General features: G+C 41.5%; 1 protein-coding gene across 2 annotated transcripts; it reads right to left on the bottom strand.

The window, feature by feature from the left end:
• Positions 1–20,552: 20,552 nt before the first annotated feature.
• On the bottom strand, positions 20,553–70,375 carry NPR3 (natriuretic peptide receptor 3). Of its 2 annotated transcripts, none has more exons than XM_035100533.3 (8): positions 69,168–70,375; positions 60,952–61,074; positions 58,894–59,060; positions 33,432–33,567; positions 29,360–29,454; positions 26,259–26,391; positions 25,488–25,575; positions 20,553–24,751 (listed from the first exon to the last, which is right to left on the bottom strand). In XM_035100533.3, the coding sequence occupies exons 1-8, from the start codon at positions 69,874–69,876 to the stop codon at positions 24,640–24,642; spliced, it is 1,563 nt and encodes a 520-aa protein (XP_034956424.1). In that variant the 5' UTR covers positions 69,877–70,375; the 3' UTR covers positions 20,553–24,639. The 2 variants fall into 2 exon arrangements, with proteins under 2 accessions (XP_034956424.1, XP_034956425.1); XM_035100534.3 differs by having other exon boundaries at positions 25,488–25,572; positions 69,168–70,314.
• Positions 70,376–72,089: the final 1,714 nt, after the last annotated feature.

The following is a 72,089-nucleotide window of genomic DNA, read 5'->3' as shown; positions in this document are numbered from 1 at the left end:
ATAGTAATATTGATTTCATATGTATATTTGTTTGGCAAAAACTGTTTCTATTTTCCATGTTTCAGTTCTGATGAGTTAAAAACAGATCTGAAGCTAAAACAAGTCCTATGTCCAAGATTACAACTGAATGGTTCATATATTGCCTTCACATTGTCCATTCATGTTTCCAAATTATGTTGGGAAGGATATTGCCCAGGGATCAAAAGTTAGTGTATATTGCCTGTTGTAATGGAAGTAAATGAGTTGTGGGAGCACTAAAGGAAAGAATGTGGCATGGTAGGGAATGTTCTAATTCCGTGAGTTCAACATTCTGCTGGTTTCCAAAGGGTGGAGTGCATTCTTGTTGATCACTCAGCAGGATTTGTGATCTGTCTGCAGGATTATTTTTTTCCCAATGTTTCATTTGTTCCTCAGACAGGGTTTTTTGTTTTTTGTTAATACTATGTTGATACAGTTTGGAGTGTAACCAACTCAGCTAACATTATTTTCTGGTTACCGTCATTCTGTATTCAACAGGGAATTTCTTTGCTTGAAAGAGTGAAGTACAGTGGTACCTCCGTTTATGAACACCTCGGTTTACGAATTTTCGGTTTACAAACGCCACGGACCCATCTGAAACGGATTAATTCACTTTCCATTACTTTCAATGGGAAAGTTCGCTTCAATTTATGAACGCTTCAGTTTATGAACAGACTTCTGGAACTAATTATGTTCATAAACCGAGGTACCACTGTACAAAGAAACATCAATGTGTGGTGATCCTGATAGACCAGAATCTGAAAACCATTATCTTTGAAATAGAGAGGCACAGACGAAGCCTTTTAATGTTCCCTTCCTAAGGTGGCCACTTAGCCATTGCTGAGAAAGAGGGAATGCAACACACACATACAAATAAAAATAAAAAAGGATACAGATTCGCCTAACATTGACATATGCTAATTTATATAGTTGTAAATTTAGAAAGAATTACTATAATTTAAATGAAAATACAGTGTCTCTGACTATAGTGGGCAAGACAGTGACATGGGGCCTTGTGTGTCTATTCAGTCTGCTGTCCAAGTGCTAATTGTTGATGGGCAGCCTCAGTGCTCCTCCTTGCTCTTTCTTTTTGCATTTCTTTTATATTTTAAGTGGAATTGGACCACATAGCCCTTCAGAGGACTGTCCTCTGTAAAGCAGTGCTTTCATACACAAATGCTTTCGAATCATTCCAATGGTAAGAAAGGTATATAAGTTGGCAAACATTGCACTGGAATTTGTTCTTCACATAGATATTTTAAATATCCTTGAGCAGGAGCCAGCCAAAATCTTGTATCCTCCCCATGAGTCTTTCCTTAAAAATCCACATGAATAACAATGTTTTCCAGCTGCGTGCCTTCATAGGCATTCCACTCAAGTCAAACCTCATATTCCAGTTAGCTCTGAGTATTTGGATTCAGTCATTCATTCCCACTGTCAGACAAGCAAGTCTCAAACTGGGGTTTTCTGACTATAGCAGTAAGCAGCCTGTTCAGCATGCCAAGCTTAGTTCAGAATTCAGTGTGTTAATTCAACATTCGTTGTTTACAAAGGGACTGCCAATCTGCCAATCTGGGAATATACATACTATACCTTTTAAAGTCCATTCAAATCACATTCCCACCCCCACCCCCCAACAAGGAATTTGGGGCATAGTAGTTAGGGGGTTAATGAGAACTATAACTCAGCAAGGGGTAACTACAGTGTGCAGAATTCTTTTAGGGGAAGAATGTGCTTTGAAGGTATAATGCAGGCATCCCCAAACTGTGGCCCTCCAGATGTTTTGGCCTACAACTCCCATGATCCCTAGCTAACAGGACCAGTGGTCGGGGAAGATGGGAATTGTAGTCCAAAACATCTGGAGGGCCGAAGTTTGGGGATGCCTGGTATAATGTGTATGCAGCCTAAGTTTGGTACTTTTCTCATGTTTGAATAAGATACTCGTGGCTTTTGAAACAGTGGCTTTTGAAAGTTGCATGCCAGATTAGTTCGCCTTTGCATATTGGTTTTGTGTAATCAACGAGACATTACTGAGATTACTCTAGAGCAGGCACGTCCAACTCCCAAGAGACTGTGGTCTACTCCCAGTATAAAAATACTGGCCGCTTCTAAACCGCTTCTGGCGCAATGGGACACCGTGATGAATGACAGAGTGCATGGAAACGCCTTTTAGCTTTCCACCACAGCGGTACCTATTTATGTAGTTTCACTATTATGCTTTTGAACTGCTAGGTTGGCAGAAGCTGGGACAAAGAGACAGAAGCTCACCACCTTTAAATAGTGAAAACACCAAAGGGAGAAATATCAACTGTATAGAATCTGTATTATAGAGAGGGAAAGAAGCCTAGCCCCAGACAAACTTTATGTTTAGGGAAGCTTTTAATGTTTAACAGACCATTGTTTTTTAAGCCGCCCAGAGTGGCTGGGGAAACCCAGCCAGATGGGCGGGGTATTAATATTATCTTCTTCTTCTTCTTCTCCTCCTCCTCCTCCTCCTTCTTCTTCTTCTTCTTCTTCTTCTTCTTCTTCTTCTTCTTCTTCTTCTTCTTCTTCTTCTTCTTCTTCTTCTTCTAACTGCAAAATGGAGACACAAGTTAGGAAAACAAGGATGGATAGAGTATCCCTGCAGCCCTGCAGCCCAGCTTTGGTCACTGAAAGGCACATATTGATTAACAAAGAAAGAACAGTGTTTTGTGTCCCAGCTCCAAGACAAGGAATATGATTTGCAACAGTTTCCCATGACCTTATACATGAAGGAAGGTTAAGATCATTGCCCCAGGATCATGCGGGCGGCAGATGTCCTCTCCCAAAGGGTATGAGGTCTTTAGTAACCAAATGAGCTACAAGAGTCATTCAGTTCATCCATTTGCTAGGAGAAATAATAACCTTTTTCAAAATGTGACAATTTGGTGCAAAAGGGGGGGGGGGAACTGGTTCTTTGCTCTTGTTTCATAAGATGATGTGTTGGCAACTACAATAACAATATTTTTGTTTACTGAAGTAGTGGCTTTATGTTTATTATCTTTCAAAGGTAAAACATAATGAAATGGTAGGATCCACTTCTATACAGAAACACGTGCGTTTCTGAGAAGGCTATTTCTTATGACCTGGACACAGGCAGGGTGGTAATGCTGTTCACCTTTCATAGAGTTACCCGATCCAAATTTTGATGCTGAAGATGTGCCAGCTCACTATCTCAAACATCATTTTGATACCTTTATTTATTTATTTTTTCACATTACAAAAGAGAAGTGTGGAAATGCCAACAGGATTCACTGACGCAAATTACGTTGATGGGAATATTGTGTTTGTTTACTCTGTCAAAGGAAAGGATGGTTCTTAAAAGTTTCATGACATCAAAGATGAGGCAGAGGAAGCCATGACAACTACTCAATCATGTGTATTCCTTTTCCAACACTGTTTATAAAGGAACTTGGGCAGTTCCTCTGTTTAACTGTTGTGCTAACAACTGCGGACATTCCTAGCCTTGCCTGGTATTAGCCCAAACCACACAAAAATGTGTACATTGAGATAAATTTGCACAAAAATACTGATGAATTTTCACAAGGCTTTTTGATTTTAAAAGCCTGCAAACTGCTATAGGAATGTGAAGAACTGAATATGAAACTGGAAAAATGAGAAACAGATATTGACAGATTTGTCCATCCCTACGTGATGCCCCATGTGGTTAATGAATCCAGTTGGGCATGAAAATTAATTGACTTGAGTGCTATATATATATATATATATATATATATATATATATATATATATAGTGGTACCTCTACTTGCGAATTTAATGCGTTCCAAACACACATTTGTAAGTAGAAAAAATTTGTAAGTCGAATCCCATAGGAATGCATTGGGAGAAAAAATTCGTAAGTAGAAGCAACCCTATCTAAAAATTCGTAAGTAGAAAAAATCCTATCTAAACCGCATCCAAGATGGCGGACGGAGCTCCATTCGTAAGTAGAAACATTCATAAGTAGAGTTATTCGTAAGTAGAGGTACCACTGTATATATATATATGGTATATATACAGTGGTACCTCTACTTACGAATTTAATGTGTTCTGAATGCACATTTGTAAGTAGAAAAAATTTGTAAGTCGAATCCCATAGGAATGCATAGGGAGGAATAGCTTTCCCACACGCAGCTCAAGGCGAAGTGAATTGTCTTGGCCTCAGCACCTGATAGCTCTATACCTGCTATTTGCACTGGAAATAAAACTCATTTCCACACCAATGGAGCTTTCCTTCCATTGCAGATAGGTGCGGGACTCCAATCTAGATCAGGACTGCAAGAAGAGAGTGGGTTAAAGCCTACCATCAGGATCCTGATCTGTCTTCTCCTTTCCCTGTTATTTACTCTTTTAAACAGTCATTCGTGCAATTGCTAATTCTGTGAATAGTGTCTCCTTTAGTGTGATGGTAATCCATATCCTTGTGATGTGCTGTTACTATATCAGAGTTCATTTGAAACTGGCACTGGTGTAGCATTAAAGGTGGGTGATATTCTTTGCTGTGAAGAGAAGCCGAGTAGCATGAAAAGGCAGTACAAAACCATGTATGAATTTGGAAGGGAATTGCTTTTATTTTTTGCTTATAGCAAAGCAAATCTTGTTACTCAGCCAGTTTGCCCTGCCTGCCACTCCTGAGATTGATGGCAGTGGAATTCCTGTGTTTATATGGGAACTATTTAATTGAGAGTTTCTGCCATGCCTTCCTGTTTTCAGAATGTAACCCAGATTTCAGCCTTCTAATCAAAAGAAATATGGCATTGTGCCATAGACACATCCAGTTTTACTTCCAATAATTAGCTTTAGCTGTGTTTGCAATCTGTTTTGTCTGTTTTGTCTATAAGGATTTCTTTCTTTCTAGAGCAATAATTATTTTAATCAAAGAAATATACATAATTGGGTTTTTAAAACATACCATACACTTTCAGCATCTTTGTTTCTTGAAATCTCTTTATTTAACAAAACTGATCTCCTTTCTTCCTTCCTTCTTTCTCTTTCTTTGGCGATCACTTGCAGCCGAGTAAGATTGTCTTCCATAAACACTGTTTTAACAATGAGTCCGTAAGTGACTGTGATATATTGTCATGAAGGGAAAAAATGAGGCAGATTCTCAACACATTATAGCAGATCTATGACAGGACCAGGGCTTAACCCAAATGCCCCATGTTTTTTCAATTTTATTATTGTGTACATCCCCTCCACCCTCCTGCCCTATAGAGCACCCAGCCAGCTGGCTTCTCCTGTGTCTGCCCCTCTTCTCACTCTGCTGCTAAACCAGTCCTACCTGACCTGTCTGACATCCAGTGAGCATGCGTGACTTTGCAAAACAACAGAACTGCAGAGATGGGAACGTGCATGGAAATAATACCCTCTCGTTTGGAAGCTGCATACCTAAATCCCAGACATTGTTGGAGCAGACTATGTTCATTCAAATATGATGAAAATACACTCTACTCATATTAAAATATATTCTCACATTTAAAGGGAGAGCACTAGAGTATTCAGGTTCTTTGGAAAGTTATCAGTCCCTGATTTGGAGAATAGTTGAGGAAGGGAAGGTCATATTGTATCATCTGCAGTGTTTTCATTTGAAAGGTGGAAGGAATCACAAAAGGATTTGATAATATGTGAACAAAAAGGCATTATTATTATTATTATTATTATTTATTAAATTTGTGTATACCATCCTTCATCTGAAGATCTCAGAGTGGTTCACAGCATTAAAAAGACAAGATAAAAACACAAAATACACAATAAAAGCAAGAACAAAAATGAAACAATAACCCCCCGCCTCCCACAATCACATTTAAAAGTATATAGGATGTTAATCAGCCAAAAGCTGGTGGAAAAGGAACGTTTTTGCCTGGCACCTGAAGGTGTAATAATGAAAGCACCATGTGAGCCTCGCTAGGGAGAGCATTCTAAAAATGGGGAGCCACTGCCGTAAAGTCCCGTTCCTGTGTTGCTACCCTCTGGACCTCTTGCGGAGGAGCATAGCTGCAAAGTTATCCCTTTTTTTAAGGGAAATTCCCTTATGCTGAATAGGCTTCCTCATGAGAAAAGGGAAAACTTGGCAGCTATGCGGAGGAGTACATGAAAATGGATCTCCGATGATGATCACAGGGTCTGAGTAGGTTCCTATAGGAAGAGGCAGTGCTTGAGGTATTGCAGTCCTGAGCCTTTTAGGCATTATAGGTGAAAGCAAGCTTGGAAACTATTATCTTCAGAGACAGCCCTCTGTTGCAGTAATCTAACATTAAAGGTTACATTAGCCTAGAGGTTACCAAAGCATCAGAGTTAATTTTTACTCAGAAATCTCTGCACTCCCTTCTGCTTTAGCCTTCCCTCCCTATCTAACTTCACTGACATCATCCCTGCTTCCTTCCTTCCTTATCCCAAACATTTGTCTGCTTTCCTTGAGTAGTCTTCCTATTGCAGCATTAGCAAGACTGGAGAAGAGAAGGAAAGGAAAGGAAAGCTTTGGGAGAATATTATTAGCACTGAATATAGTTAGCATTGCTATTAATTTATTAATCACCTATACAAACATCTCAATATAATGTATTTTTATTTTTATTAAAGGGATTTATAAATAGCTCACAGTATAAAATATCAAAGCAGTACTGTATAAAGAAAACACCACGTTGAACCTGGTCTGGTAGCACAGAGGCAGCCAGTGCAGCTGCTTCAACAAAGGTATAATAAATAAACTGAACATGGATAAAACTGTGAGTGCGTATTTGGCTTTTATTTTTTTTTAAATCTCTCCCAGCTCTTTCATAAAAACATATTCATGCTTGATATTCAAATCTCCTTTAAGCCTGCTGAAAATTGCAAATTACAAAGTATTTGGCAATCAGATCCTCTGAAGGTCTTACACTGGCAGCTCTAATTTGAGAAGCCAATCATGGCAATTTCACGCTCAAATTAGCAATGCAGCATTTTGTGTACATTTTTTTCATGGTTCATTTCATTCCTTTTAAACTGCCGGCAGTCCGTTATTTCTCCCACCAGTGCATTTATTCTTGCTACAAGCCATAAAGCTATGAGATAATCCACCTTTAACTTTGGCCTGTGTTGATGTATTTTGTGCACCTCAGGTGAACTCTTTTCTAATGGTAGCTGGATTAATGTAGGGGGTGTAATATGTATATGTACTCACTGACACCAGTTTTCCAGCCCTTGACACCAGAAGTCACACCTGCGACTATCCATTCTAAAGCACTGGAGTGTGTAGCGGTGTTGTGGACAGCTGCATGGACATAAGTCTATTTAAAATATTTTGATTCAAATAACATCTGACACTCGCATGAAATACAAATGGTCTTGGTTGCCAAACTCTCGGAGGTGGAGGGGCTTATTTGTAGAGCAAGACACTGTCTGGATGCTGCCCAGTAATTCACTATTTGTCCGAGGTGACAGAATCTGTACACCATGCAAATTTGTCCTACACCAGCTCTTGCACTGATTTATGACAGCGCTGCAACATACTGGCAAATCTGCTTAAGCCCTGTAATATATAACTTAAAACCCGACAAATTATTACATAAAAGCTGCTCAGCCAAATAAATAGCTCATACAAATCAGTTACTTGAATTTCTGCTGATTTCCTACTCAGCTGTATCTTCCATTGAACTTAATGAGAGTGAAGAAGAACCTCATTTCAGCTGTCCCAGCGCAGTAGGGAAAGTCCATTGGATTGGTTTAAATTCCAAACATTCAACTTAACCCAGTTGTGGCCTGGGCTATTACATTGCTCAATTTAGGCCATTTTGTACAATTTACCCTATATTTATATTAAAGGTAAAGGTAAAGGGGCCCCTGACCATCAGGTCCAGTCGTGTCCGACTCTGGGGTTGCAGCGCTCATCTCGCTTTACTGGCCGAGGGAGCCGGCGTTTGTCCGCAGACAGCTTCCAGGTCATGTGGCCAGCATGACAAAGCTGCTTCTGGCGAACCAGAGCAGCGCACAGAAACGCCGTTTACCTTCCCACCGGAGCGGTCCCTATTTATCTACTTGCACTTTGATGTGCTTTCGAACTGCTAGGTAGGCAGGAGTTGGGACCGAGCAACAGGAGTTCACCCCGTTGCAGGGATTCGAACAGCCAACCTTCTGATCAGCAAGCCCTAGACTCTGTGGTTTAACCCACAGTGCCACCTGGGTCCCTATATTTATATTACACTTGTACAATTTTTTTAAAGTTGTGGTCTGTGAGTGAATTTTCAACATAATGTCAGCAGTTACTGCATTTTAGTATATCATCCCAATCCAATGAGAAGAACCTTGTGCAGCTGATGTGGATATGCATGGCAATGCTAATTTATTTACCAATGAACTTAATGGATGCATTTCACAATATAATAAAGTGTCCACATCCAGAATTACTAGTTAGGCATAACAATGCAGCTAGAATTGAATTGCAGCTAATTATGTTACAATGGTTTGGGATGCAATCCTGTGCACGTTTGGAATAATCTTATTGAATTCCAGGTGGATTACTTCTGAATATACATATAGGAGTGCACTGTAGAATAGATTATATTGGCTTGTAGTTATTGGCTGTTATTTCTTCGTCAGTCACATTATTTTTGGTATTACCTGATGATAATGGGAATCTGAACCATATCTCTGAAAAGATGATAATGGGAATCTGAACCATATCTCTTCTGTAACACCTTAAGGAACAACAACACCCCCCCCCCAATTTTAACGATGTGCAATGAATAGGAATATATCCATGTCTCCTTTTTTGCAACAGAAAATATCAGTGAATATATAGTTAGTGGTAGGCTCATTTTAAAATAGTTCAGGTTCTCATCACATTGATTAGTTGGTTGGTAAAATGAAGCTGCTGTGTTTTTTTGAGGGGGCAGACAAATTAACCAAAGCAGAGTCCCTAAACACTGCTTGTCAAAACGTATTGTTCAACAAGAAATTCCCACTGGCAACAAAAGAAATCTGTATCCAGGACAGCTGCAGAAAACCTAAATAGGAAAACAGACTGAGTTCTCAGCAGTAGCACTACATCACTGCTTTGCTTGTTTGGTCTTTGTGGTTTGATTTTTAGAGAGTTCATATCTCTCCTAGCCTTCATGCCGTTCAACATTCCTTTACATGTTTACTTGGAATCGAGTCATTTTTTACTGCAATAGAATTATATGGGTCTAAGGTTTAAGCCTCTGTGATTGGTTTAGCTGCATGCTTTAAAAACATTCCTAAAGTCTTTTTTTCTTTTCTTTTTTAGCTTACATGAGACTTGTGTGTGCTTGAAACATTTTGTTTGAATTGGAACATGTCGCTTGCAAGGCTTTGGCCTGAATATCCTTTGCCTTCTGTGTGGCATAAAAGTTGCTCAGCATTGTATTTTGCAATGTGTACCATTTCCATTCGTAAGGTAAAATTTGCTGAGTGGTAGCTGGAGCCTGTTGGGCTTTTTGAGGAAGAGAGTTGGGGATCAGCTGATGGAGCCGTGGTAGGTGTAGCCATCTCTCACCTCCCATTTTTGCCTACTTATCTTTTAACAGCAGCTTGATATGCAGAAATTAAATGGGCGAAGCTCCATCAATGGTGAGGAAAAGTTTCCAGCTTGACCTTTTGCATGTATATTTATGATTAAAGCAATCTACTGTTTGCTGTAGTAATGGAGAACTTGCAATCTGGAGGCCTTAAGTTGTTTTTAGCCAAACCATACCCACTTTCCCTACCCCTGATGCCAGATGAACTCATGTGTTAGAAAGTTCAGTTCGAATGAAATTCAAGATACAGATACAAATAAAGCTGTGATCTTGCTTTCCATTATACACAATAATATTGTGCTGTTGGTTGTTCCCCATGCTGACAAGCTGATAACGACAAGAAACAAAGCCTTTCATATCATCAGCCCAGTATTGTGGAATGCTCTGCCAATAGCAATTGAGCAGACACCTTGTTTCAATTTTTTAATACAGCTTTTGTTACTCACCTCTATTCCTTTCAAAAAACAGCATACAAACAAGGCAAGCAATAAAGAAATAAAGAACTAGGTGAAGCACATTATTGCAGTTAGAATAATATAAACAGAAGGTTCACTACACTTTTGCACACATCATTTATGTGAAAGGACTTTTTAGAAGAGTCACATATTTATAATGTAGCCTTGCCACATAGAGGTTTGTGGTATTGGGGGCTTATGCAGCACACTATTTTTATTTCATCTCCTTATATGAAAATATTATCAGGATAGATTAGGTTCCAAATGCTGTCATTAGAAACAAGGTAAAGGGTAAAGGTAAAGGGACCCCTGACCATTAGGTCCAGTCGTGACCGACTCTGGGGTTGCGCGCTCATCTCGCATTATTGGCCGAGGGAGCCGGCGTATAGCTTCCAGGTCATGTGGCCAGCATGACAAAGCCGCTTCTGGCAAACCAGAGCAGCACATGGAAACGCCATTTACCTTCCCGCTGTAGCGGTTCCTATTTATCTACTTGCATTTTGACGTGCTTTTGAACTGCTAGGTTGGCAGGAGCTGGGACCAAGCAACGGGAGCTCACCCCGTCACAGGGATTCGAACCGCCGACCTTCTGATCAGCAAGCCCTAGGCCCAGTGGTTTAACCACAGCGCCACAAATCAACTGCAAATTCTATATGGCCATCCTATTGGGCTATAAATCTATTCCCCACCCCTCACCCCAAATGAATATTGATGTCTAAATCAAAACAGAAGGGGAAGGTTGGAATAGCCTGAAGAAATGTGTGCCGTTTTCTTTTGGTGCAATTTTCATGAATTCATGAAATTTCACACAGATGCCTAGAGACCTTTTCTAATCTAACAAGGGAGTTAAGCTGAAATCCTTGGGTATGAAAACTTTGAGATCATAATGACGCCAAGTATGAAAACTGATGTTTCTATTTAGCAAAAAGTCATTTCTAGACTGTATTAGACAGAATCCTACAAATGAAAGAAGAAAGTAAATGAAGGACATGGCGCCTTACTGAATTTTTTTTGCATAGATTTACAAGTTGCTCTAAGTCCCCAGAGGGATGGATTTTTCACTATAAACCTGCCTTGGATACACAGATCTGCACAGTGTAAAGAGCAGTTGAACTGACATCTTTCCGCAACAAGGAAGCCTCTGATATCAACCCTTCCCCCATGTATCTGGTTTTTAAACTTAAGTGTTAGCAGCATTTTTGTACATGTCCAAATGTTTTATTAATTAATTTATTTAAAATATTTACAAGCAGCCCTTTAGGTGTTTTTTTTAAAAAACACCAAACATCTCAGGACAGCAGTCATAACTCATAAAACACAGAGATATTACAATATGTACAAGAATAGCAACAGCTGAAGAACCAAAACATGCCATACATCTAGAGTTGTCTACAATATTAAAAACTAAAGAACCGTAAAAAGCTGGAAAGTAAACAAGTATTCACTTGTGTGTTGAAAAAACAACACCAGGTAGGCTTCGATTTGGAGGGGATTTATATACTGTACATATGCATACCCCCCCCCAACATTTTTCCGATGAAAATAGGGGTGTCCTATTCCATGATGATGATTTTATTATTTATACCCCCAAAATCTAACTGGGTTGCCCAGGTCACTCTGAGCAGCTTCCAACATATATAAAAGCATAATAAAATATTAAACATTAAAAAAACTTCCCTATACAGGGCTGCCTTCTTATCTCTTATCTTCTTATCTTCTTATCTTATCTCTTATCTTCTTATCTCCTTGACTCAGGGGTTGCATAACTCCATACCCTTCAATGTTTCTCCATTGAAAATAGGGACATCCTAAGGAAAAGCCTAAGGAAAAGGATGGCTTCTGTAAATCTGGGACTGTCCTTGGAAAATAGGGACACGTTGAGTGTCTGTATATGGGCTGCCATTATTGAGCTGTTTAGGGAGGGACTTGATGGGTAGGCGTCTGTAGATCAGGGAGGCACAAACATGCCTATATATAGATGTTTTCTGTGTGCTTCAAGTGCCCGCAGCTGCCTTCAATTTCCCTTGCACCCCAGGACCCACCAAACTTACCAGGAGAAGGGGAGAGGGGACAGCAGCAAAGGTAGTGGTGAGTGTTCCAATTCTTTGGCAGATTACCCATTTCCACCAAGAAACAGGCTGGGGGCACAGCTTCCATCCAGCACTCCTGGTGTAGGAACATGGTTTGCATCATTTTCTGCAGAGGAGAAGGCCTTCTGAGGCTCGAAGTGGTCACTGTAGTGGAGCTGAATCACCTGCCACTGCTACTTTGGCTTCTCACTCCAGTTAAGCTTGGGGGCTTTGGGTGGTTCGGGGAAGCAGGAAGTAGTGGCAGAGAAGGCAGCTGAACAGTTGAGGTGTAGTTCAATGGGTCGTACTTGCTGTCTTCACAATGCTGCGAGCAGGAGGTAACTAACTGAAAATTAATTAAACCTCCTGAAGAATGAAATCTCCCTGTTTCAACTCCTCTCCCTTCAACAGCTTAAATCCTTTCTCTCCTTTAACTAAATAGAAGAAACCCCAAAGGTATTTTTCTTCTTTCCTCTGTTTGTTATTCATCATTTCCATTCAGATTTGAGATCTGAGTCTACGGTTGCTATTTTTACTCTACCACCTTCCAGTAATTCATTAAGCAATATTATCACTAACATCTATCAAATAATAGGCCTCTTTCCACCTGCCTTGCCTCACCCTCCAGTCTCTATTTTTCGATTTGTATTGTATTGTTTTATGCACTGGGGCTTGCTGTTGTTTTATTGATTATTGTTTTGAAATCATTTATTGTAAATGTTAAGAGTGGGTTTCTGTTTAATTTTCATATGCTGATATTATTCTATACTATTGTAATGATTGTTGAACGTTACATTATTTGTTTGCTTATTTTAAAGCTATGGTTGATTATCATATTTTTGTATTGCATTAGATTGTTATAAGGTTGTTTTGTATTTCGTTAGATTCTGTTTCTTCAGCTTGTAAACCGCTTTGAGTATTGTATGATAGAAAGGCGGTATACAAATTAAAAGTGATGATGATGATGATGATAAGGATAGAGTTTTTCATCATAGGGATTGGTTGGGCTGTGTATTGTTGTGTTTGACCAAAGGTTTTATTTCTTTTTCTTACTTGTGGATTTTCGGAGGAATTTTAAATGAGGTATTACCCCCCACCCCATCATTTTCTGATTGCTCTGTGAGCAGAATGGTGTAGTTAGCCAGCCTGTGGACTTTAATTAGCACTTTACTGTTAGTTAATTTCTTTCTTTTCCATAGTGAGTGATGCAGGGCTATAAACCTTGCTTCTGTGACGAAAGGTATTCAGTAAGAAGCACTTCTCCTTCCACCTTTTCTCTGTATGTCTTTAGGAGCAATGTGCTGATGGATGGGGCTGCAGAAATGCAGCCTGGACCATTGGTGAAGATAATCAGAATAATAAATCCCTGCATAAATAACTCTTCCCCATATGTGTGATGCAACCAAATGTTTGGGCTACCCTGTACAGGAGCCAACTAGAGGTGATTGTACAGTAAATGAGTAAGTGCTATTTGTTGTGACGTGGGGAATACACAACACTATTGTCATTCTGAAACACCTTCTTTTAGCAACACAGCTTGCAGTTTGTTTTTAAAACTAGTGTAGGAATTACAATTCATTGAATAATAAAAGCAAAAACTGACAACAATGTGAGTGTTTGTATGTATACAGCTGTCTTCTTCCCTCTGGGATCATAGGATTCTATTGTTGATGCCAATTCTGCTAGAGCATGTTCTAAGATGGACATAGTCTAGACTCCCTATTATTATTTTTCTAGCCATATATTTTTTCTAGCCATATTTCTAGCCAGATTCTGTCGGCATCTGGGGGTTGAATGACCAGCTGGCTAGCCCCCAGCTGGATTGTATCCTTCCAGCTATCCCTCGACCTCTGGTGCGACATATAGGGTTGCCAGACTCAATAGAGGACAGGACTTCTGTGCCTTTAATTGCCCTGCTCTCTTTTGAGTCTGGAAACCTTAAAGAGAAACCAGCAGACCCTTTGTTTAATTTCCAAGCAAAGGGTCTGCTGGTTTCTCTTTAAGGTTTCCAGACTCAAAAGAGAGCAGGGCAATTAAAGGCACAGAAGTCCTGTCCTCCATTGAGTCTGGCAACCCTAGTGACATAAAACAGTGACCAAGTCTGCTGACATGGGCACACTTTGCTTAGTAGAGCAATGTGCACAACCAAAAGAGGCTTGAGGCTTGTGAAGACATACTAGCAAACTACGGATCTATTATCAGGGCCGTCTCCAGCATGTCGGGCGCCCTGGCGCTGTGGTGCGGAGATCGCTCTGGCGCCCCCGCCCTTTTGGGCGGGCGCTGCGCGGTGCCCCCCTGCCGGTCTGGCACCCTGGTGCCACCGCACCACCCAGCCTACCCCTAGAGCCGGCCCTGTTTATTATCATAAATCAGAAACAAAGAAACATGCCATCTCTCTCCTTGCTGTCTCTTCCGAGAGAGAGAGAAAAGCAAAAGCAACAACAACACAACGGAAGTTCCGCTTGTTCCAGCAAACAGGGCTGGAATGTAAACAGACATGTGACACACAAGAATCCCATGTCTGCAACTAAAGGTGAAATGGAAAATCCCAACAGATTCTTCTCAGAGCTCTAGCTCTAGCTATTGAAGGTAAACCTAGAGGCTCAAATGGTGAATATTCTAATGGTGTTTTTTGCATACTGAACACAAGCAGCACACACACACACATTTTGCTGTTTTTGTTTGTTGTTAACATTTTGCTTTCTTGACAGCACCAGGGCACGATAATGAGGATTTCTTTCTTTACTTTTAAAAAAAAGCAATTCTCTGATAGGGGCAAAGTATTTCAGTGTTTCTATCTGTCTCAGCCCTGCCCTGGAGGTGCCCCTGCTTCTAAATGTCTTTCAGTTCTCAGTCTCTGACTGCAGAAAGGATTATTAATGAAGCCTTTAAGATATTTATTCTTGCGTGGTGACATACCTACCTACCTATAAACATTTAAGGAATGGCAGGCTTTCTGGGAAGAAATTTCTGAGTAGCTGTACCATAGCTTGAATCTCAAATACGTTTCCAAAGTGAATTGGCATTTTTAACACAGTGGGCTATTTACTGACTGTTGAAAGAATCCACCTCTGCCTAAGGATCATCAGTTTGATTTATATTTGGCTTGCTGCCCTGTTTTCTGGAAGAGGTTTCTTTCTGTCTGCACTCTGCAGGAATGAAGAGATTAACTAATCAAGCATTTGTAAATGTTTCAATATAATCAATTAATTTACTAAATTTTTGCAATCTTAGTTTTTTTGGTAATAATATTTTATTGAAAAGATTTCAACTGTAAATAAATAAAGTGAGAAAAAGAGAAGAAGAGAAGAAAAACCAAAAGGCACAAAAATGTGTAGAAAAATATATATGAATATATACAAAAAATATCCTAACCCATACATTCTAACCCATATATGATATTATTATCCTAATACATGTGTAAATATTAATAGCCTACTACCTTTTGTATAAACTCATTCCAAATATTGTCACATTTATCCAATCAAAGTCTATGTCTGTAAGCAGTTCGTTCATAAGTTGTGAGTGTTATCATATTGGCGATCCATTTATTAAAGGGGGTTCTATCTTTATTCTTCCAGTTTATCAATATCAGTCTTTTGGCTACCATTAGAGTACGCAGAATCAATTTTTATTGTTAACTTCCATACAACAGGTATATCATTCAGAAGACTTAGTTTTAAGGTTTTCTGCATGACCCTGAAAGCTAGGAATTTGTTCTCATCTTTGCCATAGAAAGGTAGTATACAGTATAAATAAATTCCTGCACAAGTTCTAAGGAAGCAGTTGAGCTGCTGGAGGCAAACAGAAGCAGCTGAGAGGCTGACTGCCAGTGTTGGGATTCAGGTTTGCACTGGTTTCCTGAAGTGCCTACCTGAGAGATATCAGACAGGGAGTTAATATCTTCAGCATCCCCAAGCTCAGGTTAAAGGAATGTACAAAGCATCCTTCCTGTCAGATCAGAGTAAAGGTTCAGCTAGAAGGGAAGCATACTCTGGTGTCTTCCATCAGAGAGGAGAGCAAGAGCCACTGGAAGGTTGCGCCAAGGATGGCTCTTTGCTTGAAAAGGGGAAAATGCATCGCCACCACCCCAAAAGGGCACAGATTTGTCAAAATTTGGACACATGCCCCTTAAGGGAAGTATGCCCTGCTCCCATCCCTCAGCCAAAAGACTCCTAGGTTGTATGTGTGCATCAGTGAGTGTGGGCTCTTTTGTATTATTCCAAGCCACCTTCAGAATCGTTTGACTGGAATGCAGAATATCAATCTTCAGAATAAATAACAGACCAGCCAGATGCTTTTGAGAAATCTGCAAGCAGAGCAGTAGCCCATGCTTCTTGTTGCTTCGTGTTGCTCCCCCCACCCCCATCCCATTGACTAATTTTCAGAAACATATTGCTTCATATTAGGCATTGATGGACCTCTTAACTACCATAAATCCGTGTAACAGTGGCCATTACAACACAAGGCTCCAGTTAAATTAAGATTAGTGTGGATACAATCTCCCCTAGCCATCCTCCTTGAGTTGACAGGCTAGATTAGGCAAGTAATATTCACTGACACAGAAGTTCTATATCATGGTTGTCCAGCAGTCTATACAACAAAGCGATTTCCTCTTGCAAGCTTGCATTTGTCTTTCTTCTTCTCTGCCTTTGCCTTGCCCCATCTTTGACTGCACAGAGGCTGATAGCTGTTGATCCCATTTATATCCCATGTTTACTCCAGAGAGCTCAAAGCAACTAACAAAAATAAAACCATAAATTAGATTGTAAAGTATGCTTTTAATTATTAACACTAACTAGCAGCATGAAATAACAAAAAATACAGCAACTTTTTTTTTCTATAAGAAAATCCTCAAGAGTTCACTTTGCTCATTTTGCATACATTTAAGGTTTGATTATAGTGTCTCTTAATTATAACCATGTCTACTCAGGGGTAAGCCCTATTGAATTCAATGGTGCTTCCTTCGGCGATCACTCATGGCCAAGTAAAATTGTCTTCTATTAACATGGTCTTAATGGTGTGCCCATAAGTGACTATGGAGGCCAATTCTGGATCCACACGTCCTTCCACAGTCCTTTTCCCCATCTCTCTCTCATCATACAGGGCAACCCAATAAGTTTCTGTGCCAAAACTGGGCCTAAACCCCGATTGAAAGGGATCTAGAAAATCTGTTTCCTCCAAGGGTGCCTGGAACTGATTGATGACCACCTGCTCTAGAACCTTTCCCAGGAAAGGGAGGTGAGCAAATGAATGGTAGCTAGTTAGATTTTCCAAATCCAGGGTTTCTTGAGGAGTGGTTTTACCACTGCCTCCTTCAGGCAGGCAGGGACCATCTCCTCTCATAAAGAGGCATTAACCACCTCCCTGGCTCAGCTAGCTGTCCCTTCCCTACTGGTTTTTATCAGCAAAGAGCAGCAAATGTCAAGAGCACAAGTGGTCACCTTGATTGATCCAAGCACATATTTGAACCTGACTAACTGAAACTCCTCCAACACAACATGACTAGACAGTGCTCTGGACACTCAAGATTTATCTACCCATTTAAACCCCATTTTTCTTGTTATAAAATGTTTATAATTTATGAATAGTCCATTCCACTAATACTAACCAGTGTAGTATAAAACAGGGATAACCAATGTGACCCTTCCTCCTGACTTGGATTCCAGCAATATCTGGGGGGCAAGTTATCCAACCATTGTATAAAAGTCAGCCTATTTGAATGTGTGTGGATTTCTTGGGTGGTGGTAGAAAAGTGGCTGTCTGAAAGATCTCCCCCAGCCATTTAAAATAAGTTTTCCTATTGTACCAATTGCATATTGTATAGCAACTACCGGTATTATCTTAACATATCACGAGAACATGCTGTTAGGTGAATGTATAGGTTCATCTCTTTAATGGAAGCCTTTTGTTATAATGTGGGAATATGACAATCTGTACTACTTGAAACGTTTACAAGAAAATGTACACACTTAATAGTCAATAGACACCAATATTTTGAATGAGAAACTTGTAAAAGAAATAAAAATACATCATACAGAGGTTACGTATATCCACAGTCATGAATTCTGTCTCTACAGAAATGCAATAAATAAAATCACATCATATGCAAATAGTTCTACTTACATCAGTACAATATACTGTGCAGCTTTCCATTCATTTTTACCCAAACCAATATTACACTTCTAGATTATCCAGTTTATTTTTCTACAATCATAACATTGCTCACAATAAAAGGGGAGGCAGAGACAAAGTTAAACCTCCACAATCTCTATCCTGAGTCTTTTTAGTTTTGCACATACTTTGCAGAAGGAAACCAAATCTATCCTATGACAAAAATTTAGCTGTTCAAATGGACAGTAAGGTGTATTAATGTCTCATAAATGATTTTACAAAACAAAATTTTTAAGCCAGTATTGTTATTCGGAAAAAAGTAGGTATGCTTCAAACTTAACCTCTGAGCAGCTGTTTTGAAAGAGATTCTAAAATCCAAGCAGAGATCTATTGCAAGAGCAGTTGTTCAGTACGGTCCATGTTGGCCTTCCTATATACATAGTGTGAATACTAGCCATATAAGACCATATGGCTAGTATTTTCTTTTGTGTTTCGTTAGGTCTTGCATTTAAGGTGGTATGATGAACAAATGCAGTTTCAGTGGCTTTTAAAATACATTCTGAGGGCTGCAATTCTCATTCACAAAAACACAGACTGAAACATGGCAAGGATTTGTGCGCCTGTCAACTTACGAGGAAGGCACATTATGTCAAGCTGCTCCCAATTAGAGACTGACAAGCTCTCTGAGACTATCTCTGTTTAGCTCTGGAATTTTCCAAGGTTTCCTGGAAAGAAAAGCGAAACCCCGATAACAATTTCCTGAATCAAACCAAGAGATCAGAAAAATGTCACCCCAATTCCTCAAACACATTCCTTGCATCCCTCATTGTTTCTGGCAGAGAAGGAATAGCAGCAGCAACAAGCAAGAGAGGTAAAAAGGTTGATGGTATAGCATGTGATGGACTATGGAAAGTGTTGTTCTTTGAAGGGGCCATGCAATTTCTGAAGATTAAAGTGAAAGGGGGTACTGCATTTTGGGGATGGAGAAAACTTTGGAGGATGTGCAGGGGTTGCAATAGATATGGGCAGTGGGAGCTTGGAAGTCTATTTGCTCTTGGATTTTGCTCTGGGCAGGAGAGGAAGTTTGACCATGTAAAAAACACCCTTCTCCTTTTGTGGTGAATTTTCTTGGTCCCCAGAGTTTGATTCTGCGTGTTGCTCATGAGAACTCTGCTAACATAATTACTCCAAATCCCCATCTGACTTCGATCATACACCTTTTGCACACTTTGGTGACACACCTTTGAGAGAAAATAGTGTGTGTAAACATCAGATTATGCACTTGGATTTTCTTCTTTGTTTTCTTTGGTGGCAGTAGCTGCTGTTTGGCTTTCCAAATCTCTTTTCATATTTGGAGAAGTAGACAAGTGGTTTGATCCATGGAAATCAAAGCAGAGAGTCCAGAGGTACAAATGTGAATCATGTCAGCTTATGAACTTGGCTTCTCTTAATTGAGACCACTGCGAGCCATGGCTCTTGGAATGCCACTGAAATTGGAATGTTTAGTCTGACTCTTCTGTTAAAGTCAGAAACAAAATTCTAATTCCAGCTATCAGCATCAATCTCCCTAAGCATTTAATAGCAAAGGAAATTTTTAATTTTCTTATTTATTTAGGAACTGCAGTTCTGCCAAAAATGGCACACAAAGCAGTGTACAATACTAAAAATTAAAAGTAAAATTATTATGGTCATGCTTACTATATTATAAACCATTATAAACTGTTGGCACAACATTGTCACAGATATGGAAAGGAAATGTTATAACACACTGTAGCCCCTAATAGCTTCTTCTATAATACCCTCCATTGGTTTCCGTAAGTAATTTGAGAACTTCATTGTTCAGCAGAACAAGTAATTCAGAAAATATAATTAATATTCTAACATATACAAGTTGCATCCTATTCTGAATGATATAAAATAAACTTTTAAAATCTCCTGTCTTTATGACGTATTCACTAAAGGAAGTAGTAAGACATAAGAATATATGAGTTAATGATAACTCTCCATGATTTGGAATAATTCTAGGTCTTTGTGTATTCCAGTTTAGATTTTTTTAAAATTTTCTCCTTAGAAATTCCCTACCAGATACATTTCCTTTGCTTGCTCAATAATCTTTTAGGAGATGTACACTTTGGAAACACTAAGCAAGTGTTGTTGTTTTTTTACTCTATTAACAGCACAGTAAATCCCCATAATAAAAGCACTGTAGCTTAGTATATGAATCTCAACAGTATCAAAGTCACCAGAATATTTTAGCCTTTGACATACGTGAATATTAGTAGTTACTGTAAATTTTACAGTGTAAAAGTTTAAAGGAGCACCTTTCAAAAATTCTTTACATGCTATAAATATTTGTGTGCACCAGAACACAAGGTATCTACACAACAGTTCATTTCAGAAAACCTCATTTTGACTTTGTTTTCAAGATCAAATGCAATGAATCTTTGTGTAAAACTAAGCTGCTTCAGAATTACCGTAGCCTTGTTCTTTAGAGCTAATTTCAGAGGTTCTCCCTTTAACCCCTTCATTCTAGCCTAGCAAAAATTATTCTTTGGAGGCAATAACATTCCAAAGCAGTCCTATTTGGAAACAATATGTCTGTCAGTTCACTAATGTAGGAATAATGTGGTTCTTTGGATGATGCTTATGCCAATTTTCCACTAACACAAAAATAGAAAAAAGGAAATTGATAAGCCAGTGGTTTTTTTTTTACTGGTGCAACTTGTTGGCCAACATGAAAGTTTGAATATCCTAAAGGGCTGCATTGCGTTGGAAAACATGACACACCCACCAACAGCTGCTGATTCAATAAAATGTGCATCCAGCCTTCTTTACTGTCTTTCTTTTCAGTTGGCTCAGTGTTAGTACTTAGATTCTTGTACAGTCTTTACATTAAATTCCAGCACATCCTTCTGTGTACTCTTTGTAGATTTTGGCAACAACCCACTGCAGTTATGCGCTGCTTGATTTTAAACTGGACCAAGCAATTGAAATTAAGCATACCTATTGGCCTATTTATTGTGTATGCTTTATGCGTGTATGATTCATTTTAGTGAAGAATGTTTTGGTAGTGTTTTAATTTTATTATTCTCTTGAAAAGTCTGAAACCTAAGAATAGTATTAGCACTGGAGAACCAGCTGGAAAGCTCAAGGAATTGAAAAATAAAATAGCACACACTGACTTAGGAAAAGAGCAGAAGATTGCTGAAAAAAACTGACAGTGGTTTTCAAACTATGTTCCAAGGAACTCCAAGGATGTCCCCTGGAAGTTATCAGGGCATCCTCAGTAAGAAGGTAAGCAAAAATTGACAAGCTTCCCTGAAATACAGCTAGATCTCCATCTTCCCCTGCAATGTGCAGCCACAGGAAAAGGTTGGATGTGTTGTAGCTCTTAAGTTACACACTCCACTATTTATGTAGGGTAGCTGTGAGACTGAATAGGAGTCACCAGTGTCTGCATGAGGCTGAATGCATATCCTAAAACATGCACCAGAATCATCTACAATGTTCAGGGGCCAGTGAGGTGTTACACCATAAAGAGTGAAGAATAGCCACTTCTGCTGGATGGCAGACAAGGACACACAGACACCCTTGCCAGCAGGCGACATGAAACAGTGGTAGAAGCAGGAAGTAGCATCTTACAAGTGTGGGGCTGCTGGGGGTGGCCAGGAGTGCCCAGAACTCATGCTGCTTCTCTGGTAACCACTAGCCGGTTCTGTTGGGAACCGTGTAGGACAGGCATCCCCAAACTTTGGCACTCCAGATGTTTTTGACTACAATTCCCACCATCCCTGACCACTGGTCCTCTTAGCTAGGGATCATGGGAGTTGTAGGCCAAAACATCTGGAGGGCCACAGTTTGGGGATGCCTCAACAGATGAGTCAATATAGAGACATCTCTGAAGACTGACATTAGAAAGAAAAAAACTGATCTAATAGTATTTTTAAATCAACATAGGTAAGAGGGATTGTTGTTGTTAAAACTGCCATATTCATGTACCCTTCCAATAAAATAGATGGTTATATTATTCCTTTTAGAGAAACCTGGGATTATTAGCATGAAGTCTCTCAACCCCTATATTGGGATGGGGAATCTCTGGCCTTCCAAATGTTATTGGAGTCCTACTCTTATTAGTTCTAACCAACAAGGTGAGTGGCCAAGAATGGTGGAAGCTTTGGTTCAGCAACTTCTGGAGGATCACAGCTTCCCCAGCTCTGTTCTATATCATCAAAGGAATCTTGCCACTGCATGAGAATTCCTTGACTGGGGAAAGAAAGAAGGGGAAGGGGCGGACTGGCCCAATATGCAAAAGTCAAATATACTACTTTTATTTACATATAAGATCTGTGCTCGTTATTATTCACACATTTAAAAAAGAAAAGAAAAATAGCTCTTCAAATGTGCTCTCACTTTGAATTTCCAAGGTGAAACAAAACAACCTCAAATAGACATTTTTTTTCTTAATAGAAAAATATGATAAGAATACCTAAAAAATAACATGTTAGCCAGATGTCACTTTTTATACAACAAAAAAGTTTGGAGTTGCCTTTACTGTACAAAACCACTCTAATACTTAATATTTACATAGTTTGGGCTACACTCAGGTCTCAAAGGTGGCCATGGGGTGCTTGCTTCCAGCTGAAGAATCTGAGGCAGGAATGATATATCGCATCCTCACTCTGTACTCATTTCTCTCAGAAGTAAGTACCACAGGTTTCAATGGAACATGCTGCTGAGTAATGGCCTGATTATTTTTTAAAGCTGTACTATTCAGTTCCTAAGATTCTCTCATCTGCACAGCTGTCACGCCCACACGTCTACACAAATCAATATTCTTGCCTTGCCCACCTCTTCCCATTTTAGCAGTGGGAACCAAAAGGCTAAGGAAGCAGAAGGGCAACCTGGTGGAGAGAAAAACAGAGGAGCCAGAACTTCTAGCTGTTTTGTATTTTTGTGCGTACATATCTCTATGTACGTAAAGAGATCAGCCAAAGGTGCTTTGTCTGAGGCAAGGATCTCATTTACTGTTATTGGCCTAGTCTACACATAAATCAGGATGAGATGGGAATGAGCTGACAGATTGGATTATACTACTTCAGAATGCAGGTAAGGGAAATTATATTTTTGAATGCTTCCCTGTGTAAAAAACAATATTTATGCAGAAACCTAGCATGGCTGTGTGAAAGGGAGCCTAGAATTTTCTCCATTTTACATGTTGCCCCCTTTTGCTCAGTTATTGGGAAGGATTCAACGAATGAATCACATCAACAGAAGCCCTACGCACAGGGGTGGAAGAACCCCTAGAACAGTTCATGGGGGAGGAAAGTGGGGACTGTTGCCTCTGGCAAGCCACAATGCTTGCCCTTTTGGAACAATCACCCTAGTGCTACATTCAGTTCCTTCCTTTGTGTGTGGCTTTTTAAAAATAAATTGGAGTACAGTATTCAGAAATGGCACCTCCTCTCAACTCATCTGTATTCTGAAGTTGTAAGACCACTCTACCACCTCAGGGTTCTTTTACCTGGTGCCAGGTTATGTGCAGATCAGGCCTGCCTCTTTTCTGGAAATAGTTCGTGTTTACTTTACACAAGAAACACCCAACAGATTAAAAAGCAGGAGACATGTAACCAGTGAATGCATAATCCTACAGTGATCTTTATGACAGGATCACCGCAGAATCCATATTTCAGGTCATGAAAATGATACAGAGGAGGGAGCTTTCTTGAAACAAAAATGCCATGTAAATGGAAGCTCTCTTAAACCCAAACATCCCCAGGAACACAGGCAAGCAGTTGTCCTGTTTAGACCAATATACAACATATTTGCAAAAGGAATCCTTTCACAGGGAATGCTATTGGAATGATATCCCAAACTAATTTGTTGTGTAAGTAGGTCCTTAGAACCAAATACTATCTTTCCACTGTCTTGGGATTTCTTCTGTTCTATAAAGACGCTTCTGCTCCTTTCCCATAAATTGTATTGTTTTGTACTACCTCACACTTCCTTTGCTCAATTCTAATCTCCACTATTCAATGCTGAACAATACTAAAAAGCAGCACCTGTGTCTCTGAAACCACATTCCTTTTATAATCTGGTATGAGGTACAGCTAACGAAGGTCCACTGAATGAACCTTTGCATTTCCAAGAAACAAAATGGCTGACCAGAGCGACTTGTCTTGGATACACACCAAGTGTCAAAACCATCTTGGCAGTGGGGGAAAACACACTCGTTCTTTTGTCACTTTCTTTCCCACAAGATAAAAAGGCCACGTGGAATAATGTGGCTAGTAAATCATTCCTGAGTTTCTGAAAAAAATTAAGACAGAGTTACTCTACTTTTAAAATGCTGAGTCCTTAATAAGCTTCTTCTTTTCTGTTGCTGTCTTTGGTAGTGTCCATTTGTCTACAGATTTCCTCCACACACACAAAACAGTTTGTTTCTCCTTACTTCATGCAGCAGAAAAGTGAGACCTTATAGAGTCCTCTCGTAATTGCCAGTGCTTGCCGATGTTGTATTCTTCCAGTTGACTTCGCCTCTCAATAGTTATTTTGTATTTTTTTCTGCATAAAAGAAATGGATAGCACAGGGTAAGAAAACCTCATTCAGTTTAGGATAATTAGGAATATAACTCCCTTCACAAAAGAATGTCTGTGAAGTACAAATGTGTTCCTAATGATAAATGAGATGAATGAACACCATTGCCAAAAGATTAAAGAGGTGTGCCTTGAAGCATTTTTGCCTGGTCTCAAAGTTAAGTTATATTCAAGTATTTCAGACAAATTGAATGTTCTTCCACAGATCTGAAACTAAGTGAGCAGGAAGCCAGTATAAAGTGCAACAGATGCTTTGAAGTTAGGGCTGCAAATAGTGAAACCATTTAGTAGTTAGTTCTCTCAAATACCGTAGTTGATTTTTTTTAAAAAGAACTGCTTCAAGACTGCAGCATATGGCTTCGTGCTGTTCAATGGAATAGACTGCTTGCCACAGGGCCGTCTCAACCCACCACTGGTCTCAACCCACCGCTGATATGGTACTTCATTTTCTCTCTCATGCTGATTGGCTTAATACTGAACTGCATTTTGTATTTTGCAGTTATTATTTGGTGTATGTTACAGTAACAGTTTTGTTACGCAGGAAAATAAAGTATGAATTCTTATTTCTGATACCCTTTTCCTATCCTTTTCTTCAAAACAACAAGGGACATTCTTTTCAATTATACAAATTATATCTTGAATACTGTATACAAATATATTCAATATATATATTAGCAGTATTTCCCCCCAAAACAGAACCAACCTGAAAAAGTAGAAAGCCATCAGCAATCCTGCTCCTAGCAAGGCACCCACAACAATTCCTGTAACTGCTGACTCTCCTAGACCACCTGCTTGAAAAATTTTAAAAAAAGAAATAACCAATAGCAAATCACAAAGAAATATGTTCAATCTCACAGAATGACTGAATAAATTATCAATGTAATATAAACAAATGTATTCAAAATCCATCTTGAAAAGTGCCCAAAGAGACTTTTCTATAGTTCCAACTGCTTTTATGATCTTCCTTTATGTTTACTTTGGAGCTTATTGTTGTCACATTCTGAAGAGCTGCTGATTTATTTCAGTTATTTCTAAGCCACCTTTCAAGACTATATAAGGCGGCTTACATTAAAACAAAGATACAGTTTCCATTGAAAACAAACGTTGAAATATACCATTCAAATCACAATAAATCAGTCAGCTAATAAACGCTAACAGAAATCCCAACATTTAAAATGAAACATTTTGTTAAAAAGCCAAGGAAAACAGGTGAGTTTTAAAAACTTTCTATAAAAGCTGAACTGAACTGCTAGTGTTCCATCTTCACATTTTGAATGAAACTATCTCAGATTTTCCCATGAACATTAGCTATACGTAAATTGAGCCTCAGTAAATTTCCTCTGGTCAGGTTGTTCTTTGTAGTATTGATATTGATATTGATACAGAAGTGTATCTGAGAACAAGCGCAATTCCTTAAAATGGACTGCTGTCTGTTGCAGATTTGGAAAGCAGAAATTAACCTCAGTAAACTTACATGATTTGCAGGGTGTGTTGCTTGGGTGTTCCAAACCTCGGCTGTCATCTGTTCTTGCTTTGAGTTTCCAGGGGTAATTTACATTTGGAAGCATTTCAAGCCGTCCATGCTTTCCATAATAGTTCCATATAACCTATGAAGAAAATAAGATATATAGCAAAATGACAATCTATTTCCAACCAGCTTCTGGAAGTAGGGAGAAAACTGGGGTATATCAGCTAGCTTAATCTCTGTTATATATAACATACACTTTTCAGAATCGCATCCCAAAAATCAATCAATTGAAAGACATAATTGCTGGAGCCATACATTTTTGGATCATAAATCCCTCCTTGCCCCATTCTGAAATTTGGAGGGACCAAATGTCCAGCACACAAACTTTTGTTTACTTCACCGAATGGTGTGTGAATTATTGCTGTCATTTGTGTGTGGCTATCAGAGCTCTTTGGGCTATGTGCTTGGTTCTTATTCTCCACCACCACACCTCTATTTTTGTGGTCCCAAACTACTCTGATTTTCTTTAAAAGGTACTGTACGTTAACTTCATTTTAGGTTCATTTTATTTATCATATTCTAGACACCAAATTATCAGATAAGGATTTGCTGGTCAAGCCTAAATTGGTTGGGCTGCATTCCACTTAGAAACTAAGGTTTTCATGACCAGTGGGAATGAACCTTCCACGTAAACTAATATTACCACCAGCACCATCAAACAGAGGTCAGCATTATAAATTAGGATGAGGCAATCCCAGAAAAATGAATGATGTCAACAGAGAATGTTTTGAAGATGATGTATAGATGGTATTTAACACCAGTAAAACTGGCTAAGATGTTTAGGATGAGTAGCAAAACATGCTGGAAATGTAAAGAGAAGGATGGTGAATTGTATCATATGTGGTGGACATGCGAAAAATCAAAAGATTTTGGGAAATGATATATAACGAACTGAAAAAGATTTTTAAATACACCTTTCCCAAAAAACTGGAAGCTTTTTTATTAGGACTTATAGGACAGGAGATAGTGAAAGGAGATCAAGTATTATTTATGTATGCGACAACTGCGGCTAGGACTTTGTTAGCCCAAAAATGGAAAACCCAGGAGTTACCGACGATTGAAGAGTGGCAGATGAAAATGATGGACTATGCGGAATTAGTAAGACTGACTAGCAGGATCCGAAACCAGGGAGAGTCAAAGTTCCAAAAGGATTGGAGCAAATTTGTGGACTATATGGAGAAGAACTGTAGAAGTTTAAAGACACTTGCAGGATTGAAATAAATCCTACGAATTGACTTTAAGTAGAAGGAATAAAGGAACTGTGAGATAGGAATGGATAAGAAAACCGATTGGGGGGAAGGAGGGAAGTCAAAGCTCGGCAGAGCAGAGAAAATTGTAAAAATTGATAAGATGCTAAGAAGAAATTTTTTTGTGTTTATTATGTTTATTATGTGTTGTTGTGTTTGTGGTTGTAGGTTTTGTTTTTGTTTAAATGTGTTTAATTGGAAAATTTAATAAATTGTCTTAAAAAAAATAAAATGAATGATGTCAACAAAAAGAAAATGGAAAGAAGCCGGAATGTGACATGAGTGAGGCTTCCAAAGGGAAACAGAAAGGATGTACTAAATACACAAAAAAGTTTAAGCATGCAATTGCTGGATTTCCTGTCACAGATGAGAGCTGCATATGAATATATGTAGAGACGGGGGTCAATATTATCCTTCCCATGTGCACCTCCCCTCTACTCCAAGGTTTTGGGTTAACAGGCTCTGTCCTTCAGCCTTTCCTCAGATGACATCTGGACCTGTAATCATCTTTATGGTTCTTTTCTGACATCTTCCATGTTATCAGTCAGTCAGGTCTTTGTGTATGGCCAAGGCAGCACAATATTACACACACAAATCAATCAAAACCACCATAACAGCAGTACAAACAGTCTGGTTGACACCAGATCAAACCAATTCACTGTCCTTACAGTTATCAGGTTTATGTGTACAACTAGCTGGCCCTGCTACACATTGTTGTGGCTTAAGTCTGTTAAATGAGCCCTCAAAGTCCCCCTTCAGACTCCCCCTCCCCGGGCTCATCCCTGTGATTGGCCCCACCATCATGAATATGCATGGGGTTATTCTGTATAAGGCAAATAGTTTGATTTTATACACTCACTAGCTATAAGTGATCCATGTTATATCATTAAAGGTTAAACCAGTAGAATAAGTTAAGTGCTGATAAGAAATTTAGAGTGGAATATATTTCTGTTTTACCCTGGGGAATTTACTTCCTATGGCTTCAAAATTTCCAGAAAATTTCACCTCTCTGCTGCCTCATATTAAGTTTCTTGTTCACTGCAACTAAAACCTTCTGAACAATGCCACTGTCTAGGAAATTATCCACATCTGATATATATATCTGGATTTTCACTCTAGCATGTAATATTATTGGTTGAATGCTGTTTTTAATTTCTACAGATGAAGACCATGACATTTGTAAACCAAGGACCCTGTAGTGCTATTATGCAATTGCAGTGTTTAATTTCACAGTACCAATACTCAAGACATTCTCCTTTGGCCTCATTGTATCTCCTGCTTTTGATGACCAGCCTAGCTAAACAAGGTCATGAATACTTTTCATTTTCTTCGAAAATGTGTGCAGACTCTTCAAGAGTCTAGGTTGCACATACCATATCATATTTTTCAGGCTGATGATGATCCAGTAATAATCCAGTAAGAAAATGTGTGTGTGTGTGTGTGTGTGTGTGTGTGTGTGTGTGTGTGTGTTTTTAATGGCAGTTTGTTCCAATCCCTGCACATCAAGCCTTCTTATGAGGTTCTGCTGAAGGGTTCATAGCTGCCAAGTTTTCCCTTTTCTCGCGAGGAAGCCTATTCAGCATAAGGGAATTTCCCTTAAAAAAGGGATAACTTGGCAGCTATGGAAGGGTTAGTAAGAAGGCCTTGTAACAGTGATCGGTCTAAATTCTTTCCTTAATTGGTTTAGTAGAAATGGAGACAGCAAGAGACATAATATGTCTTGTCCACGGTAGAGTCAATAAACATTTTGCCACCGAATCCTTGTTCCAGCCTGGCATTTAGCATTATTTCAGCACTTACCTGCTGCATTCCAGTTTCTGGATCAGTCATTGCAATCACAGAAAAATCTCCGTATCTTTCTCCATTGGCATCTATGGATACTGGCCCTGCAATGCCTAGAGAGTGACAGGTGAGAAATATAAAAATTAATGAGTTGACAGCACATAGTGCTTCCAAGAAAAGCAAATGGCAGAATTATTAGAGACTGATATGGCAGGAAACCTCATCAGTCTTCCAGTACTTCTTTTGGCATTCCAAAAGAAATTGTAATTTCAACTCTGGGGCTGCATTCCTAAAATTCCTAACATTTCTCTCCCCCCCCCCCACACACACAGCCTGCGGGGCATAAGTCGTATTTCAGAACCCCTATTTTGCTGATTTTTTAAAAAGCCATTAAGGGGCAAAATAATTTTACATGGGAAAGTCTAGGCCCTGGAAGCTAATAGTTTAATGCATCTACTCGTCTGAAGTCAAACGGCAAGCAGAGAGTCCTAATACATTCCCCCTTTGAGATGGCATAGCATATTTTGAGAAAGAGCGGCAACTATGAGGCTAGAAATCCTTAACAGCATGTTACATGGTTCTTCCTGCTACCCTTCTATCCTCATAGTGACTCCGTGAAGTAGGTTGAGAGACAGAAACTGGCTTAAGGTCTCTTCAGTCTAAATCCAGCACTACTCACTGCACTACACTGGCTATCTTCATAACAGTCCCATGTTAACTGCACTGGTATAATGCATGGAAAATGCATATGGTACTAGAATAATCCTTAATTTTTTAAAGTAAAATCAACATTACTGATTTATTTAGGATAATGGTATCCTGCTTTGTAGCCCCTGAAAGGCTCTCAAATTAAGCTAAAAACTTGGTTCTTAAAATAAAAATCACATTCAAGTTGAGTATCAGGAACAGAAATAACACCATCCTTGGGCTTCTTTGGTGCAGCCCTTCAATTTCTGCCTGTTATAATTTTCTATCATTCTTATTTATTTCATTTGTGAATCACTTCCCATAAAACATTCCAAAAGTGATCTATACAATAAAAAGATAACTAAAAACAATTTCAAGTTCAGTACAGACACAGACTGGGATTTTTTTTTAAAAAAATATCCTCTTCAAAGATTTGTTGGATAAGGGAAGGGCTTCAATAGGCACCAAAATGATAACATAGATACTGCCAATCTGTTATGTGGTGAGAGGGAGGGAGATCCGAAGGGTAGGTGCAACCGCACTAAAGGCCTGATTCCAACATCATGCAGAATGGCCCTCCTGAGGAAATTGCATCTGAATGAGGCCCACCCCTGCAGAGTGCAGTGATTGGCTGCGTATATAAGGCATGAGACAGCAGAGCCCATTGATGCAAGAGAGCAGCTGAACTCTCTTAATCCATTATGAAGACGACGCCTTCCCCCGCTGGTAGTTGGCTAACCCATCACTATTTGTTACTGTATTTTGATCTACTGAGGTTTGGATTATGTGGAATATTGTTGGGGCTCAATGTGTCGAGCTCCTGGTTCAGTAAGGTAAAAGGTAAATGACCCCTGGACGGTTAAGTCCAGTCAAAGGCGACTATGGGGTTGAGGTGCTCATCTGGCTTTCAGGCTGAGGGGACCGATGTTTGTCCACAGACGGCTTTCCGGGTCATGTGGCCAGCACCACTAAACCGCTTTTGGTGCAACGGAACACCGTGAGGGAAACCAGAGCACACGAAAATGCTGTTTACCTTCCTGCCACAGCAGTACCTATTTATCTACTTGCAGCGGCGTGCTTTTGAACTGCTAGGTTAGCAAGAACTGGGACAGAGCAATGGGAGCTCGCCCTGTTGCGGGGATTCGAACGGCCGACCTTCTGATCAGCAAGCCCAAGAGGTTCAGTGGTTTAGACCACAGTGCCACACCCGCCACCTGGATCAGTATAAAGACTTGGACAGGATAAATTTCTTGTCCTTTCCAACCCAATGCCTCTCCATTACTGTGAGAAAGAAAAACTCGCTGAAGCCAAGAAAGTGGTCCATTATGTTTCTCATAGCTGTTCCAATTTCAGAACTCATTGTTGGGTTCTTATCTAAAGGAAATATTTCCTTTCAGTTTAAGTACTTCCACTGGAAATTGTGGTAATCTCACACTGTAAGAAATGACAGATGTATCTGGCAAGAGCAGCTTGGTCTTACCAGTAAGGTCCAGCTGACCTTACAAAGTTTAATGCACGGGTGTGTGTTCTGGAGTTTGAACATATTCCTAGATTCTAAGACTGGCAGGATGCGGGTGGGGCAGAAGGGCCCAAAAGGTTTGGCACTGAAAACCCTGACCACTTTGGCATGCACAATCTAGAATAGCAAACGGAGACCTTGAAACATTTCTGAACGCACACACATAAAGCTGCTCAAAATCTAATAAAAAGCAAAGAAAAGGAAGGGGGACTTGGCATTTTTGCATTCTTATTAAACCCAGCTTTTCAGTTATAAAAGCTAAATGGAAAAGATGAAGCAATGTAAGGAAGCATGCTAATATATGCACATGAAAGACTCAAATTGCTGCAATCTTCAAAAACAAGGAAGGAGCCAAGAATCTTAATGATGACAGCTAAACTATTATTGTCAGGGTTTTCTATGTATATAAAATTACTGACAGTGATGCCATAAAAATGTAGACAACAGGGGGCTATTTAATGTAGTTTCTTAATATCAAGTGTGCAGGCATGCTATCTATACACCCTGTTTAAACATGTCACATTGTCACAGTCTCCATTTTTGTCTGTGCTGTCCCTGTTAATACATATGTGTAGATAACTAGAGGTAGAGAGATCCTTCCAAATACAACATGTGAGGCATAAGGTGGTATGTAAAGGAGTGATAAAAAAGCTGTCACTGAGCATCTAGATGGAAACCATTATCTTCTTACCTCCTTATTACAAGTTGCCACTTCTTTTTTGTACCAATAATTATCTACTAGGAATCCTTAATTTATATCTCATCCTTTCACGGAACCACATTATTCATGGTTCTACCCCCCTTTCTTCTTTTTTATTGCTGGAAACACTACAACACAACACAACAAGGGTGGGGGTCTTTTCCACCCTGAGCCCCACATTGCAGCAGTGGGTATGCCAAAGCAAAAAAGGGAACGGTAACCCCACACGTGTGAGCGTGTGTGCTTGCACACCCACACACCACTGTAATTTGCATTGGAGAGAAATCTCTCATTCACACCAATAGGAGTCCCCACCCATGCAAATAGGAGGCACTTTGAACCTAATCTGGATCAGGACCCTCCATTCTCACATTGGCATTAACTTGCTTCAACTGAACCTTTTTTTGTGAAAACAAATTGCAAGCAAGAGCTCCCCAAGTCAGATCGGGACCACAGCAGGGAGCAGAGGTTTATAACCCTTCTTCAGCGCTATGCCAGAGTTGTCATCCAGATTAGACTCTCAGCCCCTGAAATTCGCTGCTCTTCTCCACCCTCCCATGCTAGCACGGATGAGATGGAAAAGGCATAAGGAGAGGTGCTGGAGGCCAGGTAAGAAATCTCCAAGGGTCATACCCAGCCATGGTGTGTGTCAAAGCTTTCCCATCCTCTCAGAAAAGGACTTTTTAACAACCAGTAGGGAATGGACGCTCCCTCATTTTTCATTTCATGGTATGCTAATAATAATAATAATAATTTATTATTTATACCCCGCCCATCTGGCCGGGTTCCCCCAGCCACTCTGGGCGGCTTCCCAAAAAACAGAAATTCTAAAATACAGAAATCCATCAAACATTAAAAGCTTCCCTAAACAGGGCTGCCTTGAGATGCCTTCTAAAGGTCTGGTAATTGTTCTCTTTGACCTCTAGTGGGAGGGCATTCCACAGGGTGGGTGCCACTACCGAGAAGGCCCTCTGCCTGGTTCCCTGTAACTTGGCTTCTCGTAATGAGGGAACCGCCAGAAGGCCCTCGGAGCTGGACCTCAGTGTCCGGGCAGAACGATGGGGGTGGTATCAGCAGGAGGTGGCAGATTTTAATTTTAAGAAGCTAGATGGTACAACCAAAATGTTACAGATTTCCCCAAGACTGGACAAACAGAATCACATCAAACACTTGATTATTCCTACCTTCATATGTCCTATTCCATGTCTGATGGACAATCTTTTCTCCATCTTTCTTAGTGAAGCCATTCTTCAAAACTTCCCGTAAAGCCAGAACATAGAGGATAATAGCATCATGGAATCCTTCCACAAACATGTTAACCTAAGGGCAAAGCAAAGCTTCATTATTATACTGGGCCATAACAAAGGGGATGTTTCCAACATTCAGCAAAATCCCACAATTTGTACAAACTGATTAAGATCAGTCAATTAAATAGGGGGGGGGGAACCAAGTAAACTTAGTATGTCTCAGAAAGTGGTTAAAATATATCCCAGCATTTCTCCTTATTGGTGAAAAATCTACATTCAAACTGTGGAACCAAACAGAATGTAATTCTTCAGAAAATTTTAAATGGGCTATGTACTTTTTCAAGATTATTGTATTTAAGTCATATATGCCAAGGGTAGCAAGCCTGTACTCCATGGGCAACTTCGTTACCCAATTGTTTTTTTGTGCGGCCCCAATGTTTTTGTTTTGTGTATTTTTTTTAAAAAGATACTATGTATGTGTGTTTATGTGCATAAAACTTGGCTGGGGGCAGCAGGGTGAATTTCAGACTGCCTCTAGCAATTTGTTATCAACAAAGATTAGGTAGACATGCACTGGGGTAGCCAACATGGTCATAGCTGCCAAGTTTTCCCCTTTCTCACGAGGAAGCCTATTCAGCATAAGGGAAAATCCCTTAAAAAAAGGGATAACTTGGCAGCTATGCATGGTACCTGCCAAAAGTTGTTGGATTGCAGCTCCCATTGATCTCAGCACACATGACTAGCATTCAAGGATAATGGAAGTTGTAGTCCATGTTGGGTACCCTTGCTTTATACAAATCTGAGATCTTAAAACTCTCTACTGGCCTCACTCTCTGAGTCTACAACAATTACCCTACTTGTGTTTATACACATAATCCTTTAAATCATCTATAACTTTACCTAGAAGTAAGTCCCACCGAACGTATCTACTTCTGAGTAGGCATGCATTGCACTGTAACTCTGCTTTATCTTGTTAGGGCAGTGGTAAAATAATCTGTCATTGCTCAAACCCTGAAAGCAGAAACGATTCAGTGCCTGCTTCACAAAGCATCTTCATCAGCTATGGAAATACTGTCTCCCCGTTGTAATTGTGGAAGTTTTTTCAGACTGTGCTGTTTGTCTAATGATTGCTCTCCCCCAGCTCAAAACCTCCCTTACACATCTGTGAACTCTGGACTTTGCTCAACAGACTCCTTGTCTGTTGGAATACGAACCAGCAGCATGTTTTCTAAAGCGGTAAAACAATAAATAAAAGTTCCCCATCTTTTGTGGCCCTTTCAGTAAATGGCATGAGCTAAATGAAATGTCGCTTTCCACTACAAATCTCCAAAACAAATAAATGGGTTTGTGTTTTATAGCAGTACTGTCAGTATTGTCCTACGAGGAATCCAACTGTGAGTGTACTCTCTCAGGGTTGCATTTAGTATGCTTGGCCTTTGGGGGAAGCTCCTGTGGATTCAGAAAAGATGTAAGCAGCCCCTTCAAATTGGCAGGATTTGTCTCCAACAGCAAGCTCGTGATAATCACTTTTCACTGTGTATTGATTTTTGTCTTTTTTCTTTCGTTCCTCCAATATGTTTGAAGTACACATTGAAAATTCAAGTTCAATATAGCTTTGAAACAAAAGTCAATGTGAAGTAAGAAAATGCAGGCGTGAAGCACAGGATCAAAAGCAAGTAAGACTAATCAAAAGTAGTGGAAAGACACTTTAAGAATCTTTACTATCTATTTTAGGAACGCAATGAAGCTGCTTCAAACGCAGTAATATCATTGATCCATCCAGCTCAATATTGTCTACATTGACTGGCTCTGACTCTCCAGGGTTTCAGGCAGGGGTCTTTCCCAGCCCTACCCAGAAATGCAAGGTTGTTCCTCCCCCCCAATAATTTGTATTCATTTTCCAAATACAAAATCACAAAAAACAAAGGAAAAACTCAAACAAGGAAAAAAGCAAAAACAAAAATAAAACATAGAAAAGCATCTCTAATCTTATATTATTTGCTTAACTTTGTTGACTTCCTCAATTCCCCCCTCACTGGGTCCATTTTAAAATTGCAATTCAGCAGTTTTCATCTCATGTCTTAAATTAATCTAACACATTCTATCATTAATACTTAAATATTCTATTCTAAAAATAGAATAAGAAATGCAAGGTTTTGGAGCTGCATACTTTCTGCATTTAAGTGTGTGTTCTACCACTGAGCTACACCCCTTCCCTTTGAGAGGAATCCAAAAGAAGGCTGAATTGCACATTTGCTGAGTGTTTACAGGAGAACACCTTAAAGGCAATTTGCTAATTTCAGGAGCTATATACTCGCAATACTTCGTAGAATAGAATAAAAAACCTATACAATAATCTAACAGATGATTTATAAGACTGTTAAGGCAGCAGTTATGTTCAACCAATAACACCAGGTTGAAAATCCAAGATTCCATTTCGTTGATGTAGCAATGGTGTGACATTCAAATAGTAGGAACAGACAGAACTGTAGCACACCAATTGGGGACATGTGCAATCTCAGCCATGTGAGGCAGGAGAAAGGCGCCATCTTGCCCATGGTCTGATTATCTTTCCATTCTCCATATGAACCATATGTGAAGACCTTTCTCTATGGAAGGCCGATGGAGGCAATGTGGAATGTTTCCCCTCCTTTCCATTTCAGGTAATGTTTGCTGGAGGGGCAGGACAATTCAGTGGCAGAGAGTGACAGAGTACAGGAACGACCCCCCACATCTACAGTCCCATCACTCATCATGACTGGGACAGAAAGCGTGGGGCCAGCCTATCGCTCTCAGCTATCAAGCTGGGTTCAGGCCAGTATCATTAAGTGGTAGCAAGTTCCTGTGACTTAGCCTCTCCCTTAGACTGTCCCGTTTAACCACATTTTGGGGCACAACAGGGAGCTCTGCACCAACAGCTACACAGATGTCACTTTATAGGCAGCGGCTGGCAAGGCTGGCGAGAGGGACACCTCTGCCCAACCCAACCCCACCCTCCCCCAGCTGGTGGTTTGGATTCCAGTCTGAGCCAGAAAAGGGCCTGAACAAACTGGTACTGATGGAGGATCTGTGTGTGTATAGATGGAGGAGAATGTGTATCCCTGTAGGGAAGAACAAGCAAAAGCGCACTGTAAAGACTGATTATAGTTAACCTTGAGACTCCTAGAGCCAAACTGGACACGAGATGCAACTTTGTACCTAACTTGCAATATTGAGAAAAATCCTCCTGCTGAAGCTGGTATATGCTTTGGGAGGAACCCTAAAGAGGTGTAGCAGCAGAGGTAAATGGCTAATAGGAGAGACAGTGTCAAAAGGGGCTTAAGCAGGAGGGCAGAGGACATAAAAAGTTTTTGGGAGAAGTTGGGAGACAGGGTTGCCTACTCCTAAACAAGGGATATCTGTGTAGGAGTACCGTAGTTCTGATGCCTGAAGGCATTGCTACCATTGCTTATCAGAGAACCCCATAAGGTAAAAATAATAAATAAATCAGACAAGCTGCCACTTACAAATGAGGGAGATGAAATAGCCCCTGAAAGTGAGCCAGCTAGCTACCGGGATTTGGTAGTGCCCGGTGATTTCATCAGCTCCTTCTGGGCAACTAGATGGTATGCAGAATTAAGAGGGGGATGGGGTTATGATATTAACTGTCCACTCCCCAGGTCTCAGATATTTACTTAGCTAACAAGCAGGAACAGTGTTATCTTTTGGCACAAGGTTGGCAATTGCATCACTGGAATTCTAGCACTTCACTTTCCAGACATTGTGGGCAGCTTTCAAGTGCAAAACAGTCGCCTGCTCACTAGGGTGGAAAACCTCATGACTACTCTTCCATGAGGGGCGAGTGAAGAATATAAAAATAGGGGGGGGGGGGTGTTCTAGCTTAACCTTCCTGGTATGCATTATGAAAAAAGATGCCTGCACAAAGAAAATTGGCATGAATGGAAGAAGGCTAAAGCAGAATTTAGTTCCCTGGTATTTAGTTTTCTACTTGAAGAGGGGATTGCGTGGAGAAGCATTCAGTCATGTGAGCCCCAACCGGCAATCTGAAATAAAACAGAACTCCAGACACAGGTTTACCATCTCAGTGAAAACTAGGAGCTGGTGGTGCTATGATGTCTTTTTAAAAAAAAGTGGCCTAGATTTTGGGCAACAAACACTTATTTAGCGTTTGTTTTACAGCATAAGAGTTAAGTACAGATAAAATAAATGGTATTCAGAGACCTCGAAAAGAGTGCAGTTCATTACAAAATTTCACAACTTAAGCACACTGTGAACACTTAAGATGATTTTGCAATATTTGTGCATGTTGATGAGACCTTATCTCTTCCAAAGGTCAATGGCATTTCCTTTAGTCCATTCTAAAGATTTCCAAAGGGTGATATGAGGTCACTGGGCTTAGTACTGGCAACAGGAGCAAGGAGAAAGCATGCAAACCTACAGCCCCCCCACATGCTCACTGCACATAGAGGTGCGGGGGAAAGTCTTTTGCTTGAGACCCTGGAGAGCTGATGCCAGAAGAAGGCATGCAACGTGCCATCCAACCGTCTCAGGGACTTCAGATTTGTGTAGGTTTGCTTCTTAGCCTTTTCTTCTCCCAATGATATCCGGGAAGGCAGTGGAGGTTTAGGATCAGAGTCTTCCTTCTCCTAGATGGTCTAACTTCCCAGCCCCATCTACCCCTCACTTCCCTCTACAGCATGTGCAGAAATGGCATTGTATTAGAATGCTTATATTCATAAGGCTTTGGGAAAGTGCTTATTAAGGACTTGTCACCCATTTTTTAGTGAATTGTCATACATTACAGGTAATAATAATAATAATAATAATAATAATATATTATTTATACCCCGCCCTTCTGGCCAGGTTCCCCCAGCCAGGTACGTAAGGTGCTGAGATTCCCTTAAGCATTTGGCATCTTCAATTCCGTAAAGCAGGCATGACCAACTCCCAAGAGACTGTGATCTACTCACAGAGTTAAAAACTGGCAGTGATCTACCCCCTTTTGGGGGGTTCAGGTCAAAGTTGTTGAGCTTCTTTTAGGGAGGAGGAAAGCCACATTTTGGGGGGGGATGCAGGGCAAAAATGTTGAGCTTTTTTTTAAGGGGAGCTAAAGTTGTTGAGCTGCTTTGAGGGGAGCCAGTGATCTACCAGTGATCTACCACAGACGTCCAGCGATCTACTGGTAGATCACAATCTACCTGTTGGACGTGCCTGCTGTAAAGGAACAGGAACAGCTAAAGGAAGTTTGTTCCTTGAGGCAGAACAGCAAATGGCACTTGCCCTCCCCTTACTCTCAGTCAAAGTCCATAGTACCCAAGCTTGGCCAAGTTATTTTGGCACCTGAGACTGAAGATCCCACACCAGCCTTTTTCATGGGAGTTAAAATACAACAAAAATGAACTAAATAACTAGCGATTCTGTCTTTTTGTGACACCTAAAACCAACTGCCTGAGGTGGCTGCCTCATCTAACGGTACCTGTACTTTAGGCACTTTAGGCATTTTATTTGACACAGAAAGGAGGGCTAATAAATAAATAATTTTAATAATTTTAATAAATAAATGTTCATTTGTAGTGTAAACATGCCCTAAGTTGTTATGCTTCATTTGAATAGTCACCTTGTTTTCCTAGCTCTAGGAGGAAAAATAATTTGCTTTGATTCCTTTCTGGTTGCTTCCCACCCTTACATTTCAAAGTTGAAAATTTACTGATTTTGGAACAGCCACAGCCTGTCCTTTTGAGGCAGTATAAATCTATCCTGCCCCTGATCTCAAGAGCCCCTGATCTCAAAAGGGGATATATACTACAGTGACAAATAGCTTACAAACAAGGAAGCAAATTCCTTTCTCTGCAAACAGTAGATCTTATTAGGGTTCCCAATTGTATCTTTTTTATTACCACACTGTTTTTGAAGTGATTAACCAGAAAATAAATGGCTGTAAGCTCCTGGCAATGTTTACTTGTAAACTTACAATAAATCCCATAAATATTACCCCTACATCACCAATGGTTCCTCTTATTGTCTTCCTACTATTGAAAAACAAATTGCCACTTCATTAGATTGAGGAGCCAAGGTTTTTGTTTTTTTTAAAATGGATTTAAATAGGCTTTGAATCAAGCTCTAGGAGACACAGACCCTTTGGCTCTGCATCAGACATCCCATTCCTTCCAGAATTAAGCTGACATCACTTTTTGTTACAAAGAGCAAAGGAAAGCCAAGTTGGTTCTATTTATCCTTACTCTATTTGTTCTCTGAGTGGCCAGCCATACCCCGCAAGGTTCACAAGCAGGGCACACTGGCCCTGGATTATCTCTTGATAATCCCAAACACTTGTCAACCAGATAGATGATGAAAAGGTGGTTATGTTAGGCTAGCACAGAGTTGGGGGTCAGAAGAGGAGCCTGCTGGATCAGGCCAATAGCCCATCTAGTCCAGCATCCTGTTCTCACAGTGGCCAGCTAGATGCCACAAGCAGAACCTGAGCACATGAGCGCCCACTCCACACCTGAAATTAACTTTCATTGTTATCTGGTGTTCAAAAGAGGCATTGACTCCTATGATTGTTGTTATAGGAATTCTAAGGATATATATATATATATATATATATATATATATATATATATATATATATTCATAAATGTACAAGGCAAACACATACATAAGTATATAAATCAGGTGTCTTAAATAGTACAGGAGAACAATCCTGAAGCCATTTTGACTCTCCCAAATTGACCTCAAATATTTCTCTGCAAGGAGGAAGGAAATGGGAAAAGCTTTCCAATTGTCTTTGGACTGTAGGGGCTTACACCTCCCTGTAAATACAGTCTGGCAAGTACCGGGTATCTGTTAAGCTGAGCACACTATCAATATGCGTAAGAGATTCAGGAACTAAGTATTTACCATCTCAAAGGAATGGCCAGGCTACCCAGAAAAGGCAATCAGGTATCAGGTATCCTGGCAGACAGGAGAGAAACAACACACTCAGATATTGGGCTGGGGACCACCTCTTTCTGTGATGTATCTATGATGTTTGGGGGGTGGTCTTGAGCTACAGGGTAGGCAATTTCAAAAGTCTATATAAGAGCTTGCACACCAATGTTCTGGGTTCCTCTCCTCCCTCCCCGCATGGAGTAAGCGGGGGATCCTGTTGCAACAGTTTAATAAATCATGCTTACTAGCTGCTTTGCTTCTCAATATTCTCTGGTTGGCCTCTGTTATTTTCTCCTACTGATAGAGAACCTACATAAGGACTCTATACGGGCTCTTGGATACCACACAAGGGGGAAAGGAGCAGATTTTTTTTTTCTTATAACATTATTAGTACATGTTTATTGCTCCCTGTGAAGATGAAGCTTGTATTTAACTTGTACTGGATTATTGTGTTCTGAGTGTGCTTGCTCACTTTCATTTGGATACCCCATGTGTTCAAAACAGTGTGCAGTGTACACAGCCTTTAGACCCTTGGGAGAAAGGCAGATTATCTATGTACCATAATACATAAAAAATATGGCCAGTGAGCAAACATAGAATGCTAAACATTCAAATTAAATCAAAGGCTGTGCTTTGAGTGGGCCAAAAACCCACACACACAGGCATACACAAAAGGCCGCTACTAGAGACATTCTAGAGACCCAACGGTTCCAGAATGCTCCAGAACGGAATGTGGCACCCCTGTTCTCTAATAGGCCACTTTGCTATACTCGCCGTGGCTTGTGTCTTCTCAAAGCTTCCTCATTGGGTATGCACCATTCTGTCATTGGCTGGCACTGATTGGGCTACTGCCATGCATACAAAGGTTGCATGGTCTCAGCTGGGGAGGTGTGTGTGGTAATTTGAGCTGTAGTCCAGCACCACCCAGAAGGTCACAGATTCTGCATCCTGGCTAAAATATTATTTCTGGATTCTGGTTGAAGACACCCAGTGAGCTTTGTGGCCCCACAGGGTTTTGAACACAAGCTTTCTTGCTTCTGTCTCTGGTGGTAACATATAATAATAATTCTACCTCTCTTTGACTACAAAACCCCTTACTATGTCACCAAAGTTAGCTTTCTGCATGATTTCATCACTTATCATAAACCCACATGCCAGCTAGCTTGGAAAACAGCAGCTACAGAATTTATGCCATGGAATGGGCATGTCCACCCCAAGTTAAATGTGTACCTACATGGTCCTGAAACCGATACACACTTTGGATTCTCTGCACTTCTTTTTTAACATCAACAAAAACAACAACAAGGGTCTGTGGCAGATCTTAGAGCCACTGCACTTTTAGCAACTGGTATCTCTCATATGAGCAGAAAGTCTGTACAATAAAAACCACAGAAAAATTAAAACGGACATCAATTAAACACTGTGGAAGGATGTATTCTTAATTGCCTGCATAGGCCTGGTGGAATAGAGAAGTTTTCAGAAGATGTTTAAAAGTTGGCACAGCAGGTCCATGTGTGTGTGTGTGTGTGTGTGTGTGTGTGTATTTCTACGGTTGTGAATGTTAGAAAATTGGAAACAACTGGGGTTTTTTAGGTTGTTTTCTCTGTTTTTATTTTTTGTATTCTTGTGTAGTTACCTTTTTTCATCTGTTTTTGTATTGAATGGAAATAAGAGTATATATATATATATGTTCTTATTTCTGTATTATACTGTATTATAATTAAATCATTTTGAACTGTATTTAACCATTACTAAGTTTATATAACTTTATTTAAAAACAAACAAAACACACCACTATGGCCAATGGACAAGGACACTTTAAGAGTCACTGCCGTTGCAGAAATCACACATACGACACCCAGATGAAGTCACTAGTTCATACAAATGCCTCATCCATTCAGCCCCTGTGGTGGCACACTCCCAATGTTTATTACACTGGAGCTGTCTTCTCTGCAAACTTGCTCTAAGAATCCCAAAAGTCAGAAAATATGCACTGATTAAAATAGATCTGACAACAGAGGTGTTTCAAGTCCCTCAAAACTAGGGATGGAGGAAAATTTCATCCTGCATTTTTAAGTGAACTGACCTAATTCACACCTCCTAGATTAATACATAGATTGGAACATGCCCTGAATTTTGCAATGGAGCTCTAAAAACATACCAAAACAAAATTAAAAAATGTGTAATTAAGGCTAAAGTAACTTTAGACATGCATGAACCAAGATAAAAATGTAATTATGTTTGTGATACATATGGGATAACATATGCATTTAAATATGTATCTTCATACTTTTTTATTTTAAAAAAATCACATTCATGTATAATCAAGGCAAAACTGCCTTATGAATGAACACATGTGAAACTGACCTGAAATCAAATCAGACAGACCTGTCCATTCCTATTCAAAACACACAGGCATAGCTTTCTTGTGTTTTATTCTCTCAGTTTGATGCATATATTGCAAGAACTTCGAATTCAGATACTCAAAACTTATATTTTGTTTTTGGGTACACAGAAAATAGTACTATAAAGTCTTATAGTACCACGGGACCAAAATAATGGTTTGAAAGTGCACAGGGTGTTCCATTACTGGATATGTGCCAGAAGTGGTTTAGCCCAGCTGGCCACATGACCCGGAAAGCTGTCTGTGGACAAACGTCGGCTCCCTCAGCCTGAAAGCGGAGATGAGTGCCGCACCCCACAGTCGCCTTTGACTGGACTTTGACTGTCCAGGGGCAGTGGTGCAGTTAGCTGCATGGGCACCCGGAGCAGCACACATGCTGTGCACCCCAGGGGGGGCGCGAGGGGCGACAGTGTGATCCGCCGCACATGGGGGCAGTGGGGCAAGCCCCTGCGGTGTGCCTTTTTGTCACCCCCCTCAGGGATGACACCCAGGGCGGACCACCCCTACCGCCCCCCTTCCTATGCCCCTGTCCATGGATCCTCTACTTTTACCTTTTTTAAACCTGGAGACTGCTTCTTTATGAGCTTCTTGGAGAAAGAATAGAATGCACATATACTCAGCGCCGTCTTAGGCGCCCCTGGTGCCATGGTGCGCCGGATCCCTCCGGCGCCCTCCCACCCCGTTTCCCAGCGCGGTGGGTGGGTGGGCGCTGCGCGCCGCACGGGTGCAACAGGTGCTGCTGCATGGCAGGCGGGCGGGCAGGCGCAGCTGCGCGGCGGACCGGTCGGCCAGCGGGTGGGCGCAGCTCGCGGCGCCCTCCTGGCGGGCCGGCGCCATGGTGCCCTGCGCCACCCAGCCTGCACGTTGGGCCGGCCCTGCATATACTCAACCTAGTTTGGAGAAGCTTTCAGTAAATGGGGACTAAATGTAAGGCTTGGAGTTTTAATATTGCTGGTTTCAGGGCGGGGAATTCTGGTGTTTTTTTACAAGTGCCGTTTTAAATTGTTAAAGTGTATTTTTAATTGTTAGTTTTGTTTAACCAACACTAAGACTTTGGGGGAGGACTGGGTGTGACTGCAAATATATCCTGGGAACAGCAAGTTAACATAGATTAATTACATAACCCTGCCCAAATTAATGAACTCAATTTTCTTAGGAGCCCAGGGTGAGGGCATTTTCTCTCTCCCTCAACATTCAAAGCCACAAAAACAAGGTAGGATCTAGCCCTGCAAATGTGTGCAATTTAAAGATGTTGCCTTAAAAAATGATTAGACACGGTCATGGAGGATAGCTCAATCAACAGCTATGAGTCATGGTGGCTAAATGAAACCTCTGTGTTCAGAGGAAATGTATCTCTGAATACCAATTGCCAGGGGCAACAGCAGCAGCAGCAGCAGCAGACATTCCTCTTACTTTTGTGTTCCCTAGCAGATTTTGACCTGCCACAATAGAAAACAGTATGCTGGACTAGATGAGCTTTTGGTCTGGTAAGCAGCAGGGCACTTCTTGCATCATGGATGGGTGGGTGGCCTTCTAGATGTTGTTGCATTGTAACTTCCATTGGCCATCCTAACTAGGACTGATGGGAGTTGGAGTCCAACAACAACTGGAGATCCACAGGCTCTCCATCCTTGTCTTGTCTTAAATTGTTATGTACAGCTACCATTGGAAGAATTGATGCTTTTGAATTATGGTGCTGGAGGAGTTGAGAGTCCCATGGACTGCAAGAAGATCAAACCTACCCATTCTTAAGGAAATCAGCCCTGAGTGCTCACTGGAAGGACAGATCGTGAAGCTGAGGCTCCAATACTTTGGCCACCTCATGAGAAGAGATGAATCCTTGGAAAAGACCTTGATGTTGGGAAAGATGGAGGGCACTAGGAGAAGGGGACGACAGAGGACAAGATGAATGGACAGTGTTCTCGAAGCTACGAACATGAGTTTGACCAAACTGCGGGAGGCAGTGGAAGACAGGAGTGCCTGGCGTGCTATGGTTCATGGGGTCACGAAGAGTCGGACACGACTAAACGACTAAACAACAACAACAACAACAACCATTGGACACTAGAAACACCACTGCAATGTTTGCTAGAGAGCTCACAACAGTGCAGGCTTAACTTTTCATTATGTACTATTTCAACTTCTTAAAAAAAATACACACCACAACTCCAGAATTTTGAAAGTCACTGTTATTATATATTTGAATGAAGCAGAATTAAGGGACAAATTAGATGCCATATTGAATACTGTACACCTTTGCATTTAACACACAAGCTTTTTAATGCAAAACTGCTGGTGTGGTGTGTAAGTGTGTATTGTGGAAAGGTGGGGTTTAACTCTTCCCCCCCCCCTAATATGATCCTAACAAAAGTCTGTCAATGGGAGATTCTCTCTCATTGCAGACATTGGCCTCAGAAGAGTGATTGTCAACCGCATGAAGGGCGGAAAGGTTTAGCAATTCCTCCGGCTTCTACTAGCTGCATTTTAGAACACTTGCATGCTAAATGCATTTAACATCTAGTTTGGCCCTAAATTTCAGGTGTCAGGAATGGTAGCAGTCAGAGATTAATGTATTGGGGTAGGTACAGAATTTGGACTGGCAGCATGAAGGCATTCATATAACACAGTACAATGTTCCTCCAAACTTAACGTTCCTAAATATATAAGTTTAGTCATAGCTGTAAAGGTTCACAGTGCTCAGAAGGTCTCATTGCCCTCAGGAGATTTCTCATTGGGACAGACGTTTTTAGCATCTAATGGAAACAGAAAGCTCAAAACACACAGCTTTTCATTACAGAGAACCAAACCACAGTATGGACTCAAATATCAATGTAGGTTCCTTCATTTGGGGTACAACATGTCCAGCACTGAGGGCTACACTTGAAGGACACCGCACATGAGAGAACCGATTCTACTTTGTATATTTTTCTTTCACATGTTCCATTGCTTGTACATAATCATTCCTATGCCCTCCCTTGTCAAACGTTTAACTTTAAACATGAACAATAGATGAGTCCATAACAGGAGTCCATCAAAACAAATCGGGCCTTTTCCACATCATACTTTTTTTTTTTTTACTTATCTTAAACAGAAGGGCTGCAGGCTTAGGATTCAATCCACATTTCATTCAAGTTAATGGCCACAGATTTTAATAAGAGTTGGACCCCACGCCACAAAAATATGCCTCAGGTAGGATCCATTTGTTGCCTTCTACTGAATTTTATCTATTGTGTGCCATAGCATTTGCAGTTCTTTAAGAAGATTCCACAATAAGTTCACCGGCGTTGATATACACACATTTCTTTTGGCATGTAGATGTGCTACTTAATAATGCCCCTCTAGGCCAAAAGGGACCCAGGTGGCGCTGTGGGCTAAACCACTGAGCCTAGGGCTTGCTGATCAGAAGGTCGGCAGTTCGAATCCCTGTGACGGGGTGAGCTCCCGTTGCTTGGTCCCAGCTCCTGCCAACCTAGCAGTTCGAAAGCACATCAAAATGCAAGTAGATAAATAGGAACCGCTATAGCGGGAAGGCAAACAGTGTTTCCATGTGCTGCTCTGGTTTGCCAGAAGCAGCTTTGTCATGCTGGCCACATGACCTGGAAGCTATACGCCAGCTCCTTCGGCCAATAATGCGAGATGAGCGCGCAAGTCAGGGGTCAGGGGTCCCTTTACCTTTACCTTTACCTAGGCCAAAAGTAAGCATAGCAAGAGCTATGTGGCTCCTACCAGAAGCAACAGTCTTGCATCTCCTCTTTCCCCTCCCGCCCCTGTAACATCTACCGGTAGTACTACAGGATACATGACCTGATATTATTTACTGTTCCCATATCCACAAGTGGCAGACAGTGCAGTGGAGTGCAAGTGTGGAAACTCACAGCACAATGATGTACTGCTACACTTAATACTAAGCATTAACCGAGGAAGACTACACATTGAATTGCTGCTTTTGGTGATGAGTGCGTGGCTTCTATAACTTCCAGTTCTGGCAGGATTTAAAGCTGACTTACGATGTCTTTGCTCTACATTGCTTTGTGGTTGTTTTTGATCCTGCCACTAATCTGCCATTGCTGGTGTATGAATTTTGTATTTTCTTATTTTATTGTTGGCTTCATTTTGTTGGCTTCATTTTGATTTTGTAAACCACCGTGGCTCTCTTTGATTAGCAATGCAGAAATATTTTATGAAAGAAAAAAACTGGCATTGGCACAGCTTTAATGCCCTGGGATTGAAGTTGATTAGGACTGCAGAATGTGAATCCATCAAAACTGCTTTGCAAAAATGTACTGTACTAGAAATCCTTCAGTTACAACTTAACCTACACCCAAGCCGTATGTTACCATAAAATTAATTCCAAGCCTCAGCAATACCTTACAGCAGGCACGTCCAACAGGTAGATCGTGATCTACCGGTAGATCACTGGACATCTGTAGTAGATCACTGGTAGATCACTGGCTCCCCCAAAGCAGCTCAACAACTTTAGCCCCCCTAAAAAAAGCTCAACAGTTTTGCCCTGCACCCCCCAGAAATGTGGCTTTCCTCCTCCCTAAAAAGCTCAACAACTTTGACCTGAACCCCAAAAAAGGGGGTAGATCACTGCCAGTTTTTAACTCTGTGAGTAGATCACAGTCTCTTGGGAGTTGGCCACCCCTGCCTTACAGCAAGGATGGTTTTCTTCCTGCCCTACTTGCTCTAAATGTCTCCCAAGTATTTCATTCAAAGGAAAATATGTCTATGTTCTAACACTCTGAGATTCCAACTGGGGATAATATGCTGAAAACCAATAAATGGACCTAAGGATTAGGTTGCTAAACTACTAAACATAACATTGAATGGGCCAGGACTGGGTAGATGTAGTCTGTTTCAAAATGTCCACATAAACAAGGGACAAAAATGCATCGGGGCATAAGGAAAAATAAGAATGTAATTTTATTCATAACAAAAAAATAAAAATAAAATTCCTTCCAGTAGCACCTTAGAGACCAACTAAGTTTGTCATTGGTATGAGCTTTCGTGTGCATGCACACTTATTCATTGTCAGTAAACATCAGGTATCTTGGGCTTAATCCTTTCAACAAAGATAGTGGGAAAGCTCTTGCTGTGTCTTTGGTGGCTATACAGTCATGCCACAAACTACTAATTGATAGTGGATTGATTCCGTCAGCAAAACATAAGCTTGCCATGTGAATTCGGTTTTTCTTGCCACTGAAAGCAAATCTGTGGTTTGCTTTTATTCTTTCAAAGACAATTAGCAAAGCACTCCAGATACTGAATAGTTCTATTCATTTGTACAAATTATTCCTTGGCAGCAGCCTCTTTATTTCCTCTCCTTTCTCTCCTGATGCATTTAAAAGAGGACACAAAAGCCTGCCTGTCATTAATCCTACTTGGCTGGTTTGGGAAAAGACAAGTGGTGCACACACCACTGAACATGCAACATTTTTGCTTTTTTAAACAAGAGATTTTTAGGAAGTGCTTAGCAATCTTCCAAAACCTCCACTTTCTGTAACTGTATAGTCCCAATTAATGGATAATGTGTTTTTTTTGGGGGGGGGGAGAATGCCTGTGTGTGTGTGTGTGTGTGTGTGTGTGTGTGTGTGTGAGTGAGAGAGAGAGAGAGAGAGAGAGAGAGAGAGAGAGAGAGAGAGAGGGGTTGAGGGAACTGGAAGACAGATAAGTGGGAGTATTTGGCATGGAAATTATGGATCAGCTGACAAGCATTCCAATTTCTGCTGCCTCCCATGTAGCTTTTTAAAGATAATCAACACAATGCTAAATTGTTGCTTCAGAAGACTGGCAGTGCCTTCAACTCTCATTGACAAATGTTGTCTAACTGACCTGCTCATTAGAGAGAGAGAGAGAGAAAGAATATCTGATTAAAATAATTCATTTAATGCACTGGTGCACATTCTTTCAACAAGAAAAGTTATAAATCAATTAAGGCCTGCTCTTCATTCTCTCTGACATTAGTGTTGAGGAAATGCCTCTTACCGAGTGACAAAACTCTGATCCCACCAGACAATGCAACCCCGCTCTATCCAACCAACCTTGCTGGAATGTTTGTTAAATTAGTTAATTTTCCCCTTGCTTTTAAATGAGAAGAAAAAACAAGCCATGGGTGGCCTTGCTAACCTCAAAAGGCCAAATAGCCAAGGTTATAAAATCATCCCAGCTCAGAATACTGGATCTGAAATAAAAGCAGCATTTATTAAATTCTACCCCCAAACCAGTAACAGAGGTAGCATTAATAATTTTGAAAAGCAAAGCCTAAGCCAATTTCCTGTAAGAGTGCAGAATCATTTAATAAAAATGGACTGTGCCTGAACTTTAACTGAAAAACAATTTTTAGTAAACTAGGTATGTCAGGATCTATTTTTACTCTGGGGTTGTCCTTACTTTTTACAGGCATAGTAACACTATAATGGCTACAAGCCTGATCACCACTCATTTTCTTATGGATATTCAAATCATACCCCTCTTCAGCACTCATATATTATTATATAAATGTTCTTTTAAAAATTGAAATTGTGGATTTATAGCATGAAGAATGGACAAACTATTCATTTGTTGCAAGACACTTGTTCTCCAGCCAGTAAGGGCAATTTGTGTGCATGTTTTGGGGTGGGGGGTCACACGTCTTCCCACAGCTACTGCTTCCTTTGTAGCCAAATTGCTATTTGCCAGCAATAGATATGTGCACCTTTCCTAACACCCAACCAACTGCAGGTGTGTCTGGAGGAAGAAGATTATCTGGACCCATTTCATTCTGGCTTCAGACCCAGTTCCATGGATGAGTACCCCAATTGATGACCGTTTATCTTTAAGTGGCTTTTGACAGAACTGACTGTGATGTTCAAAGTGTTGATGCTGACCTTTAAAGCCCTAAATGGCCTCGGTCCAGTATACCTGAAGGAGCGTCCCCACCCCCGTCGTTCTGCCCGGACATTGAGGTCCAGTACCGAGGGCCTTCTGGCGGTTCCCTCGTTGCGAGAAGCCAAGTTGCAGGGAACCAGGCAGAGGGCCTTCTCGGTGGTGGCGCCCGCCCTGTGGAACGCCCTCCCATCAGATGTCAAAGAGAAAAACAGCTACCAGATTTTTAGAAGACATCTGAAGGAAGCCCTGTTTAGGGAGGCTTTTAATGTTTAATAGATTATTTCATTTTTCTGCTGGAAGCCGCCCAGAGTGGCTGGGGAAACCCAGCCAGATGGGTGGCGTATAAATAAATATATTATTATTATTATTATTATTATTATTATTATTATTATTATTATTATTATTGCATAAGGGACATTTCACTGAAATTTCAGTTTCCATGACCAAATTGCTATGTTGACAATGTGGGCAGAGTAGATTCACTTATTATTATGGCTATAAGGCTGTAAGGTTCCTCAAGGGTCTATTCCGTCCCTTGTGTTATGAAACCACTGGAAAAAGTACAATATCATCAGTATGCTGATGGCATGCAGCTCTACCTCTCCATGCCATATAAATCAGCAAAGGCTGTACCAGCAACTAGACAAGTGGGGGCTGGAGCCGGTGGTGGGCTGGATGGCAGCCAATAAACCGAGGCTGAAACTGATTAAGAGGGAGGCGCTGTGGGCAGGCGGTTCTCATATTAGGGAATTAGGTAGGCAGCCTGCTCTGGGGGTGGTTGCACATCTGAAGGAGCAGGTGTACAGTCTCCTTGAAGCCAATCTGTCACTAGAGGCCCAAATGGCTTCTGTGGCAAGGTATACTTTATGCTCCACTACAGCTGGCTAGTTCGCTGCAGCACTTCCATTTGGACTACTTCCATGCACTCTACATGGGGCTACCCTTGAAGATGGTCTGGAAGATGCAGAATGTGGTTGCCAGGATAGTGACTGGGGCAGTACAGATGGACCATACATCAATATCCCAGTGTGTCCTGTTTCAGGCCAGGTTCCCAACTGAAGAGGGTCCACAAGGCCCACAAGCAGTCCAGGAACTGGGCAAACGGCTAGCAGTAAAGACCAGGGCACAGGCCAAGGGCAAGAGGCAATACACAGCCTGGCCACACACAGATAGGTGTTCAGGCCAGGTGTGTAGCTGATGGAAAAACAGCTCTCCCACCCAGGTACTTTTGAACTGGAGCTGCTGGAACCACATCAGGGTCCTGCTGAATTCCACCAGTTATCAGAGAGAGGTCTCCTCATGGGGAGGACCTTGCCTCCGAAGGAGTCTTTTCCTGAATTATGGCAGGAATTATGGGGCAGGTTGCCACCTGTCATTTAAGGAGCTGTTGCTCACGTGGGCTTGGGGACCATTCAGCTTCTTGGACAATACTCCCTGGCTGTCTGGTTCAAAAGCCCTGACTCTGAAGTGCTTTTCAAGTGTATTTTACATTGTTTTAAATTCTGTGTTCTTCAGGGAAAAGGTATAGATAAAAATATAAGAAACAACAGCATCTCAAAGAAACAAAAATCAAAATCAAATGTATGTCATTTGATTCTGAAAAGGTTGTAGTTTCTGTTAAGTAAGAAAAACAGAACCAGCTTCTGCCCTTGGTAAACTTGTACAGTGTCTTTTGGATAAGAAAACATAACAGTGGTGTACATATATCTGAAGAGAGCATGGCATTATTGAAACTTCTATACATACACCCTATCTAATCCATGGAATAAAATCTCTTATGGGTGCCCTGTTATGTAAAGTTCAGTAATAGTAATCTAGAGGGAACCAGATTTATGCAGTTATTTAAGATACTGTTCACCTTCCTCTACAAAACAATAGACTATTGAAAAGAAATTTCATATGCCCAGGGCCAGATTCTGTAAGCTTTAAGTATGCAGGACATGCCAACTTGGGAACAAACTTTTGTGCTATAGATTCGCGTAGTTTTTGGCGTTTACTTTTAACAATAGCTATCTCAGGGCTTAAGGCTGGAGTCATAAAATGACAGTTTGTAATTTTACCACCAGCTAAGGAATATGTGGGTGAGGCTAGACTTGGCTCCTGCCAAGTCATCGTGCTTCTGAATTAGCGAATTAGGCTGCAAACATAACCTCACATACCAGGGAGTAAGCTTCACTGAATTCAGTGGGACTTACTTCTGAGTAGGCATGCTTAGAATTCTAGCTTCATGTAAATTTCTAGGATCACAAGAGGAAAATAATGGAACCATATAATATATTAAGAAACTTTCATCAGAATCAGAAGATATCCTTTTTTCCTATCTCTATGGGATTTTAGAAAGGCTATACAGTCAAACCTCGGTTTAAGCCTACCTGTCGCGGACCCGCAAGTGTATATATCCGGATTCTGTAGCGTCAGATGAGCATACACGATCTGCTCAGCTCGCATGTGCGCAGAAGCGCTCTATTGGCGCTTCACGCACGTGCAGAAGGGTGCCTTCGGCGAGCGACCACCTCCGCAGAACGGATTGCGGTCGCAAACCGAGGTACCACTGTATTACCACCTGTCAGGTAAATGGGAATAGGCAGGTGCCAGCAAAAGAACTGAATTATGGTATAGTTTCAGGAGGCCTGTCTTTCATCTTTCCTCCTACTTTGGCTTGTTGAGCCAATACAGTCCAAAGTTAAGGTGTATTTATGATGGCAGATTACTACCATTGGAATTGTCCCCCCCCCAGTGCATGTTTTGCTATTAGCAGTAGTTTGAGGTTACATTTTACTGTGTGATTTAAGAGAACATACTGGTATTTTCACCGTGTTGCTTAAAAGACTGCAGATGGCTCTCGAGAACTGTTAACAACTCTCCGTCCTTCTGAGCAGAGTTCCTATTCAAGGCCAAGGTTGTATTCTTTTGCACCAAGGCAGAATGAAGAACAGTAAATCAACTCTTTATGCTTTTGTTAGCAGGACTTGAGATAACACACACACACACACACACACACAGTTATGAACAAATGCAGCAGCTTTCATTGACAATGGCTTAGTCTCAACATCTTTCCTGTTATGCTGTTATCAGAATGGGAAATCAAACACAAGTGTGCTTACTGATATTTATTGTGAGGCGCTTGAAATCACACGGTCACCTAATATTAAAGGGCCATAACAAAGCCGAGTGTTTTGGGTGAGAATACTGTCTAGAGTTCATATTTTTGGGGTTTCCCCATCAGGCACCAATTCAGGGCCTGTTCAATTCTGCTTTTTAAAAAGCTATGCTTGGAAAAAAAATCCTACAACACGTGTTTAAATAATTCAAGTTTACATTAATATTATTCCATACTGATTTACTGCTTTGTTAATAGACTGACGAGACAGCAGTGGGACAGGGACAGTACAAGAAAACCAATGCAATAGGATATCTGTATAGCTCACATTAAGGACCCTGGAAACAGGTTATCAACTACATTTGCAGATGCACTCTACCTTACAATTGCTTTACACCAACACAGTGTTCCAATTCTGAAAGAAGTACAGTTGAGAGAAACATTGTTACCTGTTCAGTGTTCAGATTTGCTCACACAGGAAATTCCAGTTTGATGAGAGACGACTAATAATAATAATAATATATTGGCCAACTGGCTGTAACCGATGAAGACTGATTTCTATTTAGAAAGCTCTACTACTCTCCTCAGGAAGGCACCCTTGGACTTTCTTAGAATACAATATTCCAGACAGATTCAACCTAACAGAGATCCTAAGTACACTTACTTGCAACAAGTACATTTCATTGAAATCAGCTGCATCTGTTGGATATAAACCAAGGAGGAAGCAAAATCTTCCCCCATCCCTTCCTCCTTTGTGTGACTTCAAACCATGGCCTTGGATAAGGACACTTGAGGAATCTGCTTGCTTCACAGTTGAAGCAAATTGGCCTGATGTGCTCCTCCCAGACTAACTCATGGATCAGAACAAACATTTCTGCTTCCAAGACTGTGTTCAAAATGGAACTGACAAGATCCCTGTGATCATGGGGGGGGGGAGATGGTTACCTACAACAGTATACAGTTCTGGAGGCAGATATGCTTGGAGTGGTTACTTTGACTGTTCTTTGAAAAGGGATTAAAATGTTAAAGGCAGCTCTTCAACCACTTTTCAAATATGCAAGTAAGTTGAATAAGATGTTCGTGTTTAAACACAAACTTTAATCTGTTTTTCAGTTTCAAAAATTCACTAATGCAATGTAAAGTACAGGATGGATTCAATAACCAACACATGTGCAACAAAAACAGACTAAGTAGCAGACTGATCCAGCCACCTCTACCCTGGGACCCTACTGCTGCTATGGTTTATTGTTATTCATATTTCAGTGCCAACATCCGAATATAAATTTCCAGTACAGTTCTTGGGAGGTGTGTAGATGGCCTTAAATTAGGTTTATTATTTGTGGAACTCCAAAGTGCCACTTCCCTGTCTCCTCTCCCTTTTCAATGCTATGACTGAACTCCTAAGTTCTCTTTGAGGTCATGTTCACAACTTATTATTATTATTATTATTATTATTATTATTATTATTATTATTATTATTATTATTAAGGTTTTTTTGGTTTACAAAGATATGTGCAATCTCTCTCATAACATTTTTGCAAATCAGTTTCATTTGTTGAGACATTGGGAAGGGGAAGAGAGGTAGATGGGGGGAGGGTGTATGGGGGTGGGGTCGGATGACAATGTTTCTATTTTGCTTAATATGTGTGGGTTTTTTTGTCAGCGTCGCTTGTGTAAGTTCTCTGCTGTTCGCTTGTGTTCCTTTGGTGGTGAGAGATGTTAGGGTTGGCCTAGGGTATGGTTGTTCCTTTATGATTGGCTGTGGTGGTCTTTGTTTTGTGTGTGAGTGGGGTGGGTGAGTGAAATGGACCAAAATGTGGTCTAAAAACCCCTTTAAATCCATATCAGCAAAAAGAAAAGAACTCACTCTGAAAATCACCTACAGGTGGTACCTAACACCAAGAAAACTAGCGCTAATATGCCCAGGAACCTCACCAGAATGCTGGAGAGGATGCACCTCAACAGGCACATATTTCCACATGTGGTGGGAGTGCCCCAAAATCCAACTATTGTGGACAACAACCATAAGAGAAATATGTAAAATAACCCAGCAAACATTAGAAATAACCCCAGAATTGGCCTTCCTAAACATCTTCCAGGATAATAATGCCCACCTGCATCACAAAGAACTCATAACCCACTTACTCTCAGCAACCATAAACACCATAACCAGACACTGGAGAGACCTGTCAAGAGTAAGCATGGACCAATTGTACCAAACAGTATGGGAAACAGCTTTACTAGAAAAATTAACCAGTAAGTTGAAACTGACACGGGGACAAATAGAAGAAGACGGCTTCACCCCGGTATGGTTCCCCTTTACCACATACACAGCCCAACAAGGCAATGACAAAAATCCACCAACAGCATACAAATCAATATGGCTAACCTGATTCACAACTTATTTTTAAAGCACATTGACTTCCCCCCAAATATTCCTGGGAACTGTAGTTTGTTTAGGGTGCTGGGGTTTGTTGTTTTGGGGGACTACGGTTTGCAGGATTATTTTAGGGTAAACCATGTGCTTTAAGTTTGCATTAAATGTATGGTGTCAATGTGACACCGTACTGACGTTGCTAAGACTTGTAGCAGTTTGGCATTAAATGCTAGGAGGACAGCTACCATTCAAAGCAACATTTTCAGACATCTTAGCAAAATATAGCATCATCCACCTCTCCTGAATGGCCTGTCATGTTCTCACACAGACCGTGTTCTGTATGGCTTCCGGCCTGGGCGGTGGGGCGGGGCAGAAGCCCCCCCACCCCGGTTCAAAAAAGAAAAACCTTCACAAGTCCTAAGAAGTTTAATTACAGTGGGGCTTTAAACCCAAATCTGTATAAAACAGAATTCAAGGTCTGCTACTAAAAATGATTTGCATTTGGGGGGGGGTGGCATTAGAAATTACTAGATGTACTGTGTCCCATTAACCTTTTGTGGAGGGGCATACAAAATGGATTTTAGTTCCAAATGATTGCTCCTACTATCTACAACTACAAGGAGTTGGTAGACTTTCAATGAGGGCTGTGCCACATCTGACACAGAACTTTTATTCCTAACAGAGCTCCATAGAGGGTGTTCTCATGGGGAAAAAGAAGGTGAAACAGCCGAGATTACAGTTCAGTGCCTCTGAACAGGCGAAACTCTGGTGGGGTGTTTTTTTTAAAAAAAAACCAAACAAAACAGAATCCTCTGACACCCTGCCTGTCAAATGCTGCATTCAGCAGCTGTAATATAAAGCCAGTGTAGAGAATGGAAATTGCTGTAGTGGAAAAATCTTGCACTCATACCACTGGGCAGCTGCCTGGATTTAACACACAATATTTGAAATCACTTGCCGAAAGTGTCTTTGGAATACCTAAGAACCCTTCAGTCACTGACATACAATGGAATATTTATCAAGGAACTTGGCATTTCTTAAAGGGTTTATTAAAGAACATTACATGTTTCCCCATTGTTATGTTCCATGCCTAAAATCTTCACAAGATAAAAACATTTGGGGGTTTCCAGGAAGTCATTTCTCCCCTACAGAAAAGGGTGGTATCTAACGGATGCCCTGTGCTGACAGAAGGCATCTGGAAGTGGACAGAGAGGGGGCAATTTTGTGCTATTTCCTCTCCCCCCCTCAATATAATCTACCCTGGGGGTCTTAGGGAGCAGATTTTAAGGGACTGCAGGGGCAAAGCGGAAAATTCCCTCCCTCCTTTTTCTGCTCTTAATGCATTCTGTTAGCAAAGGGGCACCAACTGGATGCCACCCAAACAGTATACATTTCATTTCATTTTACTTTTAATGTTAAGGAAAATTGCAACAAAGTTATAATTTAAAAGCAGAAAACGGCGACAACGGATGTTACTGCTAACATCTAACCATTGTTTTGGACTGACCATTTTGAAACTTTAACCTGGAATGATCTTCCTCTTAATCACATTGCACCATCTACAAACAGCTGTTACTTACACTCTAGGAACCTAATCATTATTCATCTCCTGTAAAGACAGGCCTCACCCATGGATGGAGAACAAGATTTTTTGCTCAAGTGCTGTTCATAACTGAAGCTGCCGAGGAGCTATACCCTAGCAGCAGGCAGGATAGCCAGGAATGTACTTACAGCAATAGCCACAGATGGGCCACAGGGCCAAGCAGGCAAGCATAATTGCCTAGAGATTTATTTATTTTTATATAAAAAAATTAATGACTCACAAATGGAATAAAATAAATGAATAATAAGAGAGATGCATACAGTTTGGTGTCAGAACCTGGGACAGCGATTGTGGGAGCTGGAGCCAAGCGAAGGCAAATGATCAGTGCCAAGGACGGGGAGCAGGCAACCCAGTATATTATTACCCCAGTACTGACTTGGAACTCCCATGAGGGCAAAGATACCTAGGCAGGGCGGTCTGTGCTATAGGCCCCACCTCCCTGAAGGAAATCAGTCCTCAATTAAAGGGATGCTTTGTTTTGCAACCTGTCTTTGACTGAAGTGGTGTTTTCTGCTGCCTCAGGGACTGGCATGCTGGTGTGTGAGTGTGTGTGTGTAGCAGAATGCACAGAGCTGAGATAAGTTCTGGGGTGGAGTCTTTGGTATAAAGTGATACAGGCAAGAAACCATGATTGGGAGCCAGAGGATAAAAGAAGCAAAGTCCCTGGAGATTAGGGACAGACAGCTGTGCCTTCTCTTCATCTCAGGAAGCCTCCACCAGAAGAACTGCCTCAGTGGCTGCTTCCTGAAATGTTCCAGGTACAGGGTCTTCCTCGGATTTGTTGTTATTATTTAGTTAATTAAATTTATATGCCACCCTTTATCTGAGGGCCACAGGGCAGTTTACAGTATAAACCTCCTCTGTTATGTCCTCCTCTGATGCAGCACTAACTGTCTCTCTCTCTCTGGATCCAAGACCACGACAGCAGTATTAGATACAGTGGTACCTCTACTTACGAATTTAATGCGTTCCGAACACACATTCATAAGTCGAAAAATTTTGTAAGTCGAATCCCATGGGAATGCATTGGGAGAAAAAAATTGTAAGTCGAAGCAACCCTATCTAAAAATTCGTAAGTAGAAAAAATCCTATCTAAACCACATCCAAGATGGCAGACGGAGCTCCATTCGTAAGTAGAAACATTCGTAAGTAGAGTTATTCATAAGTAGAGGTACCACTGTACTCCAATACTCCTATTTCTGGGTTCAGAATAGTTGGGACTGCAAAAGAGCTCTTTTCAGGTTATTTTCATAAACCGTAAGATGTTTCTGTAACACAATTAAGGAAGCAAAATGCAAATCTCACAAGCTGCATCTGAGAAACCTTGTTCCTCCCCCTTCACTTTTGATAGGTTCCACATTTCCCGTTTGCATGAGCAGACATAAATACACCTTAAATGCATCTTAACTAATATAAAAAGAGTGAGAGAAAGAGATGCAGAGACCACCAAAAAGAAAAAAGTTACAATGGCAAAACAAGACTTCTCAAATTTGGCCTGTTCAAGTGAAGAGAGCAGATAAAGTTCACCCAGGTCCTTTGCAATAGAACCCAGCTACAACTATAGAGAAAGGAGTGAGAAAAGGTCTCAAGTGGGGGACAGGATTCATGGCATGGTTTATGTTCCCAAGTATCACCCATCAACACAAGTGGGAAAGAATGCGATTTGTTGATTGACTGCAATACATTATTTGATAAGGCGAGGACAGGACAAGGAGCTAGAGGATAACTTGGTTCTCTGTTGGAATGGCTTTTGAGATAACTCACGAGAAACCTGGAGCTAAATGGAAAACTAAGAAAGTCCTGACGCAGAAAAAACAGTAAGGGTTACAGAATCGGTTTCTTCCCCACATCATCCCTTAAAAGCCTCATGATGAGCAAGACAGATGAAGATGAAAGGAACTCTGTTCCAGATGACTGTGAACAAACAGAACGAGCAATTTTCTCTTGCAAGTGGGGTTGCTTTTTTTAAGGCTACCAGGAAAAGTGTTCTGAAAAAGTAGCTGAACACTCTGACAATTTGGTCCAATTCAGAAAAGGCCACTTTGTCACCTCTGATTTAATTAGGAGGGTGTTTTTATGATGCCAAAAGCTCTAGCCTCATAATCGGGCACTTACGTAATCATCATCATGGATTCCTTGTTTCTGTACAGAACTCTTCACCTCCATGGCAAACTTCTCAAATTCAGGTTTCACTGTCCTCAGTAGTGTGACTGTCTGGAGGGATGAGTACGCTTGCTTTGCTTCAAGGTCGTATTTGTCTCCTCTCTTCCATGAGCCATTACCTAAGGGAGAAATAAAAATATTTACAATTCCAAGCCAGTTACCATAAAGAGCTCGTTTTCCCCCTTTCCTCCTGCTGTATTTCCCATGTGTTGCTGGTGGCAGCCGGAGATTTAAAGGATGTTGTCCTGCTAACAAAGACGCACAATCCACCAGACTTAAACACTTTTAAATCACACTTATCACCTATGAGAGCATCAGACACATTATCAAATCTCTCGCACTGAAATTAAATGTGGATGGATTGTAACCTGCGTGATTCATTAATGCAGGTTTTTTAAAACAAAAGGCTACACACTGTACTACAAAAAAAGGTAGCATGCTGTTTTGGAGGGTGAGATGTGTGGCAAAAGTCTGACATTCTTTACAGGAAGTTCAGGACAAAAATGAAATGAAAACAAGCATAACTCTTGGGACCTAAGGAAAGGAAACATAGAAACATTTCCCTTTTTGGGGGGGTCCCAAGAGATATGCTTGTTTTTATTTCTTTTTTTTGCACAATAACATTGTGCACTGACAATACAGACATCAGAGTGCCACAACACAACCGCTATAATCTCCTCCCTGGAAACCTAGTTTTTATAACTGGAAATTTACACTAATGAATAAGGGGGAAAAATCAAAAAGAATTTAAGAGCGGAAGAGAGAAAAGAAAAAGATGGCTAGAGGAGTGAGGTGGGTCGGGAGTGTGTCTGATTACTGTGGTGATTATATTTAGGAATTTTGTCTTTAAAAAAAAAATTTCTTGTTGTTCTTATAATAAGCCACCTTGAGGCTTTGCTGCTCGGTGATGAATTGAGCAAATAATCCACATCATGTCTCTACCTCCAGTCTAGTGGGATTCTATGAGGATGTTTGGATGAGTATACCTTTGATTAATCAATTGAGAAATGAATGGGCCCCCGCACTCTCCCCTCACTGTGAATCAGCAAACAAACCAGGAACACATTCCGCTAACCAGAGTTTCATTGTTTGAAATGGAAAACTATTGTTATCAGCTTCTGAACAAGCCAGGCCTTTGAGATCAGACTCATGGAATGGGAAGTAATCTTTGAGGTCATATAGATCAACCCCATGCTCATTATCTTTCCTGAGCATCCAGAAGTTGCACCAACATGTGTGGATCAAACTTCCTATGTGATAACGTGGTTGTCCAATGGGGATGCACGTTCAAATTGACATTGGCTTGGCATATGAAACATACTGGTGGTGCCAGACAAGTTACTATCTCTCAACGTAAGCTATCTCACAGGACTCAAATCCAGCTCTGAACTCCCAAGACAGAGGGAAAAACAAATTGAAAAATAAATAAAGGCTATCAGTTTTTCATACATTTCATAGAATCATAGAATTGTAGAGTTGGGAGGTACCCAAAGGTCATCTAGTCCAACCCTTGCAATGCGGGAATCTCAACTAAAGCATCCATGACTGGTGACCACCCAACCTCTGCTTAAAAACCTCCAAGGAAAGAGTCCATTGCCTTTCAAGGGAGTCCGTTCCACTGCTGAACAGAAAGTTCAACTGTCAGAAAGTTCCTCCTGGTGATTAGTGATTCTTGGAACTTGAATTCATTGGTTTGAGTCCTAACCTCTGGAGCAGGAGAAAACTAGCTTGCTCCCTCTTTCACATGGCCGCCCTTGAGTTATTTGAATGTGGCTATCATATCTCTTCCCAGTCTTAGCTCTTTTTTGCATCACCAATTTCTCTTTATACACCGAACTTTTAAAACCCCCTTTCCCCCTTCTAATTTCATAATCCAAGTGGATACTAATAAGCGTGAGAAGAGACAATGCCATGTGGCATATTTTACAAACTTAAAGGCTAAAGCGATCTTTAAAATGTTGCTGTGTTTACAAAAGCTTTGAACCCACCAGAGGAAAGAAACCACATTACCATATGATGAACTATTGAAGAGTTCAATACTGAAGAAAGCATAGTCTCCATTGGTCATTCCTTGCCGGTGTGCAGCCAACATGATGTTCCTTATTGCGTCACTGCTGGCACACATGATCACAACTGGTGAAAAGAAATGGAAAACACAGATAAGAAACTATTCCTCAAACTGCTGGAAACAGATTGTCAAATTTATGTACAGCTGGAGATAAGGACCTAAAATGTCCTCCAGTTGCTTTTCAAAATCTTGGATATAACGGCCAGTGACAAGGCTAGGGGTTTCAAAGGAAAATATAGCAACCAATGGGATGAATTTCACTGCCACTCTGCAGAAGCCCAGCTCCTAATTCTGCTAGGCTTATTTGAAGACACCACCCGCGATGGCGTATTATTGTCAGGCTTTTCATTGACATAATGTTTGTGGGGTTTTTAAACAATCAATTTCATCATCCACATTTTAAATATTTCATGGCATATTTTTTATTTGTTGGAGGGAATGCTTACATAGTTGGAACATTTAACAATACATAGTTAGGGGGCAATCCAATTAAAGTTAAGCATTTTAAAATACCATTGTAAGTATATGTTAGGATATTTCCTGGAAAGCATTAAAAAACACTTCGCTTTGGCTGGATCATACCCATAATGTTTAACAATGTGCAGAAAAGGAGGAGTGCTGTGATTCTTAAGACTTAGGGTGGTCGTCAACTATGATTTACTCAGAGTAGACCCTCTGAAATTAATGGACATAACTTAGTCGTGCTCAATAATTTCAATGACTTAAAGGTAGTTGTGTACTCTTTCCTGGGCACTGTGAACTAGGCATTCCTAGATTGTAATGCTACAACCTTCTCCTTTAATCCAGCACTTTCCAACTTGGTTCCCTCCAGATGTTTTGGAAAACATAGCACTTGGCTGGGGCTGATGGCAGTTGTAGTCTGACAGGCACCAGGCTGGGGGAGGCTGCTTTAATCTGAATAACCAAGATCAGTGATAACAAACCCTGCCATTCTGTAGAATGATTGAGTTACAGAAATTAAATTGCTAAAAACTTCACCAGATCTAAATCAAGAGAACTGGAACATCTTCAAAAAAACCTGTGACATGGTAAGAAAAGTATTTTAGATTGTGCGAGAAAAACCTGTCTGCTTTAGCCAGACGCTTTAAACCTAAAACAAAGATCACAACTGAAATCTTATCTGTGCTGAACCTAAGATAGCTACACATGGAAAAGAACTGTCAAATTAATGAATGAAAATTGGCTTCATAAATTATACTTTGATTAAGTGAGTCTCTGCATTTACAGAATCACTCATCAGAGCAGTCGGTCTGCAGCAAAGGCCCCAGCTGAGTCGGGCAAGCAGAAGGCTGCTCATCAACAAAGAGGCAGACAAGACAAGGCATGGAGGCAAAGAGGAAGCAAGTGATATGCTCATGGACCAGAAGGAATTTACAGGCCTTCTGCTAGCAGTAAGCAATGATAGCGAATCTATGGCACTCCAGATAATGTTGGACTACAACTCCCATCCTATCTGACCATTGGCTTGATGCTTGATAGGGCTGATGGGAGCTGGATTCCAGCACCATCTAGAGCACCACAGGTTCTGGTGCAGAAGGCAAACTGCTCAGATTGAGGGGTAGTCTGAAGCCTCACAGGACAAAGTGAAACCCCACAGGTGCATTGTGCTTGCTAATAACTGCTGAGTTGATAGATGCAGTATCTCAACTTGGAAAGATGCATTGGCCGCACAGTCTCATAGGATCACAGCATTCGAGAATGGCTTTGTAGGTCACCTAGTCCAATCTCCTGCTTGGTGCAGGCCCGTAGTTTAATCTCCTAACAAGCTGCCATGGCAGTGAAGAGAGTATGGCACTTGGGGCTGACTGCCAGCTTCAGATGCACACATGCAACTTTTACAAGCAAAATCCAGCGCATGCATGGATCACTTTCTAGCTACAAACAAGTTGTGCTGGATTTTCTTCAAAAATACCCACTCAGTTCTAACCTATATATATATATTTAATCTGCCATTAAGTACCGGTAAGCAGAATCAAAGTCATTCCTCAAGTATCAATTAGCAAGATTGACCCAAAGCACTGAAGAATTCAAGTATTGATAAATCATGAGCAACAAACCACAGAAGAGCTAATTATATCAACTATCCACCATCACTGCAATTACATGTTCTCACCTGATTAAAGTCATTACGTTGTAGGTAGAGAGTGTAAAGGACTATGTATTTTTGGTCACTTATAACGAGGAGACCCAGTGAGGAAAGAGGACCAAGGCCTCAGTCACCATCCTCCAGTGTCTTGTGACTGGCATGTCCTGTTACCACAGTCACAGGCCCAGACTCATGCCCCTATTTTGCCTTTGGGTTGGTAACTAGGGGCCTTTTCGGGGAGCAGCACTGGCCCAATATCTGCCAGTTGCTGATCCTTAACATGGGATTTACCTGCTGCTTCACCTCGTTGAGAGTTTTAATTGTGGTTGTTTGTTGGTTTTAACATGCTGTGAGTAGTCTGCAGAAAACAGCTGGACAGGCAAAATAAAAGTACAGCTAATAATGTATAAATATGACTTGCAAAGCTTACTTAGTCCTATATTCAAGACAACGTTGTATAGTAAGAGATAGCGCTTATCTATTTCTTACTGACATATAAATGAGATAGTTAATGTGTAGTTAAATGAGGTTCAGTCTGCACATGACAGCAGATTATTTCTGTAAACTGCAGTGTCTGCCCCAAAACATATATACAGTGCATAGTGGGAGTAAAGGTCCTATTTTTAAAGCAAAGGGGCAGGTGGTGGTCCTGGTGGGGCACTAATATTTTCCCCATATGTGGTTAATCTTCCTTCAGTCGGTCTCTCTGGCTTTTCTCCAACTGAGGGAGGGGTGAGCACTTGGGGCCAGGAGATGCCATGATAGGGGTGCAGGTCAGCCTACTGTACTAAGAAAAGAGACATATTTACCCACCATTAACATATGGCCCCTGGAAGGCTGCCCAAGAGGCCATGTAATGCCATCAGGGTGAAAAAGGTTCCCCCACCCTGGAGGATGGGGAAGTAAGCAGCAGTCACATGGAAGGTTTTGTTCACTTCATTTGTTCAGTCTAAAAACCAACCCCCATTTCAGTCCTTGTAAGAGACTGGGGAAGACCCACAATGTATCTCCCAATACTTACAGCTCAAGCCCTGGATTTCGTAACTAATTGTATCCACCATTTCCCACCCAAAATGTGTATCACTAAAGATCACACTAAGAAATGATTATTAAATCCATTTATTGTATTGTAAGTTTTCAACAGCAAGCACAACAGCAAACTGTTTTCCAAGCTGCTTGTCTCCCAGTTGCTTGATTTTCTAAATTGATGAGCGTATTGCTGAACAAATGCGAGAGTCAGGAATCCATGTGCTCCCCTGATGGTTCCTTCCAAAAAATGCCTTTGTTATTTATGCAATACTCAACGGGATCTCTCCAAGGTTGAGGGGGAAGAGACTCTATATTCAGCATGGCCAAAAGAAAACATCTCCCACACTCCTAACATAGGCAGAGTCACTATAAAAGAATGAAAGGTTAAGCATCAGATTTGTTGCTGTCCATCCATTTCCTTTTGGGTACGCTCATGGGGTTTTTGCATTCTTAAAATGAAAGACCTTGAAAAAGAGGCTGATTGCTAACGAACTATTATTATATAGTACAACAACAACAACAACAACAATCAAACAGGAGGGGTCCTTGGCTTGAATAAAAAATTGAATTTATTCACTTTCCACAAAATACGATGGCTCAGTTTCAATATAACGGTAAGCTATGGTTAATGGTTTGCTGTAAATATTCCTTTCTGGGCTGTTAAGACTAATCTCTGCTCACACATGCAGGAAACAAACCATAATCCCTAGCTGAGAGTTATGTCTGATCCAGGGATTGTACTACAATGTGCAAACATGGCACTTGTCTGATGGTGAAACTATAAATGTGCTAGGAATTCCTTTTTTCTCTTGATATACAAGGCAGAGGTGGGCTGACATTTGCAGGAGCTACGAGAGGGAATTGGAAGAGGTGCTTAACCCTGCCCTGACCTCACTCTGCAACTTCTTGTTGTGTCTGCTTTCCCCCACTTCCTAGGAAAGCATGTCTTGGATGTCCTGCTTGGCGTAGAGATGATAAGAATAAAGCTGGAAGGAGCAGGGAAAAGTTAAACACCCCCACTGCTCCACATCTCCCACTTCTCTACTGTATATGCCCCTCTCTCATGTATGGACATCAAACACACAGCTGAAAATCCCATGCTTACTCTCAAATGTTTAGTTCCACCTTGAGCTAGCAACTTACAGTACACAGTGCACTTTTAAACTACCAAAAGAAAGAAGACAGTTTGTCTAATATAAGTAGACTTTGAAAGAAGTAACCCTAGTCACTGTCATATGAAGCAAGCCAATACCAGCTTTATAATTCAATGCAAATGTCTGTCTGCCACATTAAATTATGGGTCAAGGTTTATAATTAATCAAGAAGCCATTTGAACAAGATTCTAATGCAGACATAGCTCCTGCTTAGTCTATCCGCACAAGTGGAAAGCTTTCATTCAGACACTCGGGATTTTTTGAGGTGTGCTGGTGATGCAGAGAAACATTTCAACAGCTCGTGACATCTCTATTCCATAGCCTACTCCACTCCCCAAATGTTACAAGAGGGTGTTTTATCTCAGTTTATCTGCATCCTGCACCTGCAAGCGGATTTTTCTAGAGTGACAGTGCAGCAGACTTCTTTCTGCTGTACAAGAGCGTAAAGTTACAATATGTAAATGTTCAACTGTTGCTTCAGAAGAAACACACATATATAAATGAGAAGAGAGATGTGTACATGATCAGGAATAACTATGAGCCAGGGCATTTTAAATACATATCCCAAGGCAGTTCGGAAGTCAGGCTTTGTGGTGTCTCTTGTGTAACAGGTGACAAGCAAATGCAATGAACAGCCCAGAGGTATCAATCTGAAGTTTCAATGGAGTATATCTCAATCCCCATTCATTGTAAATCTGGCTCCTGTGCTTCCTGCTACCCCTGCTGAACTCTAGAAGTCCAAAAGCCAACAGGGTATGACCTACCAGAGAACAACTTCCTACTCTGAATAAAAACAGGAAACACCACAGAAGATTAGACTCTGCTGCTATTGAGAGTAGTTGGCCCGAAAGCTCCAAACAAGAACTATTTGTAACTGACAGAAAAACAATCCAGAGAAGCACGGAAAATGTTATATCTTTAAGACAATGTATTCTCCAAAATTGTATAACCTGCCCATATAGATTCTACATAGGCAGGTAATGAAACGTTGGATAAGTCAGCTTTTGAAGGAAATGCAAGGGGAAATCCTGGCCCAGTTCCTTCACTGGCAAATCTAAACAAAGAAACAGAAAATGGAAATGAGAAAGGCTGGCATAGACAGGAACATTACTTTTGAGAAAGTTGCACAGGAAGTCAGGAAACAGAACTCTGGTGTTAACTCATTCTTGCTATATTATCTGGGGCATTTCTTCTGACAGGATTCGCTTTCCTATTTTATTTTTTTCATAAAAGGCATGCCGAAAAGCATATCCTCAAGTTCATTTCCCTTCTCCCCTGATCTTACATTCCCAAGACAATGACTGCTTCTACGGTCATCTGCTGCTCCTACAGTCATGTGCATCTCACAGCAACTGCTTGGGTCACAATTCTTAGCAATCACATCATGCATGCTAGCCTGTCACACACAGTCCAGGTGCTATTAGCTGGAGCTACAAGCACACGTGCATACGTACAGTACATGTTTTAGAAAGCCTTAATAAGCTTTGCTAATGCAAATGACAATAAGGCTAGTCAAATGAACATTGGGTCATGCTGCATCCAGGGGGTTCCTGTTCTCTCTGTTTGAATACAGCCCACACTCAATCATACTTTCTGTGCTAGGATCATAGGAAGTGCTCCACATCAACAAAAATGCAATCCTTTCTAAAGAATCCGTTCCAAGCAATTCCTGCTCAATTACAAACAGGACAGAAGAAAATGACCTAGTAGAAAACCAAACTCTGAAGGAGACCCAATCTTTCAAGAGCCTTATATACCTACATTAACTGGGCAGAGGTGAGAACTGAACGTCCTCATTACCTCAAACTCAAAAGCTAAGGCACTGTACCAGATCTATGTACAGTATGCATGCATATATCTGTACAAAATAATCCAGGAAAGTCTGCAGCACATTCAGACTCTGCAATCCAGCTGCACCCTTGATTTCCACTGTTCATATCTGACTCAATCATTCACAGAGTGGGTGGAAAGGCATTCTTATTTCATACCACTTTCCATTATGTATAGACACAAGAGAAAGTGTGTAGCAAATCCCCTAACAGCATATGAAAAAGCAGCAAAATATATGAGTTTTAGCCAACTACGGCAAACTGAAGAGTGGGTCCACTAGACTAATTTTAGTCTATTGATTTCAATAGGTCTAATCTGACCTAGTTGGGTACAACCCTTTTGTTTGTAACTTGTTGTAAGGGTTTGTTGTTGTTGTTGGCTTTTGCCCTGAAAGGAGGGGGTATACATTTATTACATAAATAAGACCAGATCTAAGAATACTTGTGTGGAGGAAAGAGTGAGGAGTTGGGTTATGTGCCATTCAGAAGATGCCTTGTTTAAACAAATCCTTGATGTCCATTGTTTATTCCTATCCATTCCTGATCCACCAATAGCAGCCTGCAATATCCCCTATTGACCATCTGCCAATGTGCCTGCTTAGGAAATCCCATTTTCCCAGTGCATCTAATTGCAATAAGAGGCGCTAGGGATACTGTGCTTTCCAGAATGTTATGAACACCTACTGGATAGTGCTTGTGGCATCATTGATAATACATTCTTTTTGTGTCTTCATCATTTTTGAATACTGTATGTTTTTAAAACGGTTATTTAAAACTAGCCTTTAGTTGTTTTATACTGTATATGTTTTCAGAGGTTGTTTTATACTGTATATGTTTTCAGAGGTCTTTGGCGGCGAAGAAACATATACTGTCTATGTTTTCACGTGTACCAATGCTGTGCTAGCAATCATGCTGCCCTTCAATATGGAAAAAGCTGGTGAACAACTGCATAGTTATCACCTCCGCCATAATTTCCATGTTGTTCTGCAGCTGTTGAGCACACAGGCCCCAAATGTATATTTTTGTGTGCTCCCAAGCTACATACAAGTCAATTGACACATTTTAATGGATTTGAATGCTCTTGTTAACTTTAATATATGCAAAGGAGAGGTTCACCATTGATAAAGGTGGCAACCCTGGGAAAAGGAACAATAAAGCTGTCGCAGGGAGTGTAATGAAGAGTGTAGCTGAATTCTCCCAGGAACTGGGTGTATTTGACTGGGATGTGGTAGACCTCAATTCAAGTTACATCCCTGGTCTAAGGCAGGTTGCTCCCCCTTGGCCTCTTATCCCTTCTGTGAAATGGGAATAATAGTAGCCTACATCAGAGGGCCACTGTGAGGATAGGTCAAACTGAACCTGGGACAAAGCACCCTGCCAATAAGATGGTAACCTCTTTACTGAACATTCATTCCGATTTTGTTTGCAGAGAGGTGCGATAACTGTCTCAAAACAAGCGCTAGCCAGTTTCCAGTGCCTTCCCCCTTCACTTTCCATATCGCAAAAAGCCTGCTCTCTGGGAAATGTGGGTTTGTTCCGCAGCCCTCCCAAGCAACAATAATCGGGCAACCTGAATGTGTCTGTGACTGAATCCCACTCTGGCGATAGTCTGGATGTGCTCCCCTTCCCCATTTTTTGAAAAAGCGAATATAGCTCTAAGCTGGAAATAGTGAAGAGGTGCTGCCAGACAGAGATGCCGAATAACGCAAAGGCGTTATTTTAATGGATCCCAACATGCTAGCGCATTCGGGAACAACCTCGCGCGGATCGCGGGGCGCAGATTCTCCGGAAGAGCGGCTGCCTTGGGCCAATTCTCCGCTTTCCCCTAGGTGTCTGCACCAAGCAGTGCGGAAAGAGGAGCGTCTCAGGATCCTTCCCGAGGGCCCTAGGACGCCCCTCCGGAGTTGCGCGCTGCTCCTTCCGCACTCTCGTCCAGGCGTTGCGCTCGCCCACCCCCAGCCGGAGGAGCCTCGTTTGGCTCTGGGTAACGGCAGCTCTCCCGGAGGTCGGTCCCCGCCTCGGCCCGCGCGCCGCCTCACCTTTCTCGCCGCCCTGGATGGCGCGCACCACGTCCTCGGCGTACTTGCCGCTCTCGTCGAAGGCGAAGTCGTCCATGTGGAAGCCCGCGTCGCGGAAGACCACATGGACGCCCTCGGCGGCGAAGAAGCAGCTGCGCTGCTCCTTGTCTTCGTGGTAGACCAGCAGCACCCGGTTCCAGTTGTGGTGGCGGAAGAGCGCCAGGAACATCTCGCCCATCTTGGCGTAGCCCGGCGACACCCGGGTCAGGTGCGAGTACTCGCCCGTCTTGGTGCCGAAGCCCGCGGCCAAGGCGCCGGCCGAGATCATGGGCAGGTTCCAGTGCGAGGCCAGGCGCGCCACGGGCGCGGCCGCGTACTCGCACACGGGGCCCAGCAGCAGGTCCGGCCACTGGCCGCTCAAGGCGACCATATCCACCAGGCTGAACAACGCCCCGTTGCCGCAATCCGAGTCGTTGTAGAAGAGCCGGAACTTGTAGCCCGCCGGCAGGAGCGTCCCGTTCGCCTCCAGGCGCCGCACAGCGTACTCGACAGCCGGTTTGACCCGCGCCAGAGAAAACAGGTACGCGTTGTCCTTGGGGAGAAGCACCAGCACCCGCAGCGCTTTCTCCTCCTCCTCCTCCACGCCAGGGAGGCTGCTGCTGCCGCCGGCGAGGAGCAGCCAAGCCATCAGACTGCAAGAAAAGCAGCCGAGGAAGAAAAAGGACGGCATGGTTGCGATGCAAAATAAAAAAAAGAACTCGGAGAGGGGTGGGAAAGCACTCCTGAATGCCTTCTGCACGGGAACTACGTACCCAAAGATGCAAGAAGAGCACGCGCCAGGGGAAAAAAAAACCAAGCAAGCCCTGCAAAGTTTGTATGGATCCAACAACAAGGAGCGCCTCGTCTTTTCTCTCTCTCTCCCCCTCTCGTCTTGATGCCTAGTAGGGAATGTGTTGCTTTTTCTTTTTTAAAAAGGGGGGGGGATGTTTTGCAACTCAACTACAACTCTCCCGCGACTTATCCCTGATGCTGCGATGGTGGCGGGGGCGCCAAGAGCATCTTCTTCTCCTTCTCCCCTTTCTTCTTCCTCCTCCTCCCCCTCCTCCTCCCCCGTCCCCCGTCTCTCTGCCTCCTGAGTGATCTCGGTGGACCTCCGTTGCTCCTCCTGGTCTCATAGCCTCTGTTTAAATAGGGTGGCAGCAGCCCGCGCGCCTGGTCGCCACACACATGGCGCGGCGAGGCCGGGTTTGAGCTGGAGGTGGGGGGTGCGTGGGAGGAGAGCGCCATTAACGCCCCTTGCCTGCCGGTGGCCCCTCCCCTGCTCTGCACCGCCCCGCCCCTTGGCCGCAACGCGCGCCCCCGGACGCCTTCTCGGGCTTCCGCCACTTTGTTCTGGGCTGCTGAAACGAGGACGACCCAGTGGGCAAACGGCGAGGAAAGTGAGCCGCAATTTCACCTCCTTTTTCCAGGGGTGGGTGGGTGGTTGGGATGCTGCATGCCTGCGTGTCCCGAGGGTTCGCAGATCGAGGGTGCTGCAAACCTGTGCATGGAAGTCCAAGAGGCTGCCCCGAACTCAGTACGACTTCACTTGAAATGCATGAAATCGGAAAGGTCCGTTGCAAAGTTTCAAGGGGTGCTGCTTTGCACAGCGGCATGGATGCAATTAGGTGCAGGGCAGCAAAGAGGGACAGACTTCCCTGGGCTTAAACACTGCATTGTATGCAGATGTTCGGATTGCAATGAAGTCAGTCGCTCTCTCTCATCGGTCCTCCCACTTTGAACTATCGCCTGCTTCGCGGATCAGCGGGACTGGTTGCTAGCTTGTTTACGAGCCGAGCAAAAACAGTAGGCGTGCAGTCAAGGGGATGCTTGTGCGTCTTCAGGGGAACAAATGGCCAGCACACAATGCTGGCTAGGGTGTCCCCAAGGAGTAGGTAGAGTACCGGTATCTCATCCTGGGAAGGAGTTTGTAGCTGTACACATTTAAAGAGAGTCTCTGCTTCCCGCCACCCTCCAGCTCCCCCATGAGGACTAGAAACTTACTCTTCTTTAATATTTGCATGAATGTTTTTGGATGTAAAGACTTCCACATTTCTGTTCTTTGCATCCAAGGAAGTCCTGTGTTTGTCACCTGTTTCTTTCTTTGGTGATCACTCGTAGCCGAGTAAGATTGCCTTCCATGAACACTGTTTTAACGGCAAGTGACCGTGGATGCCAATTCTGAATCCACACATCCTTCCACAGTGGGGACATAGGTTTCTGGGCAGGAGTTGATCACGGTGAGGGTTTGCCAAATGGTGCCTTCCTCTTAGCACATTTCTCACTTTCATCCTGAGTTCCAGCATCTTCAAAGTCCATGACACTTGGTACAGGCTGTTCTCAAATTGGAGCACTTGCAGGCCAGTGTTTCCCAATTGTCGGTGTTTATGCTACATTTTTTTTTAAAAAAAATTGCCTTGAGAGAGTCTTTAAACCTCTTTTGTTGACCAGGAGCATGGAGCATTACACTTCCCACCCCCACCCCACCCCAGTGGCTAGAGGATTCCGGACTACAGTACATGGGACTTCGGCCTGATCCAGCAGGGCTCGTATGTTCTTCATTTCAGTGAGATAATAATAATAATAATAATTTATTATTTATACCCCGCCCATCTGGCCGGGTTCCCCCAGCCACTCTGGGCGGCTTCCAAAAAAACAGAAATTCTAAAATACAGAAATCCATCAGACATTAAAAGCTTCCCTAAACAGGGCTGCCTTGAGATGCCTTCTAAAGGTCTGGTAGTTGTTGTTCTCTTTGACCTCTGGTGGGAGGGCGTTCCACAGGGTGGGTGCCACTACCGAGAAGGCCCTCTGCCTGGTTCCCTGTAACTTGGCTTCTCGTAATGAGGGAACCGCCAGAAGGCCCTCGGAGCTGGACCTCAGTGTCCGGGCAGAACGATGGGG

Source organism: Zootoca vivipara, chromosome 10 (assembly GCF_965207765.1).
Source record: "Zootoca vivipara chromosome 10, rZooViv2.hap1.1, whole genome shotgun sequence".
Taxonomy (NCBI): Eukaryota; Metazoa; Chordata; class Lepidosauria; order Squamata; family Lacertidae; genus Zootoca; species Zootoca vivipara.
Note: the sequence above shows the minus strand (reverse complement) of the source record. Positions and strands in the feature narration are given on the sequence as shown.

Bases quoted from the DNA above. Each gene is read 5' to 3' on its own strand.
- NPR3 (XM_035100533.3), bottom strand. From the start codon at position 69,876: ATGCCGTCCTTTTTCTTCCTCGGCTGCTTTTCTTGCAGTCTGATGGCT. The intron at 29,455-33,431 runs GTAGGAATAATC...GTCACTCTCTAG, and splicing joins ATGGAATAGGACATATGAAG to GCATTGCAGGGCCAGTATCC. The intron at 25,576-26,258 runs GTAAGTTTACTG...AAATTTTTCAAG, and splicing joins CAACACACCCTGCAAATCAT to CAGGTGGTCTAGGAGAGTCA.